The sequence below is a fragment of the Phyllobates terribilis genome, unplaced genomic scaffold (genome assembly GCF_046119375.1).
Source record: "Phyllobates terribilis strain yellow unplaced genomic scaffold, ASM4611937v1 Scaffold_69__1_contigs__length_7402412, whole genome shotgun sequence".
NCBI lineage: Eukaryota > Metazoa > Chordata > Amphibia > Anura > Dendrobatidae > Phyllobates > Phyllobates terribilis.
The window spans coordinates 3,532,272-3,604,360 of NW_027362829.1; the positions used below are offsets into that span (position 1 = coordinate 3,532,272).

General features: G+C 43.7%; 1 protein-coding gene across 1 annotated transcript; it reads left to right on the forward strand.

Annotated features, from left to right (window-relative positions):
* The first annotated feature begins 17,861 nt into the window (after positions 1-17,861).
* Positions 17,862-50,787, forward strand: LOC141194361 (uncharacterized). The gene is made up of 7 exons (XM_073662272.1): positions 17,862-17,929; positions 34,001-34,150; positions 34,280-34,459; positions 34,542-34,665; positions 34,749-34,846; positions 35,045-35,135; positions 48,199-50,787. Exons 2-7 carry the CDS (start codon positions 34,073-34,075, stop codon positions 49,692-49,694), a joined length of 2,067 nt encoding a protein of 688 aa, XP_073518373.1. The 5' UTR covers positions 17,862-17,929; positions 34,001-34,072; the 3' UTR covers positions 49,695-50,787.
* The last annotated feature ends 21,302 nt before the right edge of the window (positions 50,788-72,089 follow it).

The following is a 72,089-nucleotide window of genomic DNA, read 5'->3' on the forward strand; positions in this document are numbered from 1 at the left end:
CAAAAGGGGGGCCTTAGCCTTCCGGATTGTAGAAGGTATTACATGGCAGCAGTACACGCTAGAATCCTGGACTTCTTCCATCATTCGGAGGGGAAGTTATGGGTCAAAATAGCTCAATCCATTTGTCCTAAAGCTCTTACCACTCTCCCATGGTGCGCCCATTTAACTGTCCCCTCTCTTGGCCTTATGTCATATAGTACTTATGCCACTGCTCTGGCTTTGAGATCCCATAAAAAAAGCTTATCCTTAATTGACCCCCAGGGCCCCTTGCTCCCGATTTCAGATAATCCGGATTTCCCACCAGGACTATCTGCAAATAGATTTCTCGGTTCAAACAAATCCCATCCGATATTCTTTTCTCATGTCATCTCCAACACTTCGCTGCTCCCCCTCAATGACTTGTTACAGGGAAGAGCCACTTCCCCGAAGGCTAATTTTGAATATAGTCAATTACAACACTTCTATTCAACTGTGAAGAAGCGCACACATCTTCATAGAGATCTCACAAACTTTGAAAAATTGTGCCTATCATTGTCACGCCCTACACACTCCATCTCCCTACTATATAATCTCCTCATTGCCCAGGTAGCTGACAATAGGCCAGGATTCTGCGGTGCATGGGAAAGGGAACTGGGGAAGTCCTTCTCTGACTCACAATGGGATAAATGTTTCTTCCTAACACATAAAACCTCAATAGGGTCCAAAGCTCAGGAAACCTCCTTCAAAATTATCTCTAGATGGTACCGGGTACCAGCAGTCCTTCATAGATGGTACCCAGTGGTCTCAGACAGATGTTGGAGATGTGGGGAGGGGGAAGGGACAATGTCACACATATGGTGGGGATGCCCTATAATAAATGCATTTTGGGCAAAGGTAGTTCCCATGATTGAGAAAATAACTGGTTTGACTATCCCTAATACGCCAGAAGCCCTCCTTTTATCAATGTTACCAATAAGTAAACGTAGTTATAAAAGGTCATCAATAGGCTACCTAATACAGGCGGCTAAGAATGTCATTTCACGACACTGTAAAAGCAGAGACCCACCCACTGTGGAGGAATGGTTTGCGGAGATCTCCCTCCTTAATAGGATGGAGCATCTGATTGCCATCTCACCGGCTGATGTTGATAGACACTGTGTGACTTGGAGGGATTGGATGGATTTCCAAAACTCTGACGCCTACCATCTAGCCCCCAACTAAAGTTATCCGGGATGTCGTCACAACAATGATCATAATCACACTCTATTGATTGGTGGTCTGCCCTGGTCCGCTCCCTCTCTCTCTATCTTTCATATGGAAAAATACATGCTTGATCTGGTTATTGATGGAAAACCCTCCCTGTACCCCCCCAATGTACTGTAGTTATGCATAGATTTATAGTTACGTTACCCCTTTTACTATGTATATTGTATTTTCTTGTACTTTTTCAACACAAAAAATAAAAAAAACTTGAATTTGAAAAAAATGTATATAAAAAAGTATTTGCCTTTTTGTAGTTTCTTTCAGTTTTACTTTTTTTGTCACATGTAAATGTTTGTGATCATCCAACTATTTTTACCATAAAATAAAGTTTAAACAAGTAACTACAAAATGCAGCTTCTAATAGATCATTCCATTTACTGAAGTTCAAAGATTTATACAAACCCTAAAAATCCACCTTGTAAAAAAAGAATAATTGCTTTTCTAAACAAATAATTGATCGTGCTATCCATTACAGTAACAGATGCAAACCATTAACTTGCGATAACCTGTGATGAATTTTTTTACATCAATGTGGAGGAATTTCGGCCACTTGTCTTTGCAGAATTGTTTTTATTCGGATACATTGGAAGGTTCTCAAGCATAAACTGCCCGTTGAAAGTCTTACCACAGCATCTCAATGAAGTTCAAGTTAGGACTTTGACTAAGCCACTCCAACACCTTAGTTTTGTTTCTTTTTAGTCATTCAGAGAGAGACCAATTTCTGTGAATTTGTGATAGGGTTCAGAATACATATTTCCGTCAATTCTGGTAACTCGGCAACTTCTTGTAGAAGCAGCTGCACACCATCACAGTACCTCATTTGTCTCATTTTCTCCAGGTGTTCTCTGTTCTGGAGATTGCCCAGCTACTTAACTGAGCTGTCTGCCATTGATCCCTGCCAGATGTAGTTTGTGCTTCCTGGTGAGTGTTTGCCTGGTTCTGTTGTGCTGAGTTCTGATCTTCCGCTGCCTGACCCTTTGTTATGACTATCCCTTCGTTTTGTCCATTTGCCTTGATCCGCTCTCTCCTGGTATTTTGACCCCGGACCATGACCTGACTTATGTCTTTGTCTACTCCCTATGGTTTTCTATGTGCTCTCTTGGTACTGACCCCGCGACGTCTGACTTCTCTACCTCACGGTCTGTCCGTAAGTAGTGACTAGCGTCACAAAACCTTTATGTTCTTTTTGGTCAGCCACGGTTTGAAACTCACCCATGCAATTTCTGCCCATCATCTTTCTTATTGTGAAATTAAGGACATTTTACATTAACTGAGGAGAGAAACGAGGCCTTTAGTTCTTCAGATGCTCATCTTGGTTGTTTTGTGACATTCTGGATAAGTTCTCTGTGAAATTTTGGTAGGTTGGATCCTCCAAGGAAAATTCAACATGGTTCCAATTTTTTTTTCCATCTCACCATCACTTTAATTCACTAGAATCCCCAGGGGCAGGCTGGGCCAGGTGGCAGAGGGGCAATTGCCCCCCTGACCGGTCCTCCAGCAGCGGTTTTGGGCCGCCCGGCCGTCAGCCATCACCTCAGCCAGGCGACCCAACCTGTGCCACCTGACTGCAATACTGCTGCGGCAACTCTCCTCTGCACGCACCCTCCCGCGTGGCCTGACAGGAGCCGCGGCGCTAGTGAAAGGGGGATGGCTCGTCGGCCCACAGGTAAGTAGAGATCAGCGCTGGAATGGCAGAGGTGAGTATTTATTTATTTTTTTTAATCTGGGGCCAATATAAAAATACACTATGCAGGGCCATATATCCAATACCGAGCACTCTGCAGCGGCATATATACAGTATGGAGAACTATGCCGGGCCATATATACAGTACAGAGCACTATGCAGGGCCATATATACAATACCGAGCACTTTGCAGCGGCATATGTACAGTATGGAGCACTATGCAGGACCATATATACAATACGGAGCACTATGCCGGGCCATATATACAGTACAGAGCACTATGCGGGGCCCTGTATACAGTATGAAGCCCTATGCAGGGCCATATATACAATACGGAGCACTATGCAGGACCATATATACAATACCGAGCACTCTGCAGCGGCATATATACAGTATGGAGCACTATGCCGGGCCATATATACAGTACGGAGCACTATGCAGGACCATATATACAATACGGAGCACTATGCTGGGCCATATATACAGTACAGAGCACTATGCGGGGCCCTGTATACAGTATGAAGCACTATGCAGGGCCATATATACAATACGGAGCACTATGCAGGGCCATATATATAGTACGGAGCACTATGCAGGGCCATATATACAGTACAGAGCACTATGCGGGGCCATATATACAATACAGAGCACTATGTAGGGCCATATATACAGTACAGAGCACTATGCAGGGCCATATATACAGTATGAAGCACTATGCAGGGCCATATATACAGTACGGAGCACTATGCAGGGGCATATATAAAATATGCCGCACAATGCAGGGCCATATATACAGTATGAAGCACTATGCGGGGCCATGTATACAGTAAGGAGCACTATGCAGGGCCATATATACAGTACGGAGCACTATGCGGGGCCCTATATACAGTATGAAGCACTATGCAGGGCCATATGTACAATACGGAGCACTAAACAGGGCCATATATACAGTACAGAGCACCATGTAGAGCCATATATACAGTACGGAGCACTATGCAGGGGCATATATAAAATATGCCGCACAATGCAGGGCCATATATACAGTATGAAGCACTATGCGGGGCCATGTATACAGTAAGGAGCACTATGCAGGGCCATATATACAGTACGGAGCACTATGCAGGGCCATATATACAGTATGAAGCACTATGCAGGGCCATATATACAATACGGAGCACTAAACAGGGCCATATATACAGTACAGAGCACCATGTAGAGCCATATATACAGTACAGAGCACTATGTGGGGCCCTGTATACAGTACGGAGTAAATTTACTCAGCCTCAGAGCCAACACCTCGGCCAATATTTTGATGTCTGTGGGTAGTAAAAATATTGGCCTATAAGAATCAGGTACAAGTGGATCCTTTTTCTGCTTCAGTAATGCTACAACAATAATGGCTTCATGCAATGAGCTTGGTAAGCTATTGGCATCAGCAGCTTCATGGAAAGTGTGTAATACAAGTAAAATTCACTCGAATGAGGCCCTGAATATTCTGTCTTACTATGACAAAGCAATCTGATCTAAACAGATGCAATATGCACCTCAGTATATGGAGCTTCGAACAAGCCAGGATGCATTGAGGTAGAAGCTGTTGTAGCGTTTACCCTCCGTTTGCGACTTCCATCCATTGGTAAGGGACAAGGCAGAAATTGAGTCCTTTTTCGGCAACAGTGTAATTGGCAATCACGGTTTCTGGATCTAACACCACCAGACTTCTTCCTTTTGGGGTATACTCAAAGGAAGTTTATCAGAACAAGCCTTGCACTTCGGAAGATTTGGAGGAAAATATCCAACGATAACTTACTGCTATACCCCCGATATTCTTGCCGATGCCGTCAGGAACATGAAACACATCTTTGAAATGTGTCTGGCGAAAAACGAGTATCACTTCCAGCATGGCAAGTGACGCAATCAATTATACATACGTCATGGCATGTAGCATATTTTTTTTGATTCAGATTACTTCATCCTAATGGGAATTACAACAGAATACATTGTTCTACATATTTTCAAAAGTTGTCAGGTTCATTTATGAAATGAGCCATTTGTTAATGATTTTGACCTCCTGAATTCAATTCTCACAATGAGAATTTTTAGTTGTCTCTTGTTTCTCTGAAATCAAAGAGTTTTCCTTTTATGGCTACATATAATGAAAGCATAAAAGTTTCAGTACTTTGAAACATTATTATTTTTGCAAATATAAAAATGCAGAATATTTTGCTATGCCAATCTTCTGATATTTATGTAGAGGAAACTTAGTAACAATTCAAATAACTAAAACCTGTCTAAACACTATTGCGAATTATTGACAGATACAGGAATTGCACTACAACATTTGCTCCTCATTCAGTGACCACTCTTTCTTGCTTGTCTCTTGTACTCCTACACTGGATCATCTTTTACAATTGTATTACAGTAATGTTCAAGCATTGATGGCTTCCATTTTTCTTGATATCTTTTCTCCATAGCCGTAATATCTTGGTGAAATCTCTCACCGTGCTCTTCAGTCACTGCTCCACAGTTTGGTGGAAAAAAATCTAGATGCGAATGTAAGAAATTAATCTTTAAGGGCATGTTATAGCCAAGATCATTATATGTTTTGAAGAGAATTTCTCCCAATTTTTCATAGTTATCTACTCTGGAGTTTCCCAAAAAATTAGTTACCACTAATGTGAATGCTACCCATGCAGTCTTTTCATTGTCCTGCAATGGACAAACTGCTCATCTTGAAGCTTACGAATCTGAGGTCCAATAAAGAGTCCTTCCTTTATCTTTGCTTCTCTCAACCTTAGAAATGTATCAATGAGATACTTTTATGCTTTTGCATTTTTATCTATTGCCTTTACAAAGTTCTTCATTAGGCCCAACGTAATATGCAATGGTGGCAACAAAATCTTATCTAGGTCAAGAAGTGCTGGATGCAGGACATTTTTACTCCCTGGCTGAAGTGACTGTTGGAAAGGCAAGTCTTTTATTGTAGTGATATTCTCTTGCACGACTATTTCACTCAGAAAGAAGCAGTACTTTGTGTATCCAACCTGGAGACCAAGTTAGAGGGCAACCACCTTTAAGTCACCACAGAGGGGCTGCAAATGTTGGTCATAGTTCAGGCACCTCAACAGCTGTTTCATGTTGTTATAGGTTTCTTTCATGTGGACTGCATAACCTAATGGAATTGAAGGTAGCGGATGTTTTGGACGTTCGATGAAGAGCCTCCACTCCTCTGAATTATGACTTATCTTCAGAGCTTCCATTAAACTGTTCATGTTGTTACATAGACTGAAAAAAGATAATTAGCTCATATCACCTGATACTCACAGGAATCCCAGGCTCACGGATTAGTGTCCAGCATACACTTGCAAGGATATATAAGGAAGGTAAAATCTGGTGCCACATGCGATAAATCCTTTTATTCCAAAATTAAAAATCACAACATGTCACTAGGAGGGGAACAACTGGACGCGTTTCGACGACACAGCCCCTTATTCATCAGTATCTTTTTATTTGCTAGTGTTTGTCTGAGAACGACGCTTACCACATATATGGCAGCCTCAGGCCACAGGAGATTGCGGAAGGCGTCCGATCTCATCTCCTATGCTGTGGCTGCCATAGCAGTAGGGGAGCAAGGCACCATTTAATTGTATTATCACTGTATGTTATAAAATGATACATAGCACTTCAATAACACTTGAAAGTTCATCAGTCTGTGACATAAAATGTCAAAGACAAAGAAAAGCTATATGATTATAATACAATTTTAATTTTATTAAATTACATAATAAAAATTATAAAAGTGCAGACCATTAGATTGTGACTTTATCAGATTAGTAATATGCAGAAGTATATGTAAAATAAGAAAGAATTAATAAATTCTTAAATGCTAGTGCAATATATTATCCCTATATCTTAATAATTACCCGCAGTTTATATATCATTATTGAACCACTATTCCTATTTCATCACAGTTAAGCACCGCATAGGATCCTTATCAGGTAAACTTATTTCACTTGAATGAACATAGGGAATAGTAAATTTGTATACAAGTCAGTCCCCTTTTCCCCCCGACGCGCGTTTCAGCGCTCTGGCTTCTTCCTTGCGGGCGTGTCTTAAGTGGGGGGCATGGCCTGGTTAAATATGTCACAGGACCAATCAGCTACAGATATGTTTTTACTCAATCAGCCAATAGAAAATGGCATCTGACGTCATGAAGTGGGTGGTGTCGTTGGTGCATAACACTCCTGTGCCGCCCTATAAGGAAGTGATCTCCTTCATGTGCGATGTGAACCACAAGCAGGATATGCTAGTGGTTACTATGATAAGCACTGAGTTTGGTCTATGAGGTCCACAGGAGACGCATGCGCACTACCGCCCATTATGACTTAGATGGTTCTCTGCGCTGTTTTTATATATGTTGGGATATTGAAGGGAGTAGGAGGGGGAAATAAAATAATTATAAGTAGGAAAATGTTTGAATTATCAAAATAATCCAGACTATTTAGTATTTTTTGAATACTATATATGTGCTCAGATTACTATAAATTTTATACGTTGTTATAGCCTATACCTATCACTAGGAAAACTGTACAACAAAAAGAGCCCATGGGAGAAGAATATTATTATACTTATTGTTTGGATAAGTGAAATTAGTGTAGGAAAAATAATTTGCCCAAATGTGTGAAAAGAAATTGTGACTAAGGATGTATGATGGAAATGTCACGTGTTAAGTAGCAAATATGGAGAGGTGATGCTGAGAAATTGTAAGGAAAGTGCAAAAATATACAGACATGTAGAAGTGATGAAACGGGAATAGTGGATCAATAGAGAAAAGACTTTATATGATTTATAAACTGCGGGTAATTATTAACATACAGGGAGAATATACAGTGCTGGCCAAAAGTATTGGCACCCCTGCAATTCTGTCAGATAATACTCAGTTTATTCCTGAAAATGATTGCAATCACAAATTCTTTGGTATTATTATCTTCATTTACTTTGTCTTCAATGAAAAAAACACAAAAAGAATTGTCCTAAAGCCAAATTGGATATAATTCCAACCAAACCTAAAAAAGGGGGTGGACAAAAGTATTGGCACCCTTTGAAAAATCATGTGATGCTTCTCTAATTCGTGTAATTAACAGCACCTGTAACTTACCTGTGGCACCTAACAGGTGTTGGCAATAACTAAATCACACTTGCAACCAGTTAACATGGATTAAAGTTGACTCAACCTCTGTCCTGTGTCCTTGTGTGTACCACATTGAGCATGGAGAAAAGAAAAAAGACCAAAGAACTGTCTGAGGACTTGAGAAACCAAATTGTGAGGAAGCATGAGCAATCTCAAGGCTACAAGTCCATCTCCAAAGACCTGAATGTTCCTGTGTCTTCCGTGCGCAGTGTCATCAAGAAGTTTAAAGCCCATGGCACTGTGGCTAACCTCCCTAGATGTGGACGGAAAAGAAAAATTGACGAGAGATTTCAACGCAACATTGTGCAGATGGTGGATAAAGAACCTCGACTAACATCCAAACAAGTTCAAGCTGCCCTGCAGTCCGAGGGTACAACAGTGTCAACCCGTACTATCTGTCGGCGTCTGAATGAAAAGGGACTGTATGGTAGGATACCCAGGAAGACCCAACTTCTTACCCCGAGACATAAAAAAGCCAGGCTGGAGTTTGCCAAAACTTACCTGAGAAAGCCTAAAACATTTTGGAAGAATGTTCTCTGATCAGATGAGACAAAAGTAGAGCTTTTTGGGAAAAAGCATCAACATAGAGTGTACAGGAAAAAAAAAGAGGCATTCAAAGAAAAGAACACGGTCCCTACAGTCAAACATGGCGCAGGTTCCCTGATGTTTTGGGGTTGCTTTGCTGCCTCTGGCACTGGACTGCTTGACTGTGCATGGCATTATGAAGTCTGAAGATTACCAACAAATTTTGCAGCATAATGTAGGGCCCAGTGTGAGAAAGCTGGGTCTCCCTCAGAGGTCATGGGTCTTCCAGCAGGACAATGACCCAAAACACACTTCCAAAAGCACTATAAAATGATTTTAGAGAAAGCACTGGAGACTTCTAAGGTGGCCAGCAATGAGTCCAGACCTAAATCCCATAGAACACCTGTGGAGAGATATCAAAATGGCAGTTTGGAGAAGGCACCCTTCAAATATCAGGGACCTGGAGCAGTTTGCCAAAGAAGAATGGTCTACAATTCCAGCAGAGCATTGTAAGAAACTCATTGATGGTTAGCGGAAGCGGTTGTTCGCAGTTATTTTGGCTAAAGGTTGTGCAACCAAGGATGAGGGTGTCAATACTTTTGTCCGTCCCTTTTTTGGAGTTTTGTGTGAAATGATCAATGATTTGATATTTGCTTCATTCTCTTTTGTGTTTTTTCCTTGCAAGCAAATTAAATGAAGATAATAATACCAAAGAATTTGTGATGGCAATCATTTTCAGGAAGAAACTGAGTATTATCTGACAGAATTGCAGGGGTGCCAATACTTTTGGCCAGCACTGTATTACACTAGCACTTAATCAGTTATTAATTCTTTCCTATTTCACATATACTTCTGTATATTACTAATCTGATAGTCACAATCTAATGCTCTGCACTTTCCTGAGGTTTCCTTGTTTTTACATGATTTTTTGTAATTTTTTAAAAATATTTAAATTTGAGAGTCCTCAGTGGTTGATACCTTTTAATGACTAACTGAAAAGATAGTAACAGGTTGAAAGCTGGCTAACACAGTACAAAATATATATATATCGGGCCACCATCTACTGTGTGTATATATATATATATATATATATATATATATATATATATATATATATATATATACAGTGCCTACAAGTAGTATTCAACCCCCTGCAGATTTAGCTGGTTTGATAAGATGCAAATAAGTTAGAGCCTTCAAACTGCAAACGAGAGTAGGTTTTATGAACAGAAGCATAAATCTTACAAACCAAAAAGTTATGTTGCTCAGTTGAATTTTATTAAATTTTAAACATAAAAGTGTGGGTCAATTATTATTCAACCCCTATGTTTAATATTTTGTGGAATAACCCTTGTTTGCAATTACAGCTAATAATCGTCTTTTATAAGACCTGATCAGGCCGGCACAGGTCTGTGGAGTTATCTTGGCCCACTCCTCCATGCAGATCTTCTCCAAGTTATCTAGGTTCTTTGGGTGTCTCATGTGGACTTTATTCTTGAGCTCCTTGCACAAGTTTTCAATTGGGTTAAGGTCAGGAGACTGACTAGGCCACTCCAACACCTTGACTTTTTCCCTCTTGAACCAGGCCTTGGTTTTCTTGGCTGTGTGCTTTGGGTCGTTGTCTTGTTGGAAGATGAAATTACGACCCATCTTAAGATCCTTGATGGAGGAGCGGAGGTTCTTGGCCAAAATCTCCAGGTAGGCCGTGCTATCCATCTTCCCATGGATGCGGACCAGATGGCCAGGCCCCTTGGCAGAGAAACAGCCCCACAGCATGATGCTGCCACCACCATGCTTGACTGTAGGGATGGTATTCTTGGGGTCGTATGCAGTGCCATCCAGTCTCCAAACGTCACGTGTGTGGTTGGCACCAAAGATCTCGATCTTGGTCTCATCAGACCATAGAACCTTGAACCAGTCTGTCTCAGAGTCCTCCAAGTGATCATGAGCAAACTGTAGACGAGCCTTGACATGACGCTTTGAAAGTAAAGGTACCTTACGGCCTCGTCTGGAACGGAGACCATTGCGGTGGAGTACGTTACTTATGGTATTGACTGAAACCAATGTCCCCACTGCCATGAGATCTTCCCGGAGTTCCTTCCTTGTTGTCCTTGGGTTAGCCTTGACTCTTCGGACAAGCCTGGCCTCGGCACGGGAGGACACTTTCAAAGGCTGTCCAGGCCGTGGAAGGCTAACAGTAGTTCCATAAGCCTTCCACTTACGGATGATGCTCCCAACAGTGGAGACAGGTAGGCCCAACTCCTTGGAAAGGGTTTTGTACCCCTTGCCAGCCTTGTGACCCTCCACGATCTTGTCTCTGATGGCCTTGGAATGCTCTTTTGTCTTTCCCATGTTGACCATGTCTGAGTGCTGTTCACAAGTTTGGGGAGGGTCTTAAATAGTCAGAAAAGGCTGGCAAAAGAGATCTTTAATCCACACATGTGAAGCTCATTATTCTTGGTGCCTGAACTACTTCTTAATACTTTAGGGGGACCAAACATAATTCTTGTGGTTTGAGGGGTTGAATAATAAATGACACTCTGAATTAACTTTTAACGTTTTAAAAAAAAACAACAAAAAAAAACAAAAACAATATTTGCTGCAGTGCATTTCCCACTTCCAGGCTGATCTACAGTACAAATGTCACAATGCCAAGTTAATTCCGCATGTGTCAACCAGCTAAATCTGCAGGGGGTTGAATACTACTTGTAGGCACTGTATATATATATATATATATATATATATATATATATATATATATATATATACACAGTATATAATATATATATACTAGATGGTGGCCGAATTCTAACGCATCGGGTATTCTAGAATATGTATGCGGCCGACCGGGCGCGACTAATCAGCGAAGCAGTATTTAAATGGGTTGTGCACTACTTTAAATTAACCTCACAATGTATCCCCTCGGGGCCCCTAATGAATTTTGTAATTACGTCATGTTGTCAATACTGCTTGTGACAACATCGCTGACTACGCACAGCCAGGACGCAATTCCCCCGGCTGCAGCCGGCTCTTGCTTCCGCTTACATCACTACAGATCACTACCCATTCCTGCTAATACATGTGGGGACAAATGACACCGCAAGAAAGGACCTGGAAACCATCTGCAGTGACTTTGAAGACTTAGGCAAGAAAGTGAAAGAATTGGGAGTGCAGGTGGTCTTCTCATCCATCCTCCCAGTGGATGGCCATGGAACAATGAGGTGGAATAAGATTCTACAGGTGAACAACTGGCTACGTCGATGGTGCCGTCAACAAGGATTTGGATTTCTGGATCACGGAATGAATTACCTATACGACGGACTACTTGCTAGAGATGGGGTGCACCTTACGAAGACTGGAAAACATGTATTTGGAAGTCGCCTTGCTACACTCATCAGGAGAGCTTTAAACTAGAACAATGTGAGAAGGGAGGCAAAAGGCCAGAAAAAGCCATACAGCTGACAAATACTATTGAGATCTCTGCTACTGGAAGTGGAAAGGAAGAACAAAGACAAAACAATTTAAATAATAAAAATATGGAAGGAAGAGAAACCAATCACAAACTAAAATGTTTTTATACAAATGCACAAAGCATGGGCAACAAACAAGGAGAATTGGAACTACTAATGCAGGAAAAGAAATATGATGTCATTGGAATCACTGAAACTTGGTGGGACGATACACATGATTGGCATAAAAGGCTAAAAGGATACAACTTATTTGCAAGAAACAGACTTGATAAACGAGGAGGAGGTGTCGCATTGTATGTTAGAAAAGCGTATATCTGCACAGAGATTGAAGCTTCAGAGACTGGGAGTTCTGTGGAAACTGTTTGGGTAAGAATACAAGGAGAGAACAACGGAAAGGACACCATTGTAGGCATTTACTACAGGCCACCTGGGCAAGCTGAAGATATGGATGAACTCTTTATGTATCAAATGACCAAGTTCTCAAAAAAATATGACGTAGTGGTCATGGGAGATTTCAACTATCCAGACATTTGTTGGGAATCTCTCTCAAGTAAAACTAACAGGTCAAGCAAATTCTTATCCTCTCTTGCTGACAACTTTATCTTCCAAAAGGTAGGGGAGAAAACAAGGGGATCTGCTACTTTGGATCTAATCCTTATAAACAGGGAGGAAATGGTTGAGGAGGTAAAGGTGGCTGGGACCCTAGGAGGTAGCGATCATGCTATTATAGAATTTTGGATAACTAGAGGAGGAAGACATGTGAAGACTCAAACTTCAAGGTTAGATTTTAGAAAGGCAGATTTTAAGAGACTCAGAAAGAGAATAGGAGGGATCCAATGGCTGGATGTCCTTAAGGACAAAAATGTCCAGGAAGGATGGGAAATTTTTAAAAATGAGATTCTCAAAGCACAATCGTTAACAATCCCGAAAAGTAGGAAGAATGGGAAGCATTTAAGGAAACCAGGATGGATGAACACAGAACTTAAACACATGCTAAAAAGAAAGAAAGCAATGTTTATTAAATGGAAAGAGGGAGGCATATCTAAAGAAGATTATAATGCAGTCTGCAGATCCTGCAGGGCACGCATCAGGTTAGCTAAAGCTGACAATGAATTAAGGCTTGCAAGAGATGTCAAAAGCAATAAAAAAGGATTTTGGGGGTATGTCAAAAGTAAAAGAAAAGTCAAAGATGCTATAGGATTTTTACAGGATGAAAATGGAGAAATGGTAAGAGAGGATGTTGAGAAGGCCGAACTTTTTAACTCCTATTTTGCATCTGTTTTCTCTCAGAAAGAAAATGTAACATCAACTGATCTTCACTGTCCTTTTAAAGGAATCCAAGTTATCTGTAAACAGAAGATTGTGAGGGAATATTTAGCTAACATAAATGAGTTCAAGTCTCCAGGTCCAGATGAATTACACCCCAGAGTACTGAAGGAGATCGTAGAAGAAATTTTAGAACCACTCTCCATAATCTTTGAAAATTCTTGGAGAACAGGAGAAGTCCCAGAAGACTGGAGAAGAGCAAATGTTGTTCCTATCTTCAAAAAGGGGAAGAAGGTGGACCCAGGGAACTATAGGCCGGTGAGTCTGACTTCTATACCAGGAAAGATCTTTGAACAAATTATTCAACAACATGTATGTAAGTACATGGATAAGAATGAAGTGATTAACCAGAGTCAGCATGGGTTTGTAACTAACAAGTCATGTCAGACTAACTTAATTTCCTTCTATGACAGAATCACTGACTGGGTGGATCAGGGAAATGGTGTAGATATAGTATATCTTGACTTCAGCAAAGCATTTGACAAAGTATCTCACACCATCCTTATTGAAAAAATGACCAAGTATGCAATGGACCAGGCAACTGTTAGGTGGATTCATAACTGGCTTAGTGATCGGACTCAAAGGGTGGTTGTAAATGGCTTCACATCCAGCTGGATGAATGTCTCAAGTGGGGTACCACAGGGCTCCGTCCTGGGACCTGTATTGTTCAACATCTTTATCAATGATTTAGATGAAAGAATTGAGGGTAAACTGATTAAATTTGCTGATGACACAAAGCTAGGAGGGATAGCTAATACTAGAGAAGAGAGAGAGAGGATTCAAAAAGACCTAAATAAACTGGAGCAGTGGGCAGCAACCAACAGAATGGTTTTTAACAGGGAAAAATGCAAAGTACTACATCAGGGCAATAAAAATGAAAAAAGCATATACAGAATGGGAGGAATAGAGCTAAGCAACAGTACATGCGAAAAAGACTTAGGTATACTAATAGATCATAGACTGAACATGAGTCAACAGTGTGATGCAGCAGCAAAAAAGGCAAATACAATTCTGGGATGTATTAACAGAAGCATACAGTCTAGATCACGTGAAGTCATTATCGGTCTTTACTCCTCTTTGGTCAGACCTCATCTGGAATACTGTGTACAGTTTTGGGCACCACATTTTAAAAAAGACATAGACAAACTGGAGCAAGTTCAGAGAAGAGTGACCAGAATGGTGACTGGTCTGCAAACCATGTCCTATGAGGAACGGTTGCAGGATTTGGGAATGTTTAGCTTGCAAAAAAGAAGACTGAGAGGAGACTTAATAGCTGTCTACAAATATGTCACGGGCTGTCACATTGTAGAAGGATCATCTTTATTCTCATTTGCACAAGGAAAGACTAGAAGCAATGGGATGAAACTAAATGGGAGGAGACACAGATTAGATATTAGAAAAAACTTTTTGACAGTTAGGGTGATTAATGAGTGGAACAGGCTGCCACGAGAGGTGGTGAGTTCCCCTTCAATGGACATCTTCAAACAGAGGCTGGACAGACATCTGTCTGAGATGATTTAGTGAATCCTGCTTTGAGCAGGGGGTTGGACCAGATGACCCAGGAGGTCCCTTCCAACTCTACCATTCTATGACTATTTGCGGCTGCAGCCAGGGGTCTCCTGTTCCACGTACCACGGTGAATGACGGGCTGTGGGCGGGGTTATCCCCCATCGTGTCACACCCAGCATCCACCGCGCGCTCTGTCAATGAATGCGCGTGCGGTGGATGCCGGGTGTGACGGGATGGGGGATAACCCCGCCCACACTCCATCACTCACCATGGAACGCGAAACAGGAGACCCCTTAGCTGCAGCCGCAAATAGTCGTGACATAAGCCGGCCGCGACCAATCAGCGAACTGTGTTAGTGAGGACCGGGGAGCTGCGCTGCCTGTGCGGGTACTTCTGCTGCGAGCAGCCGGGAGATGACCGGCTAAGCGCTGGTCATCTCCCGGCTGCATCGCCGCTGACCTCCATGCGGGTACCGTCGGGAGATCAGCGGCTAGGACTGCTGATTTCCCAACGGCAAGTGTGAAGGGAGGACCGGGGAGCAAGGCAGATGAGCTGCTAACTGCCGCTATCTTGTTCTGAAATCCCGCGTCACTGATTGGCCGCTGCCGGACCAATCAGCGACGCGGGATTTCCTGGACGGACAGACAGACGGGATAAGCCGATTATATAGTAGATATTTATTTTTTCCTGTATTGTAATTTAATAAAATTAGAATTTCATTGTAATCCTAGAGCTTTTCTTTGTGATATTTTATGTCCTAGACTTCAACTTGTCATTTCATTGTAGCCCAGCGCTAATCAACACTGGGAAATCCTGACAGCGTCACCAACTGACCGGACAAACCCTTCACAGCAGAGACGAGCCGACTCCATCTAGAAACCACGGACGATTCTCATCCCTATTGTTCTTCAGTCCATGTGTCGTCATTATGTCCGGATTTATCAGCAATGTACAAAAGGTAATAGGGTAAAGAATGTATATAGGGTCAGTATGTATATATTCTGTACTGTATGTATATAGGGTCTGTATGTATACTGTACTGTATATGGTCAGTATGTATATATTCTGTACTGTATGTGTATAGGGTCAGTATGTATATATTCTGTACTGTATGGCTATGTGCCCACGATGCAGAAATGAAGCAGAAAATGTCTGCTTCATTTCTGCAAGTAAAAACGCATGCGGAATTCCACACGCGTTTATCGCGCGTTTTCCACATGCGGAATTGCCTTGCGTTTTTTAATGCATTGCAAAAGGCAATTCCGCTTGCGGAAACGCAAAATTAATGAACATGCTGCGGATTTTTGAACGCAGCATAAACGCAGCGTGGGCATAGAACTTGCGGAATCCCCTTGGGGACCATGGGGTGCGGATTACCTAGCGTTTCACAAGCGTTTACGCTGCGGAAATTCCGCATCATAAACGCTTGAAAAACGCTACGTGGGCACGCAGCCTATGTGTATGGGGTCAGTATGTATATATTCTGTACTGTACGTGTATAGGGTCAGTATGTATATATTCCGTACTGTACGTGTATAGGGTCAGTATGTATATATTCTGTAGTGTACGTGTATAGGATCAGTATGTATATATTCTGTACTGTATGTATATAGGGTCAGTATGTATATATTCTGTACTGTATGTGTATAGGGTTAGTATGTATATATTCTGTACTGTATGTATATAGGGTCAGTATGTATATATTCTGCACTGTATGTGTATAGGGTCAGTGTGTATATATTCTGTACTGTATGTATATAGGGTCAGTATGTATATATTCTGTACTGTATGTGTATAGGGTCAGTGTGTATATATTCTGTACTGTATGTGTATAGGGTCAGTGTGTATGTATTCTGTACGGTATGTGTATAGGGTCAGTGTGTATGTATTCTGTACGGTATGTGTATAGGGTCAGTGTGTATATATTCTGTACTGTATGTGTATAGGGTCAGTATGTATATATTCTGTACTGTATGTATATAGGGTCAGTGTGTATATATTCTGTACTGTATGTGTATAGGGTCAGTATGTATATATTCTGTACTGTATGTATATAGGGTCAGTATGTGTATATTCTGTACTGTATGTACATTTATAGAGATAAGTGATATACTGACCGTACACCTCGTACACACACGGCTCCGCTCCGTACACCTCGTACACACGGCTCTGCTCCGTACACCTCGTACACACGCGGCTCCGCTCCGTACACCTCGTACACACGCGGCTCCGCTCCGTACACCTCGTACACACGCGGCTCCGCTCCGTACACCTCGTACACACGGCTCTGCTCCGTACACCTCGTACACACGCGGCTCCGCTCCGTACACACGCGGCTCCGCTCCGTACACCTCGTACACACGCGGCTCTGCTCCGTACACCTCGTACACACGGCTCCGCTCCGTACACCTCGTACACACACGGCTCCGCTCCGTACACCTCGTACATACACGGCTCCGCTCCGTACACCTCGTACACACACGGCTCCGCTCCGTACACCTCGTACACACGGCTCCGCTCCGTACACCTCGTACACACGGCTCCGCTCCGTACACCTCGTACACACGCGGCTCCGCTCCGTACACCTCGTACACACGCGGCTCCGCTCCGTACACCTCGTACACACGCGGCTCCGCTCCGTACACCTCGTACACACACGGCTCCGCTCCGTACACCTCGTACACACACGGCTCCGCTCCGTACACCTCGCACACACGCGGCTCCGCTCCGTACACCTCGTACACACGCGGCTCTGCTCCGTACACCTCGTACACACGCGGCTCTGCTACATCCACACTGTAAACCCCTCCTGACCCCACACATAAACTTCAGCTCATCCAGCACCATGACAACCAGCACAGCAGAGTCCTGCATCCACTGAGGCCCCTGATCATGTGACCCCTGACTCCTCCCCTCCTGTGACCTCATCACAGCTCCTGTGCGCACAGAGCAGCCATATATGTGGTGGCGGCTCTGCAGGTGGAGGTATGTGGAGACCCCATTACTGGGCGCAGGGGGCATTAACCCCTTCAGCACGGAGACTCTTTTGGGGTCTTGTGTTGCCCCTTTATAACAATCATAAGGTTTTTGTTCTGTTTCCTGTAATAGATACATACGACCCAACTATGGAGACAGGAAGGGAGGAAACGTATTGTTCTCATAGTACAGGACCCCTTTACTGCCCCACAGTGTAATGCCCCCATTATGCCCCTTATACAGGATGTATGATGCACCCACACAGTGTAATGCCCCCATTATGCCCCTTATGCAGGATGTATGATGCCCCCACACAGTGTAATGCCCCCATTATGCCCCTTATGCAGGATGTATGATGCCCCCACACAGTGTAATGCCCCCATTATGCCCCTTATGCAGGATGTATGATGCCCACACAGTGTAATGCCCCCATTATGCCCCTTATGCAGGATGTATGATGCCCACACAGTGTAATGCCCCCATTATGCCACTTATGCAGGATGTATGATGCCCCCACACAGTGTAATGCCCCCATTATGCCCCTTATGTCGGATGTATGATGCCCCCACACAGTGTAATGCCCCCATTATGCTCCTTATGCAGGATGTGTGATGCCCCCACACAGTGTAATGCCCCCATTATGCCCCTTATGCAGTATGTATGATGCCCCCACACAGTGTAATGCCCCCATTATGCTCCTTATGCAGGATGTATGATGCCCCCACACAGTGTAATGCCCCCATTATGCCCCTTATGCAGGATGTATGATGCCCACACAGTGTAATGCCCCCATTATGCCCCTTATGCAGGATGTATGATGCCCCCACACAGTGTAATGCCCCCATTATGCCCCTTATGCAGTATGTATGATGCCCCCACACAGTGTAATGCCCTCATTATGCCCCTTATGCAGGATGTATGATGCCCACACAGTGTAATGCCCCCATTATGCAGTATGTATGATGCCCCCACACAGTGTAATGCCCCCATTATGACCCTTATGCAGTATGTATGATGCCCCCCACAGTGTAATGCCCCCATTATGCCCCTTATGCAGGATGTATGATGCCCCCACACAGTGTAATGCCCCCATTATGCCCCTTATGCAGTATGTGTAATGCCCCCATTATGCCCTTTATGCAGTATGATGCCCCCAAACAGTGTAATGCCCCCCATTATGCCCATAATGCAGTATGTATGATGCCCCCACACAGTGTAATGCCCCCATTATGCCCCTTATGCCATATGTATGATGCCCCCACACAGTGTAATGCCCCCATTATGCCCGTTATGTAGTATGACTGATGCCCCCAAGCAGTGTAATGCCCCCATTATGCCCCTTATGCAGTATGTATGATGCCCCCCACACAGTGTAATGCCCCCATTATGCCCCTTATGCAGGATGTATGATGCCCTCACACAGTGTAATGCCCCCATTATGCTCCTTGTGCTGTATGTATGATGCCCCCATTATGCCCCTTATGCAGGATGTATGATGCCCCCATTATGCCCCTTATGCAGGATGTATGATGCCCTCACACAGTGCAATGCCTCCATTATGCCCCTTATGCAGTATGTATGATGCCCCCCACAGTGTAATGCCCCCATTATGCCCCTTATGCACTATGTATGATGCCCCCCACACAGTGTAATGCCCCTTATGCAGTATGTATGATGCCCCCCACACACAGCATAATGTTTCCACAGTTAGTATATAGATTTGGATATATAGACCCATTGTAGTTTTCAATATTTAATTATAGATAATGGGGGTACCCAATAGTGTCATATCTAAAAAGGTTGTTCACTACTATAGAGAATGCCCCCATGGATTTAAACGATGGAAGGAAAGACTTTTTGTAAATAACTTGCACTGTCAATCTTGCCTGTGAGGGGCGCTATTGCTGACTGCTCACCAGGCATCACGTGACCCCGACGGCATCCGGTTCTGGCATCCGCTGATGTCACGTCAAGTTCCGACTGCAGCCAGGCGTGACCCAGTGATGCTCTCCCCCTCCCTGATTTATGGACTGTGGGTGGGCTTTCACCGCACGTCACAGCCCAGCATCCACCGCGCGCTTTCCCAATGAATGAGGAGAGGGACACGATGACGTCACATTAGCAGATGTCAGCCAGCTGCAGCCGGGGTCACGTGATGCCTGGTGAGCGATCAGCAATAGCGTCGCTCGCAGGCAAGAATGACTGTGCAAAGTATTTACAAAACATCTTAAATCCACCATTTACATCGATGGGGGCATGCTCGATAGTAGTGGAGAACCTCTTAAGTTATTACCACCAGTCTATATTAAGTAACTCCGTCAAAATTCAATTCATAGAGAAATAAACCTCATATGTTATTCTTTATTATCACACAATAACTGAAAACCATAAAAAAGCCCCTAAAAAAACATCTAAAAACCACAAGAGCAGTGTGGTTTATAATATAGAGGCACAGATATTATACAAGGGTTTATTGATAAATATCACAAATATATAACTTTTAAGTGGTTACTTAATTACATGCCTGATCAAAAAACAAATTAGCACAATCAAATATAATTCCATTAGTGCACACATATGTCAAAGCAGGTAGTGCAGCAATGCCTGTACAGTTAGACCAGCATCATGTTATAATAATACACCCTAGCAGCACTATTTTGGCCGAAATATAAATTATGGTATCCGAACCACACAGCTGTGTACACAGAAATCAGTTGCACATATAAGAGGCAGTCATAACCTTAACATGTTTCAATACACACCGTGTGCCATAGTAGCAGAAACCACACTGCCTAGTACCTCAATGCGTGTTTCGCGTATTGCTTCGTCAGGAGGTCATAATGTTCCCACAGTACCGCCTGAGGTCCTGCAGTTGGAATAAGTCTTGACTTTTTACAGTTGGAATAATTCCTCTGGAAAATGGTTTTACCTTTTTCTGCTCCCCTACATGTATACTCTTGGGGAGTAGGCCTTACTACATTTTGAGGCTTTGTACAGTAATATAACACCTGAGGATGTATCAGGGGTAAGACATTTCTTGAAATCGACATCAGTAGAGTGTAGCAGACATAATGACTTCATGGAGGATCTTCTAAAACTCACTCTTACTCATAATTTCTTTCTTTTTGATAGGAAGTACTTCCACCAACTCAGGGGTACTGCAATGGGGAGCCCCTGTGCCCCCTCATATACTAACCTATTTCTGGGCTGGTGGGAGGAAACCACAATATTCAGGGATGATTATAAGTGGTGGTATACATATATTGGAGTATTGTATAGATATATTGAAGACATTTTTATCATCTGGTCAGGGATGAGTGAACAGTTTCCTGAATTTCAGGGAACTCGGCGTCAATAGAGTGGACCTTAGTTTTACATCGGAGTTTAATTATTACCAGTTGCCTTTCCTGGATGTACTAATCAAGAAAGAACGGGATGTGACCCAAAGTACACTCGTCTATCATAAACCTACAAGCGCTAATAAACTATTGAAGTGGTGTCACACAAGGTGTGAAGAAACTGCACCAGAGGGACCACGCAGAATTCCTCCGCTGCCATCAATGTGAAGGAACGGCACTAGAGGGACCCCGCAAAATCCCGCTGTCGTCGCTTCTTCCGGTGGATCCACACCTCGCCACCCTCCGGACGTCACACTATGCCAGACGGAGTACGTGATATGGATCTACCCCTTGCGCCAATGTGATGTTCCGCACCTCCGTCAAGGACGCGTAAGGTCAGATCGGCACAGTTCTACACCGTCACCTCCTGTCCATGCGGGTACAGAGAGGCACCAGGGAGTGGAACAAGGTGGTCCACTCAGATGCTGATGTGGCCCCACACTGTCCCACACTCTGGACAGTCTGAGAGGCTCTTTCACTACTCCAGTGAAGCAGAGCCTTGTCGGCCTGGATAGAGCTGCCACCAGTTTCTATTTGATATAACAGACTTATATCGGGCTAGAAACTAGCCCGGTAGTGCATCGTCAGACCGTACAACAGGCGTGAAGTTCATGGTTCGAGATAAAAGACCAGCCCAAGATAAAATTATATATTTAATCGCCATAAGGGCTCACTATACAATCTACTATATACACAAGGTTATACATATACAGTGGTCAGAGTTACAAACACAAAAGCATGGCACATCAAGCATAACAGATCTCAATTACCGTCAATTACAAGTTAGATGGAAAGCATAGCTCGGGGGTTGGGTGACCACATGGGGAAGTATGTGTGCCCTGCTTGGTTGCTGGAATTGTTTCTCACGTCTGCATGTCACAAGCTTACCCAGGAAAAAGACCATAGGCTTTTGCTACACAGACCTTCCAACTCTCTGGAAACACCCACTGCCTACCCCCTGTTCAGCCCAAGTCTCCATCCCCTGTTCCTTTCTGGCTAAGAGACTCCCAGAACTAACGCTGCCTATACCTCCTTACTGGATGGTCCTAGGGAACCGGTTCTGGTGTTAACGGACCTGGCCTGGCCCCTGCTATGCGTGGGTACCAAGCCCAGCAGTTGTAGGAGGTTCCAAAAGCCTGGGATGCCTAGAGTGTTCTAGGATGCAGTCTGGTGTTCGCTATCTTTTCCTGAGCTAGAAATTCCATTTTGTGAAGAGCTGAGACATGCAGTTCTTCCACAGCTCGGTATTGAAGTATAGTACCTTCCCCAACATAGCACATGTTGAGAAAAAAGAGAGGATCTCAGCAGGGGGCCTGCCTGTCAGCTCATACTGCAGAGGTACACTCACACTGAAGCCCCCCTCCCTTATCTCTTACAGCTGTGAGTCAGATTACTCTGTGACTGGAGACCTGACAACCAGGGAACATGTGACTAGAATATCCTTCACACCAAGTGTAGGAAAGACTGAGGGCAACACAAGGGATGAGGGGAAGGAAGCCCAGACACTAGGGAAAGGGGGAGTGGAGACCTCCTAGGCTGATCTGATATCACCTGTGACAGTACACCCTCCTCTACGAGTGTCCTCTTTTCTCAGGATTAGAGATGTGAAATGAACGAACCAACCTGGGAGCGTTCACCTCTGATGCTGAAACCCACATCCTCTCTTCTGGACTATAACCCTTCCAGTGCACCAAGTATTGTAGGGAACGACGGAGACGAGAATCTAAAATCCTTGAATTCTGAAACTCCAGATTACCATCAACCATTATTGGGGGCGGCGGTATGGGTGAGGGCTCAAGAGGTTCCACATATTTCTTGAGTAAGGACCTGTGGAAAACATTGTGGACCTGAAGAAGCTCAAGACGAAACGATGCTGGGTTAATGACGGTTATTTTATAGTGACCAGTAAACCTAGATCCCAGCTTCCAAGAAGGGACTTTCAACCTAATATTCCTGTTAGACAACCACACAGTCATTCACATTCAGGTCTGGACTTGGCAAGCGTTCTCTGTCAGCCATGCGTTTATACCTGTCTCCCATGATCTTTAAATTACTCAGAACCTCCTGCCACACCGAGGAGAGCGACAAAGCAACACTTTCCTCCTCAGGAACTCCCAAAGCTCCTCCTCCACTAAAGGTACCAAACTGTGGATGGTAGCCTTATGCACCAAAGAACGGTGACCTGCTAGTGGATTCTTGGCGATGATCATTAATGGCAGATTCTGCCAGCGGTAAGTAGGATGCCCAATCCTCCTGATTTTCGGATACGAAACAACTGAGGTAGGTCTCCAAATTCTGATTGACGCACTCGGTCTGTCCATTTGACTGAGGGTGGAAGGCAGAGGAAAAGGACAGCTGCACCCCCAGTCGAGAAAAGAATGCTTTCCAGAACTTGGAAACAAACTGGGTCCCCCGATCTGACGCCACATCGAAGGGAACCCCGTGAAGCTTCACAATTTAATTTATAAACACCTGAGCAAGTGTCTTGGCATTGGGAAGTGCAGAAGTGCAGGTAATGCGACAAAGTGAACCATTTTACTGAACCTATCAACAACCACCAAAACCACCATGTTGCCTGCAGAAACCAGTACGTCAGTAATAAAATCCATGGACAAGTGTATCCATGGCCTGCTAGGGATAGGTAGCGGAAGAAGAGTACCAGACGGATGGGTATGCGAAACCTTAGAACACGCGCAAATACTACAAGCAGATACGTGTTCAATCACATCTTGATGCAACCCCGGCCACAAAAAACGACGAGAGAGGAGGTCCACGGTTGCCTTACCACCTGGATGTCCAGCAAGCACAGAGTTATGATGTTCCTTAAATACTTTGCGGTAGATTAGATGGTACAAATAACTTTTCGGAAGGGCAGGAGGCATGGACGTCCCTCTGAGCCTCCAACTCCTCACCCTTCAGTTCAGGATATAATGCCGAAATGACTACCCCCTTCTGTAATATCGGGGCAGGGTTCTCGTTTTCACCTCCCCCAGGGAAGCTGCGGACAAAGCATCGGCCTTGACACTTTTGACCCCTGGACAAAAAGTGACAACAAAATTGAACCTAGTAAAAAACAGGGACCATCTGGCTTGCCTATGGTTGAGACCTTTAGCTGACTGGAGATATGACAGGTTCTTATGGTCAGTAATAACAGTAATTGGGATGGACATTCCCCTGAAACCAATGTCGCCATTCTTCGAACACCAATTTGATGGCCAAAAGTTCCTTATTACCCACGTCATAATTTCTCTCAGCCGAAGACAATTTTTTAGAAAAGAAAACGCATGGACGCCATTTACCAGGAGACTGACCCTGAGACAACACAGCCCCAACCCCTACATCCAACGAATCAACTCCCACAATAAAGGGTTTGGAAACATCGGGTTGACTAAGTATAGGTGCAGTGGCAAAATAATTCTTTGAAGAAGAAAAAGCCTGGAGGGAGGCATCCGACCATTTGGAAAAATCAGACCCTTTCCTAGTTATGTCAGTAAAGGGTTTCACAATTACTGAGTAATTTTGGATGAAATTCCGGTAAAAATTAGTAAAGCCCAGAAAACAGAGCCTTCAGATTCTCTGGATGGTCCCAATCAAGGACTGCATTGATCTTCTCCGGATCCATCCGAAAGCCTCAAGATGACAACAAGTACCCCAAAAACTTCACCTCCTGAACGGCGAAAACACATTTTTCCTGTTTGGCATATAGTTTGTTATCCATTAATATCTGGAGCACTTGTTTAACATGCCCCCAATGTGTCTCAAAATCAGGTGAGTGAACCAAAATATTGTCCAGATAGACCCCCACAAACTTCTCCACCAAATGATGGAAAATATAATTTATGAAATGCTGGAACACCGCAGGTGCATTGGTCAAACTGAAAGGCATAACATAACCAGACTCTCGAAATGCCCTTCAGGGGAATTGAACTCTGTTTTCCATTCGTCCCCTTCTCTGATTCTAATCAGATTGTAGGCTTCCCTTAAATCCAACTTGGAGAATACAGGGTGGGCCATTTATATGGATACACCTAAATTAAATGGGAATGGTTGGTGATATCAACTTCCTGTTTATGGCACATTAGTATATGGGAGGAGGAAAACTTTTCCAGATGGGTGGTGACTAGTGTTGAGCGATACCTTCCGATATTGTGAAATATCGGATCCGATTGGATCGGACCGATACACAAAAAATATCGGATATCGCCGATTCCGATACCGGAAACCAATGCAAGTCAATGGGACACAAATATCGGAATGAAAATAAACCCTTTCTTTCCTTGTAGGTTAATTCTACATGAAGGAAAGCAACTAAGAATAATGTAGAATGTATTGGGGGAGGTGGGGGAGACATTAAAGGCATAGAGGTTTAGCCCAATCAAATGGAATAGCAGGAATTTATTTTTTTTTTTAAGACGTTCGGAGTTACAAAGACATTGACTATGTTAAGCTTTTTTATATTTTGTCAGATATTTATGTTTCACTACTTCAGTGCTCTTCACCTTCTTTTTTACTTCTCCCACACTTTCTCCTTCATCATCCTCAGCAGCAGCATCTTTTTCATCAACTTCTTCTTCACCTTATTCATCTTCTTCTTCTTCACCTTCTTCCTATTATTCTTTTTTTTTACATTCTTCATATTCTTCTTATTCAACTATTATTCTTCTTCATATTCTACTTCTTCATCTTCATCATATTCTTATTTGTGACAGTCATTCCTGTAGTTGTTATCCCTAAAAGTTTGAAGATTACACCTTCCGTTCTGCCTGTCACAAAAGATTTACAGCAGGATTTGTCCGCGTTCAGTTTGGCCTGCAGCAGCAGGTCTTTTCCAGGGGCACCACGAGGAGGAACGGACTCACCCCCATACACTGCTTAGTCTTCTTCTGCTTTTTTTCTGATTTTTAGTCTTATGCTTAATGTTCTTCTGCTTTTTGTTCTGCAGCTTCTTGTACTTCTGCTTCTTGGTTTTCTTGTTCTTCTGTATCTTGGTGGTTGTCTTCTTGTTCTTTGTCCTCTTGGTCATTTTCTTGGTCTTCTTTGGGGTGGTCTTCAGGCTCGTCGTCTTCGGGGTCCTCCGTCTTCTTCAGGGTGGCCTTCAGGGTCCTCGTCTTCTTCGGGGTGGTCTTCAGGGTCATCGTCAGGGAGATCCAGAGTGATTACCAAAAACCATTTCAAAAAGCTTGAACTTGGAAATGTAGCAGAAGGTACAAGAAGGCTGAGGAACTACCGAGGACCAGCTGACGGTATTGGAACCCGGTTACTAAGCAGGAGGTACCTGTGCCAGAAAGCACTACCAAGAACCAGCAGAAGTTGGTGGAACTCAGATACCGAGAAGGAGGCACCTAAGCCAAAGGCACTGCCGAGAACGAGCGGACGGTACTGGAACCTGGATGGGTAGCAGAAGGTACACATGAAAAAAAAAAGTAGCAAGGCTGCGAGCCGGCCGGAGTTACCGAAACCCACAGTCCTACAGTGGGTGCTTGTCTTATTGGCACTATGGAACCAGCCTTCATTACCAGATCCTGCAGCCCACATAGGAGTCACCTAAACTGCAGGCACCATAGAGTCAGCTAACCCGACCTCAACACAACAGGACAACATATTGGAGGCAAAGTAACATTGACACTACCCGGAAACAGCTGGCGTGCTGGAACCCAGGGTAAATACTAAAAATAAAGAGGAGCCAGAGGCCTAATTGTAGCAAGTTTTAAATTAGTAGTAGAGTGGATGTGGACAGAGCAGGAGAATTTGCCGGACACACAGCAGGGGATCAGCTGACGTTACTGAACCCCAATAGCACTGAAGCAAGTGTTTACTGTGCTGACGGCACTTCTGAGCAGCAACTGGCGGTGTTGGAGCTCAGGGATAATTCTGAAAACAGAGGAGCCAGAGGCCTAATTGGAGCAAGTTTAAAATCTGTAGTAGAATGGATGTGGACAGAGCAGGAGATTGCCGGGCACACAGCAGGGGATCAGCTGACGTTACTGAACCCCAATAACACTGGACCAAGCGATGACTGTGCAGACGGCACTTCTGAACAGCAACTGGCGGTGTTGGAGCTCAGGGATTACAGTTCAGGTCTTAGAAGCATGAACACAACAGGAGACCTGGATACTGTTGCCAACCAATTATTTATTCTGGAAGAGGACTAGCAAATTCATGCGAGATCCAGGCCTTGTTCATTTTCAGAAAAGTAAGCCGGTCAACATTATCGGAGGATAGGCGCATGCTACGGTCTGTTAGTACACCACCTGCGGCACTAAAGACGCGTTCCGATAATACACTAGCAGCAGGGCAAGCCAGCACCTCCAATGCATACTGGCTAAGCTCTGGCCATGTATCCAGCTTAGAGACCTAAAACTTGAAGGGGGAAGAGCCGTCTGGGAGTACACTGAGAGGGCAAGACATGTAGTCTGTCACCATTTGACGGAAACGTTGCCTCCTGCTGACTGGAGCCGTCTGTGATGGTGTAGACATTTGTGGCGGGGACACAAAACTTTGCCACATTTGGGCCATACTGGTCTTGCCTCGTGCTGAGGCGCTGCTTCTGCTCCCTCTTTGTGCAGAGCTTCCTCCACTGCCTCGACGCAATGAGCTGCTTTGTAAAGCACTAGCAGCACTGTTCTCGGGTGGAATGGAGAACATGATGGAATTCACCAGTGCGTCTTGGTACTCCCGCATTTTACGCTCCCGGTTCAACGGTGTTATGAGGCTTTGTAAGTTGTCCCCGTAGCGAGGATCTAGGAGGGTGGACACCCAATAATCAGCCGTGTTGAGAATGTGGGCAATGCGGCGGTCGTTTCTCAGGCACTGCAGCATGAAATCAACCATGTGCTGCAGACTGCCAACTGGCCAAGAAACGCTGTCCCCTGCTTAAGGCGTGATCTCTGCCTGCTCTGCATCACCCCACTCTCGCTCTAGATACTGACTACTAGAGCATTGTGTACCTCCCTCCTCTGGACAGATGTCTTCCTCCTCCATTGACTCCTCCTCATCCTCCTCACAAAGTGTCCCCTGCATAGGCCTTTGTGAGGAACTACGTTGCGCAGACTGTACAGAAGCAGATGGCATTTGTGACTCCTCATCCTCCACCTCTTCCAAAACCTCCTCCCTTAGTGCTTGCAGTGTTTTTTCAAGCAGGCAGATAAGGGGGATAGTCATGCTGACTAATGCATCATCTGCAATCGCCATCCGCGTGGGATAATCGAAGGCACGCAAAACGTGGCAAATGTCCTTCATAGAGGCCTACTCAGTGGTGGTGAAGTGTGAACGGCGCGCACTGCGACTTGTTTGCGCCTGCTGCAACCAGTACTCCATTACTGCTGCCTCCTGCTCACACAACCTCTCCAACATATGTAACGTTGAATTCCACTTTGTGGGTAGGTCACATATGATGCGATGTTCCAGAAGGCGTAATCGGCGCTGCAGAGCTGCAATGCGCGATCTCGCGTTGCTGGAACGCCGCAAGTGAGCGCACTCTATGCGGATATTGTGCAGAAGTGCATCAAGATCCGGATAGTCCCTCAAAAAACTCTGCACGACCAAGTTGTGGCAGACATGGGATGTGAGTGAGGTTGCCTAGGCCCAGAGCTGCCACCAGATTTCGGTCATTGTCACACACTACCATGCCTGGCTGGAGATTCGCTGGCACAAACCACACGTCGCTCTGCTGCTTGATGGCATTCCAGAGCTCCTGCTCTGTGTGGCTTCGATTCCCCAAAGAAATTAATTTCAATACGGCCTGTTGACGTTTGGCCACGGCTGTGCTCATATCGGTCGTAACAGGTAATGTTCACGGGTCGATGTGAAGGTAGACTGTGATGGCTCCTGCAGCGCTGATTCAGAGGACCTGGAGTATGAGGAGGAGTCAATGTGTACATACTGGATTCCTGCAATCCTTGGAGTTGGCAGAACACGTACAGCGCCACTCTCAAGATCTGTATGCGGCTCCACAACATTTACCCAATGGGCAGTGAGGGAAAGGTATCGTCCCTGTCCATGCTTACTGGTCCACGCATCGGTGGTCAGGTGGACCTTGCTACTGACGGCGTTTTGTAGCGCATGTTTAATTTTTCCCTCCGCATGCTGTTGCAGGGCAGGGACGGCTTGCCTGCTGAAATAAAAGCGGCTGGGCACGTTGTATTGTGGGACTGCCAATGCCATCAAGTTACAGAAGGTGTCAGTCTCCACCAGCCTGAATGATAGTATTTCAAGGGCCAGTAGTTTTGCAATGCCAGCATTCAGAGCCTGTGCTCGGGGGTGGTTTGGCGAGTATGGGCTCCTTTTCTCCCATGTCTGTGCTAAGGATGGCTGTAGACTGGCCTGGGAGTGTGAGGATGACAGGGAACATGGTGCTGTGGGTAGAATTTCACTGTTTCTCTGTACAACAGTGCCAGAGGTTCTTCCATGGCGATCCTTTGAGGAAGTCGAACCAGCTGTGTGTGAGCTGGAGGAAGAGGCTACAACATGAGCTGAAGAGGTGGTAGGTGGCGCTGTAGGTTGGCCTAGGTCTTCAGTGTGTCTTTGTAACTCCACCACGTGCTTGGTCCACACATGTTTCCACATATTTGTGGTATTGAGGTTGCTGACACTTTTCCCTCTTTTCACCTTCTGATTACACAGCTTTCATTTGACAAAGCCAATGTCATCTGCAGCTGTGTCAAAAAAGAACCAGGCACTGCAAGTCTTGGGAGCGCCTGTTTTGAGTTTTGGCAGAGGCATGCTCCTAATGGGTGCAGAAGTGGAGGCTACAGGCAACCCTCCCTCTCCCTCCTTTTTGGGCCGTTCGGGGAATCTCTTCCTCAGAGCTGCTCCTACCACCTTCCTGTCCCTCACGCCATGATGGGTCAAGGACCTCATCATCTACACCACCCTCTTCAAACAACTGCTTCTCCTGGTTAGTCTCGACAGCACAGTACGCACCAGAAAGTGGCACCTGAGTCTCATCATCAGATGCGTACTGAGGTGTGCTGCTGACCATAGGCACTGGCCCACCCACCTCTTCAGATTCAGAGAGACAAAATTGTTGCGCATCACTGCATACTACCTCTTCTTCAAATTCTAGAATTCTGTTTGGCTGGCCCCCTCTTTCCAAGCCAAGAGATTCAGAGAACAGAAGTAGAGATGGCTCCTGTCCAGGGCTCTCTGACTACCTGGGCAATTTGGCAGGTGGTGAAGAGACAGATGGGTGCTCTTCAGTGCTCAGGACGTGAGAGGATGTGGAACTAATTGAAGTCGATGCTTTAGCTGCCATCCATCCGCCAACAGCTTCAATTTGGTCCTCCCGCAACAGTGGGATATGGCAAGCTCCTACAAAGTTGCGCATAAAGGACTGTTCCCTGGTAAAACTGGGGGATGCTGAGTCACTGGTGCCCGCAGAAGGCACAGAATCCCCACGTCCTCTCCCTGCAGGCACAGAATCTTCACGTCCTCTCCCTGCAGAAACTCCACGACCACATGCCTTACTCCCTGCCTTCTTCATCTTGGTAGACTGATAAATATAGGCAGAAAAGTAGTAAGGGCTTAGTGTGCTTATTCCTGAACAGCTGCTAACAGGTATAAGAAACACTAATTTTATAAAGTGTGGACTAGACTTTAATATGAGCTAATGTGGCCTACACAACTGTAAAGTGGAGTGTTTGGTGAACTTTATTTAGTTTTTTTTTGTCACAAAAAGACACTGGATGTGCCCAAAGATGTAATACCGATAGTATCACAAACTTTTTGTAGCTATTACAATGCAGGAAGGTAACCTACAATGCAATAGATGAGGCTACAAAAAGTAGGTATTAGTATTAGCTAATCTGGTTGGGGCTACAGGGCACAAGGCTGCAGAAAGGCTCCTCTATCTACTCCTATATATTGTGTTTGGAACCAATCTAGCTGAATATGGATGGAACCACCACACTAATAGGAGAAATCAGGAAAAAATAGCAATTTGCAAAAAAGGACAATGTGTGAGGCAGTGACGCACGCTGAGCGCACTACAACCAGACGTGGCTGAAGCACACACTACAGCGTGAGCTGCACTCACACACACAGACCTTGCAGACAGCGGTGAACAGTGCAGATGCAGAGCACTGTGCACTAGCGCTGCAAGACAAAAAAAAAATTCTTCTTGTTAAGTAAAGAAAAGTTTATTTTAGGACTTTGGCATCCCCTATTCATCTCCATACCGTCTGGTCCGGGCCTGCCAAGTACAACGACAGCATGCGATCTGCAGAGTCAGGAGATATGACACTGCCAAATACATATATACACTGCTCAAAAAAATAAAGGGAACACTCAAATAACACATCCTAGATCTGAATGAATGAAATATTCTCATTGAATACTTTGTTCTGTACAAAGTTGAATGTGCTGACAACAAAATCACACAAAAATCATCAATTTAAATCAAATTTATTAACCAATGGAGGCCTGGATTTGGAGTCACCCCCAAAATTAAAGTGGAAAAACACACTACAGGCTGATCCAACTTTGATGTAATGTCCTTAAAACAAGTCAAAATGAGGCTCAGTATTGTGTGTGGCCTCCACGTGCCTGTATGACCTCCCTACAACGCCTGGGCATGCTCCTGATGAGGTTGCGGATGGTCTCTTGTGGGATCTCCTCCCAGACCTGGACTAAAGCATCCACCAACTCCTGGACAATCTGTGGTGCAACGTGACGTTGGTGGATGGAGCGAGACATGATGTACCAGATGTGCTCAATCGGATTCAGGTCTGGGGAACGGGCGGGCCAGTCCATAGCTTCAATGCCTTCATCTTGCAGGAACTGCTGACACACTCCAGCCACATGAGGTCTGGCATTGTCCTGCATTAGAAGGAACGCAGGGCCAACCGCACCATCATATGGTCTCACAAGGGGTCTGAGCATCTCATCTCGGTACCTAATGGCAGTCAGGCTACCTCTGGCGAGCACATGGAGGGCTGTGCGGCCCTCCAAAGAAATGCTGCCCCACACCATTACTGACCCACTGCCAAACCGGTCATGCTGAAGGATGTTGCAGGTAGCAGATTGCTCTCCACGGCGTCTCCAGACTCTGTCACGTCTGTCACATGTGCTCAGTGTGAACCTGCTTTCATCTGTGAAGAGCACAGGGCGCCAGTGGCGACTTTGCCAATCCTTGTGTTCTGTGGTAAATGCCAAGCTGTGTTGGGCTGTGAACACAACCCCCCTCTGTGGACGTCGGGCCCTCATTCCACCCTCATAGAATCGGTTTCTAACCGTTTGTGCAGACATATGCACATTTGTGGCCTGCTGGAGGTCATTTTGCAGGGCTCTGGCAGTGCTCCTCCTGTTCCTCCTTGCACAAAGGCTGAGGTAGCTATCCTGCTGCTGGGTTGTTGCCCTTCTACGGCCCCCTCCACGTCTCCTGGTGTACTGGCCTGTCTCCTGGTAGCGCCTCCAGCCTCTGGACACTACGCTGACAGACACAGCAAACCTTCTTGCCACAGCCCGCATTGATGTGCCATCCTGGATGAGCTGCACTACCTGAGCAACATCTGTGGGTTGTAGAGACCGTCTCATGCTACCACGAGTGTGAAAGTACAACCAACATTCAAAAGTGACCAAAACATCAGCCAGAAAGCATTGGTACTGAGATGTGGTCTGTGGTCCCCACCTGCAGAACCACTCCTTTATTGAGGGTGTCTTGATAATTGCCAATAATTTCCATCTATTGTCTATTCCATTTGCACATCAGCATGTGAAATTGATTGTCAATCAGAGTTGCTTCCTAAGTGGACAGTTTGATTTCACAGAAGTTTGATTTACTTGGAGTTATATTCTGTTGTTTAAGTGTTCCCTTTATTTTTTTGAGCATTGTATAATTTCCTTTTGAGGTTGGTGGTGAACTCTGTCAAACCTTCTTAGATGTCCTGTTTGCTTTTGACAGCAGCAAGTGGTTAAACTGCCAGGGTCTTTGTTGCAGCCGCACCTGTGCCATCCCTGCGGTGAACATCTATGTTCTGGTGCTCAAAAGAGTTATTTTTTTTAAAACAAACGTTTAATGTATTGAAAAATAACAAAATGTATCTTATGCTTTTTGCATGTTTTTTTTTCTTTTTTCACAAACTGTTGGTGCCAATTTTCTTTTGAAACATGTTAATATAATACACTGTACATGGAGACTTTGGCTTCAAATAATTTCTGTCTGCGGTGTTTGTGCAAATAAAAAAGTTTTTATAAAAGCCTCAAATTTCTGTGTGTGAATCAGACATCAGCTCTAACGTGATAGAAGATTACAGTCCGGGGAAGACGGAAAACATTCATATAGACGGCCGGTGGTGATGTAGTCGGTAACGGACTCTGGCCAATTATGTTTCTGGAGCCGTAGTAGAATCCTCATCATGAAGTAGTTATTTCTAATGTCGCGTGTAATGAATATCTCCTGCAGTATTACTAATGCCGATTCCAGTGTCGGTAAATGATACGAGAATTAGCGTTATGTAAGATGAGTCTATGTGACACGTATTCAGCTGCAGACTCCGAGGAAGAAACTGCTTGTGGTCTGTGGCCTAAAAGATATAGGTTTTATTAGTAGTTATGAAGAAGAAAACTAAATACTGTAAAATTAAACTATAAATCTCCTCATATGTTTCCCCTTATTATCTCCAGTAATTGTATTATTGCACAGGATTTTTATGATGGTACATCGGCTCATCTTCTTCTCATTCAGGTCCCTACAATATCAGATCCTCTCAGTGAAGATCTTCTATAGAAGAGAATTTTCCTGATTTACCCATCAAAGATGCATATGGACAGAGACAAGATGGCGGAGAGGATATTACACCTCACCCTAGAGATCCTCTTCCGGCTTACTGGAGAGGTGAGAGATTCTAATGACGTCACATTACATCATTCTTATCTATGGGAATAACAGATGGACAGAACTGAAGAGGTGAGGACTCTGTAAATGTCTGGAGGGAGATTTATTAATGTGTCTCTCCATAACCAGGATTACACAGTAATGAAGAAGACCTCTAATAAGCGCTGTCAGGACCCTGTGTCTGAGGAATGGAGAATACCCTTAAGCCTAATCACGGGTCCTCCACCACACCCCCTGATACATGAGGACATCAATGACCAGAAGATCCTAGAACTCACCTACAAGATGATTGAGCTGCTGACTGGAAAGGTGACACTGCTGGGAATGCTGGGACATTGCACAGTAAGGCTATGAAGGGATTGGGGGATGATGGTGTCATTGTATTTGTCAGGTTCCTATAAGGTGTCAGGACTTCACTGTCTATTTCTCCATGGAGGAGTGGGAATATTTAGAAGGACACAAAGATCTGTACAAGAACGTCATGATGGAGGTTCCCCAGCCTCTCACATCACCAGGTAATAGACAGGACTAAATACACACAGCCTATAATTATCTGTATGTAAAGAATGAATTCAGTCCCTGTATGTGTTTCCTCCAGATCTATCCAGTAAGAGGACAACACCAGAGAGATGTCCCCGTCCTCTTCTTCTACAGGACTGTAAACAAGAAGATCCCAGTGTTCCTCAGGATCATCAGGTAGATGGAGAGAAGGTGTCATGAGATCTCCCCTATGATGTGTAGACCGCTGTGATGGTCTTGTGCTCAGTCTTGTTTTATCCCCCAGTATTATATGTTTTATACTTGTGTAATGAGAATGGTGGAGATGGCAGGATTAGAGCTGATCATAGATGTGACTTCTCCATCTGTCTTTGACTTTTACAATATTTGTTTCAGGGTGAAGATCTGACCCATATTAAAACTACAGAGACATATGTGAGGGGTGATGAGCGGTGTAAAGAGGAGATTCCTACATATGACTACCCAGGTGAGTACTGACCACTAAATGTAGAGAAGTTACCGATTATTCTCAGTCACCGACTGTGGTTGCTTTATCATTGGCGTAGGGTCTGCTGTATCACAATCGTGTGATCACCATTTTGCCTCTAGACCACAACATTCTCCTCCACCCAAAACTTTTCAAATGACTTTGGGTATTGAAAGCCCTTTTCTATAGAACTTACAACCTGGAAAATCCACCTGCACTCTGGGATTAGAAGACGCTGACCGTTACCTGCCCAGATCTGTAATTTGCAAAGTCAAATAACAGTGTACGTAGAATGTGCTGACAAGTTAGAAAATCACTTGAAGAAAAATTATGATGGGCCTCTTAGAGAAAGCGAAGGGTAATGATGCTGTTGGCTTCCTAGAACCCTGATATCTTATTAGATGAATCTACCTTCTTTGCTGCTGAATGTGCTCATATGGTTCCTACAAGACCAAGTCCAGTCTTTCTGGCCAAACTCTGCTTTTATAATCGACAACATTAAATGTGCAGTGAGGGCCAAGTGTGAATTTCTGTACAATAACAAAAGAGTTTCCCTTTATCCTGACTTTTCAATTTCTTTTAAAACCAACTAACTTCAAAAAAGATTGAGATAAGCTACATAAAATACATTACACCTGTGCCATGATATATCTCTAAGCTAAATTTAAGACCCCTCAGCTCTGCACTATTATAAAAAGTTCTCTTTGAATGTCTAATATTTCTTCTTGAAACTCATTTAATAGAAAATATTGTTCCTTACGATAGTTTAGATTGCCAAGAGCCACCAAGCCCCATAATCTAATTACCCCAGAGAGGTTTCATCACTAGTTACTAATTTTTTTACTGATGAAGACTGTTGAGTTTGATCATTTCATACATGTGTTATAGTCACAGTTTTTGACTACAGTAGTTAGTGCCCAAAATACTCTGATTTAACCCCTTCCTGCAGCCAGTTTTCTGTTCCTAATCAGGCCCCATTTTTCAAATCTGACGTGTGTCACTTTATATGGTGATAACTTTGGATTTATTCACAAAGGATAATAGGAAACAAATGGACGTTACAGATTATTTTCCACCTTCTCTTGAATCCGACAATACCCTACATACGGTTGTACACTACTGTCTGGGCACATGGCAGGTTAAGAAGGGAAGGAGCGCCATTTAGCTATTTGATTGCAGATCTTGCTGGAACAGTTTGCAGACACAATGTATTGAGGGCGCTGTTCATGATCACCTGGCAGCTCAAAAGATGGCTTCCCTGAACAAGTTTGGCACTCTCTACTTCATTTTCTAGATCCCATGGATTGCTTTGCTCATCACCCTTTAAACCCCTCTCTATGGATCTGGACTTACACAGAGACTCCTAGGCTTGGGCCACGGTGTTACCTGCTGTTTTGTGGTGTGAGATGGGAAGAAGAATAGTCAGGTAGCTGGGCAGAGAAAAGTCAGGAGACACAAAAGTACTCAGTAAATGGGCCCGGGTCACAAATACACAAGCCGGGAGCTGAGCACAGAGGACTGCACCAGAGGAGAACAAGGCTGTATCTGGCAGCTTCCAGCAATATGCTTCCAGCTTTAGTAGGGCGTCATGATTTCCAGTTGGCACCATGCCCTTTACTGCAGCTGGACAGCACACACACTCATACTGCCAGACTGGATGGTACTATTGGTCCCAGCAACCCTAATCTTAGTGGCTGGAGAGAACCTGCGCCATCCAGAGCTTCTGGCTCCTATGTCTCCTCCATTACCTGCTCCACCTGCAGGATGAATAAGGCAGCTCCTGGTGACAGAAGCAGACGTCGCAGGAGCAGATCCCAGAGGAGATAGGACCCACCATTTTCAGAAGCTCTAATATAACAAAATGGCAGAAAACCAGAGCAGTAAAAATCCCCATAAAGTGATTACCTTTTGGACATTATGAACCTCAGTGAATTAATCTATAGGAATAGTGACTATTTTTGACTCCTCAGCCACTTTCCAGAAATTAGCACGCAGTGGATGTTGCGAGTGAAAATTGCAAATATGCCATTTTATTCCCCAACACATAGTGCCCAGATTGTGCTCCAGGAGACACACACCATAAATTAAGTGGGTTCTTCTCACTATAGTAATGCCGAATACATGGATGCTAAATGTGATTTGGGTACACTGCAAGGCTCAGAAGCGAGGGGGAGATTTGACTTTCTGAGAGTGGATATTTGTTAGGACCCTCCTGTTAGTTTGTGCTATCTTGTGTTTTGCGGTCACGTGACCAGCTGCCTATATATTCCAGCTCCGCCCTTCTGGCTTTGCTGGACTTCAGTGTTTTTTGCCTGTCTCTCTAGCCAGGTGCTTCGGTACCTATCTCTGTCTAGTTTGCTTGGTCCTCTGGGACCTCTAGTACTTTTTGTCAGTTTATCTTTTTGCTCTGCAACAACTTCTGCTAGGAGGTGTCCTATTTTTGTCCCAGTCCTTAGTTCTTTTAGGGACCCCTCCCTTTATTCTATAGGTCTCCGTTCAGACTAGCCGAGGACTAAGGCGGGTCTGTTCACAAGGAACAGGCTGCCCGCTACATCGTAGGGATTCAGCTTAGCCTTACTGTAGGGACAGCTTTTCCCATTCTTTCCTTAGTTTATGTTGCAGATCATAAGAGTAAGTCCAGCCCCCCCCCCCCCCCAAAAAAAAAAAAAACTAATAGGAAAGATATTCGGGGATCGATATGGTTTCCGTCCAGGAGTTGGCTCAACGCCTGCAGGGATTGTCTCTGGAGGTGGCTGAGCTTCAGCAACACGTGAGTGTTACAACTCTCCTGTTAGGTTTTTTTTTAGTTTGCTGGTCACATGACCATTTTGCCTATTTAATCCGGCTCCGCCCTCCTGGCTTTGCTGGACTTCATTTGTATTTACTACTGTTGAGCTAGCTTGTTGCTCTATTGCCGTACTCTGTTAGTTTTGCTAGGTCTTATGACCTCTCTGCTTTTTTGTTGTGTGTTTGTCTTTGACTGCTACTATTTCTGCTAGGAGGTGTCCAACTAAATCCCAGTCCTTAGATCTTGTAGGGATCCCTCCCCCACATCTATAGGTCTGCGTTCAGACTAGCCGAGGACTTTTGCGGGTCTGATCGCAGGATCAGGTTCCCCGTTACATCGTAGGGATCTAGTTTAGTTCTATTGTAGGGACAGATCTCCTGCCTTTCCTTAGTCTTTGTAGCAGATCATAACAGTGAGTAGCTGTCCTGGAGCGCATTTTGTGGAACCGAAGGTAGGACTGCCTGATATTTTTTATGGTAAACAGCAACATTTTTTTTTCCTTTAAAAATGCTTGTTTGTTATATTTTCGTTTGAGACCGAGGTCCTCTGGGAATGAATCACAGCGCATTGGGTTTATTATGTCACTTTTGCGCAAAGAACCACAGGGTTGGGCCTTTTCTCTCCAACCTAATGATCCGTGTTTATGTTCTGTTGAGGAATTTTTTTCTGCTATGGGGCTATTATATGACGATCCTGATCGAATCTCATCTGCTGAATCAGAACTTAGACGTTTGAATCAGGGGTCAGATGATGTTGAAATTTATTGCACACACTTCAGGAGATGGGCTTCAGAAGTTAAGTGGAATGATTCGGCGCTGAAGAGTTTATTTCTTGCTGGTCTGAGTGAAAGGGTTAAGGATTTGCTAATTGCATTCCCTGCACCTGAGACTCTGCAAGAAGCTATGCAGTTAGCTGTTCGTGTGGACAGGAGAATAAGGTCCAGGGTCAATGATGTAAAGACTCCTGTAACTTCAGGTCCTAGTTTCCTGAAAAACTGCTTTGACAGCGGAGAACCAATGGAGGCTGGGGCGATGTCACTCCGCTCTCAAGAAAGAGATCAGAGATTCACCGAAGGTTTGTGTCTTTATTGTGGTAAAGCTGATCATTTGATTAAGTATTGTGAGCGTCGTTGAAGTAAAGAAATAAAAAGGTCAGTTATGCCCGTATAGCTTGTTTACGCTCTGTAGAAGTGTTCCTTTCTGGGTGTACTACTCTGCAGGTAGATTTGATTGAATTTCAGGTATTTGTGGATTGTGGTTCAACACTTAATGTGATTTATAAAGGGTTTTTGGAAAAACTTAAATTGAAATCCAAACCTTTGTCATCTCCTATTTCTGTGATTGCAATTGATAACACTCCTTTGAAATGTATTACTCACAAGACTGCTGCATTTCCCCTCACTATCAATGGTGTTCACCAAGAAATTTTGGACTTGGTTGTTTTGGATAATTTGCCCTCTCCAGTTGTTCTAGGATTGCCTTGGTTAAAACTGCACAATCCTTTGTTGGACTGGTCTACTAATGTGATTAAGTCTTGGAGTCCGAAGTGCTATGATAAATGTTGTAATGATCGCATTGCTGCTGTGGAAAAAGAGGAATTACCAGTACCTATTCAAGATTTTGGAGGGTTTTTTCGGAGGAGGAGTCTCAAGTTTTACCTCCTCATAGGGATTATGATTGTGCCATTGAGTTTGTTCCCGGTGCTACTCTTCCCAAAAGTCGCTTGTTTAATCTTACTATCCCTGAAAGAAAGGCCTTGGAGGAGTACATAGAGACTAGCCTGGCTGCTGGTCACATTAGACCTTCTAAGTTGCCTGTGGCAGTCGGATTCTTCTTTGTTAAAAAAAAAGGACGGCGGTTTACGTCCATGTCTGGATTTTTGTGAAATTAATACAATTACCGTATGCAATTCCTACCCATTGCCGTTAATTCCTGACTTGTTTAACCAGTTAGTGGGAGCCAAGTGGTTCTCAAAAATTGATCTCCGAGGGGCATACAATTTGTTACGTGTGAAGGAGGGTGATGAATGGAAAACTGCTTTTAACACTCCGGTAGGTCATTTTGAGAATCTGGTGATGCCCTTCGGTCTTACCAATGCACCTGCATTTTTGCAGAACCTTATTAATGACATCCTGAGACCTTTGATTGGTAAGAATGTGGTTGTGTATTTGGATGACATTTTGATTTATTCACCAGATTTAGAGTCCCATTGGCAGAGTGTACGTGAAGTTTTGCAGTTATTGAGTGATAATTCACTCTTTGCTAAGCTGGAGAAATGTGAGTTCGCTGTGCAGAAAATTAGTTTTTTGGGCTACATTGTCTCCAGCGAGGGCTTTGAGATGGACCCTGTGAAGGTTCAGGCTGTGCAGGAATGGCCTAGGCCTGTTGGTTTGAAATCTATACAGAGGTTTTTGGGTTTTGCCAATTATTACAGGAAATTCATTAAGAATTTTTCTGTAATTGTTAAACCTCTAACCGATCTCACCAAGAAAGGTGCGAATACTACCCAGTGGACTACTGAAGCCATTGAAGCGTTTGAGTATCTCAAAGAGAGGTTCAGTTCTGCCCCTATCCTTATACAGCCTGATGAGACCAAACCTTTTTTGGTCGAGGTCGATGCTTCATCGTTGGGGGTCGGAGCAGTTTTGTCTCAGGAGAACAAGGGTGGAGTACATCCTTGTGCCTTCATTTCGAAAAAATTTTCGGAAACCGAACTCCATTATGATGTTGGAAATCGGGAGTTGCTGGCTATTAAACTTGCATTTGAACACTGGCGTCATTGCGCTAGATTTCCTATTCAGGTTTTTACAGATCATAAGAATTTGATCTATCTGGATGCTGCCAAGTGCTTCAATGCCCGTCAAGCTAGGTGGGAACTTTTTTTTTCTCGGTTTCATTTTTCTGTTACCTATATCCCTGGTACTAAGAATGTTAAAGCCGATGCTTTATCTCGCAGCTTCTCTCCTACGGTCGGTACCGAGGAGGAGGAGAGCATTTTGCAGAAAGGAGTTGTGGCGGCATTGGACTCCGATTTGGAGAATGGGATTCTGAATGCTCAAGATGATGCTCCATCTAACACTCCCCATGGGAGGTTGTTCGTGCCTAGAGCCTTTAGGAGAGATTTGTTTGTGGAGTGCCATGAGTCTCGGTTGGCAGGTCATCCAGGAGTTTCGGAGACTAAGAGACTTATCAGTCGCAGTTTTTGGTGGCCTGGATGGCAGAAGGAAGTCATCAAGTGGGTGCGTCAATGTACTGTGTGTGCTAGGTCAAAGGCTTCACATACTCCTGCTGCGGGGTTGCTTTGCCCTCTGGAGGTTCCTAGTGCGCCTTGGACGCATCTCTCTATGGATTTTATTACTGATCTTCCTGTGTCCGAGGGTTTTACTGTCATCTGGGTGGTCGTAGACCCTTTTAGTAAGATGTGTCATTTGGTTCCATTCATTAAGTTGCCCTGCGCCAAGGCACTCGCTAAGGCGTTTGTTAAGGAGATTGTCAAGCTCCATGGCGTTCCCACGGATATTGTTTCTGATAGAGGACCTCAGTTTGTGGCTCGCTTTTGGCGTGCTTTTTTTGACAGGTTGGGAGTCCATTTGTCATTTTCGTCTGGGTATCATCTTGAGTCTAATGGACAGACAGAAAGAAAGAACCAGGATGTTGAACAGTTTTTGCGTTGTTTTGTGGCGCACAATCGAGGTGTGGTCTGAGTTTCTGCCTCTCGCAGAATTTGCTCTTAACAATCATGCATCCTCCTCTGCTGAGTGTTCTCCTTTTTTTTTGTTGCACTGGGAGACATCCGTCTTTTGGTTCGTTCTCCAAATTGGGGTCGGCGGTGGCGGAGGATGAGAATTTTTCCGGTGATTTGGAGAGAGTTTGGACTAATGTACGTTGTAACCTGCAAGAGGCTAACAAGAAGTCCAAGAAGTATTTTGACAGGAAATGTAAAGAGGTTTTGTTTACTGTGGGTGACATGGTTTGGTTGTCCTCGAAGAACTTGCGGTTGAGGATTCCCTCTAAAAAACTGGGTCCTAAGTTTGTGGGTCCATTTAAAGTGCTTCAGGTTGTTAACCCATCTGCTGTCAGGTTGGATGTTCCTACTTTCTGGAAGATTAATTCTGTGTTTCATGTTTCCTTGTTGAAAAAGGCTGACGTTTCTAATAGGGACGCCACTGTCACAGTTCCTCCTGTGGTGGAAGACTGTGAATATGAAATTTCTCGTATTTTGAATTCAAGATGGCATAGAGGGATATTACAGTATCTTGTCTCCTGGAAGGGTTTCGGTCCCGGAGACCACTCCTGGGTAAGGACGGATGATGTCTCTGCTCCTAGGCTTGTTAAAGCTTTCCACAGGAGGTTTCCTGATAGGCCTGGGCCTGGAGGATCTGGAGGATCCTTATAGAACAGGGAGTACTATTAGGACCCTCCTGTTAGTTTGTGCTATCTTGTGTTTTGCGGTCACGTGACCAGCTGCCTATATATTCCAGCTCCGCCCTTCTGGCTTTGCTGGACTTCAGTGTTTTTTGCCTGTCTCTCTAGCCAGGTGCTTCGGTACCTATCTCTGTCTAGTTTGCTTGGTCCTCTGGGACCTCTAGTACTTTTTGTCAGTTTATCTTTTTGCTCTGCAACAACTTCTGTTAGGAGGTGTCCCATTTTTGTCCCAGTCCTTAGTTCTTTTAGGGACCCCTGCCTTTATTCTATAGGTCTCCGTTCAGACTAGCCGAGGACTAAGGCGGGTCTATTCACAAGGAACAGGCTGCCCGCTACATCGTAGGGATTCAGCTTAGCCTTACTGTAGGAACAGCTTTTCCCATTCTTTCCTTAGTTTATGTTGCAGATCATAACAATATTGGTGCATAGGTTTATAGAAGCCATGTTGCTTTTCAAGAGCCATTGTGCTGCAAATGTGGAAACCTCAGTTTTTCCACTGATAGATGAGTGGGGACTTGTTTTTTGTGAGATGAGTTGAATTTTTTATTATTTTTGCCAACATAACATTGGTGGCTTTTTATTCCATATTTGAGAGGCAGAATAAACAAACAGTTGAACACCACGCTCAACTGGTTCATCCTGTGAGGTTTCTGTGACGAAACAGCTTCTAATCTTAATCAGCCAGACGTCTATGTTTGTTAAGCCAAGAGAAATACACTATTGTGTTTGTATTGACTTGTGAATGCATGTATTTTTCTTTGGCTGGTCAAGCAGGACATACTATTATGTGTATAAACCTAAATGTTGACTTCTCTTGGTCTGGAAACAAAGATGTTTGTTAATATGCTAATTGCATATTGTATTAAAGCCACCTAATTATTGATTTACAAGAGTCCTCCTGCTATACCAACTATGTAAATTGATTAAATGCACAAACAATGAGACGTGAGCCCAGTGGAATAATATCTTCCCTTATTTTTGACCTGTGAATGTGTACTTGAAAGGACAGTTGTAACTATCTAAGGGACATACAGTGAAGGAAATATTTATTTGATCCCTTGCTGTTTTTGTAAGTTTGCCCACTGGCAAAGATATGAACAGTCTATAATTTTAAGGGTAGGTTAAGTTTAACATTGAGAGATAGAATATCCCCCCAAAAATCAAGAAAATCGCATTGTATAAATTCGATAAATTTATTTGCATTTTGCAGTGAGAAGTAAGTATTTGATCCCTCTGACAAACAACATGTAATACTTGGTGGCAAAACCCTTGTTGGCAAGCACAGCAGTCAGACGTTTTTTGTAGTTGATGATGAGGTTTGCGCACATGTCAGGAGGAATTTTGATTCACTCCTCTTTGCAGATCATCTCTAAATAATTACAATTTTGAGGCTGTCGCTTGGCAACTCAGAGCTTCAACTCCCCCATAACGTTTCTATGGGATTAACCTCTTTAAAGCCCAAGACGTACTAATGCGTATCTGCGCCCTGGGACTTAAGAGCCAGATACGTATTGGTACGTCATGGCGATCCTGCCCGCACACAGGCTGTGCAGGTGCGATCGCCACCGGGTGTCAGCTGATTGTCACAGCTGACACCCGGTGCTATGTGCTGAGAGCGGTCCCGTACCTATCGCAGCATTACGGTGGCAAGGGGAGGTGATCGCGATACTCACCTCTCCTGCCGGTGTCTAACGCTGTCTGCCGCTGCTTCCTGGATGTTGCCATGACGACCCAATGTCGTCATGACAACATCGGGTCCCCAGACAGCAGGAAGATACTTTGGTCATGCGCAGTGCATGACCAAAGTATCTTCTGCATCTGCAGCGTTGACAGCCTGTATAGCACAGGGATGGTGCTCCACCCCTATGCCATACAGGCGATCAGGATAAAAAAAAAGTGAAAGTCTCATAGTGGGACAAAGAATAAAAATAAAAAAAAGTGTTAAAAAATGAAAAAAATAAATAAAAACAAATTTGTAAAAAATTATAAAAATAATAAATAATAATCCACCAAAAATAAAACTATAATGTACCCATCAATAAATATTATGAAAAAAAAACACATATTTGGTATTGCTGCGTCCAGAACGACCTGACCTATAAAACTGTCCTACTAGTTAACCCCTTTAGTGAACACGGTAAAAAAAAAAAAAAAAACGAAGCAAAAAACAATGCTTTATCATCATACCGCCAAACAGAAAATGGAATAACACGCGATCAAAAAGACGAATGTAAATAAAAATGGTACCCCTGAAAGCGTCATCTTGTCCCGCAAACAAACAAGCTGCCATACAGCTCCATCAGCCAAAATATAAAAAAGTTATAGCTCTCATCATAAAGCCTTTCCAAAACTTTTTTTTTCTAAAAAATAGCTTTTATTGTGTAAAAGCGCCAAAACTTATAAAAACTATATAAATGTGGTACCGCTGTAAACGTACTGACCCGAAAAATAAATCTGCCTTATCAATTTTACCACACGCGGAACAGAATAAAAAAAAATTAAAAAAACAATTCCTGAATTGTTGGTTTTTATTTATTCTGCCTCCCAAAAATCGGAATAGAAAGCGATCAAAAAATGTCACGTGCCTGAAAATGGCAGCAATAAAAACGTCAACTCATCCCGCAAAAAACAAGCGTCACATGACTCTATCGGCCAAAATATGGAAAAATTATAGCTCTCAAAATATGGCGATGCAAAAACTAGATTTTACAAAAAAAGCGTCTTTTAGTGTGTGACAGCTGTCAATCCTAAAAACTCAATATGATCCTGGCATCACTGTAATCGCACTGACCCGAAGAATAAAGTCGTCTAATCACTTATACTGCATGAGGAACGGCATAAAAAATAAATGCTAGGGTTAGGGTTAGGGTTGGGTTTAGGGTTAGGGTTGGGTTAGGGTTGGGCTAGGGTTAGGGTTGGGCTAGGGTTAGGGTTGGGCTAGGGTTAGGGTTGAGGTTGGGGTTAGGGTTGGGCTAGGGTTAGTGTTGGGGTTGGGATAGAGTTAGGGTTCAGCTAGGGTTGGGTAGGGTAAGGGTTCAGGTTAGGGTAGGGTTAGGGTTGGGCTAGGGTTAGGGTTGGGATTTTTTTCAAAAGTAAAAAAGGAAAAAGGTAACAATATGGCAACTAGTGTTGAGCGCAAGTGCTCGCTACTTGAGTTTGCATCGGGTGCTCGAGTATCGCGAGTGCTCAAGTGACATGCTCGAGTGTCCGCCCCATATGCTTCGCGGCCATCAGGGGCACATCCGCTAATTATTCAACCAAATTTTACATTCAAAAAGTCAAATGGTGCTCTTCCCCTTCCGAACTCTGCCGTATGCCCAAGCATTGGTTTTCCCCCACATATGGGGTATCGGCTTACTTAGGAAAGATTACACAACAAGATGCATGGTGCAATTTCTCCTGTTACCCTTATGAAAATGCAAAACTGGGGGCTGAAAAACATTTTTGTGGGAAAAATGTGAAAATTTCATTTTCACAGCTCCATGTTATAAACTTCTTTGAAGCACATGGGGGTTCAAGGTGCTCACCACACATCTAGATAAGTTCCCTAAGGGGTCTAGTTTCCAAAATGGTGTCACTTGTGGGGGGTTTCCACTGTTTAGGCACATCAGGGGCTCCCCAAACGCAACATGGCGTCTGCTAATTATTCAAGCAAATTTTACATTCAAAAAGTCAAATGTAGCTCCTTCCCTTCTGAACCCTGCTGTGCCCCCAAACAGTGTTTTTTCCCCACATATTGGGTATCTGCGTGCTCTGGGGAAATTGCACAACAAATTTTGTGGTCCATTTTTTCCTGTTACCCCTGCGAAAATTTAAAAAAAAATGGGTCTAAAGTAACATTTTTGGGAAAAAAGTTAAATGTTAATTTTTTTCTTCCACATTCCAAAAAATCCTATGAAGCACCTGAAGGGTTAATACAATTCTTGGATGTGGTTTTGAGCACTTTGAGGGTTGCAGTTTTTAGAATGGTGTCACTTTTGGGTATTTTCTGTCATAAAGACCCCTCAAAGTGACTTCAAATGTGATGTGGTCCCTAAAAAAATGGTTTTGTAAATTTTGTTGAAAAAATAAGAAATCGCTGGTCAACTTTGAACCCTTATAGCTCCCTAATAAAAAAAAATTTTGGTTTCGAAATTGTGCTGATGTAAAGTAGACATGTGGGAAATGTTATTTATTAACTATTTTGTGTGACATATCTCTCTGAATAAAAATTCATAAAAAATCTAATTTTGAAAATTGCAAAATTGTCAAATTTTTGCCAAATTTCCATTTTTTTCACAAATAAAGGCATTCCTCACAGACTCTTTGGAAAATGAAAGGTGGAATCTGATTGGTTGCTAAGGGCAACTGAGCCAGTTTCACAGATCTAGTTTTCACAGATAGATCTCCCCCAAATCTGTTTTCTTTTCAGATGATTCAGATAACACATAATGACAAATAATTTAAATACAGATCAAAGAAAATGGATTTTAACAGAGTATTGGAAATCTCAAAATGCTGAGACCGTTAGAGCAAGTTGGGTTGAAACATTTGATACTCAAGCCCCAAAGAGACAAACCATTTACCGCATTCGTGACAAATTCAATGCCACTGGCTCAATCCTTAATGCTCCAAAAACTGTACAGATAATAAACAACTTGTTGCTGAAACATTTGTTCAGAGTCCAAAAAAGTCCACCAGAAGAACCTCTTTGGAATTGTGAATTTCATGAGCTTCTATCATGCGAATCCTGAAATCTATTGGGTGGAAAGCTTATCGTCCACGTCTAATTCATGGTTTATTGGAGGATGATCCAGACAGGTGGCTACAATTTAGTGAGATTATGCTTAAATAAATTGAAGAAAATCCAGTAATTTTAAATAACATTATGTGGAGTGATGAAGCTTCTTTCAAATTCTCCGGCCATATTAACAGACATAATTGTATTTACTGGTATAATGAGAACATGCATTTAACATTAGAGCAACAACTAAATGAGCCTGGTGTCAATGTTTGGGGTGGGATTTCAAGTTTTGGTGTTTTAGGACCAATATTTTTTGATGGAACAGTCACAGGAGATAAGTATCTCAAAATTATAATGAATCAAGTTGTTCCCCAGTGACAGCAACAGCCTAACTCAAATGTTTTTATTTTCTGTCCACCTACTTTTGGACCACCCTGTGTGTGTATATATATATATATATATATATATATATATCAGTTAGGTCCATATATATTTGGACAGAGACAACATTTTTCTAATTTTGATTTTAGACAGTACCATAATGAATTTTAAACAAAACAATTCAGATGCAGTTGAAGTTCAGACTTTCAGCTTTCATTTGAGGGTATCCACATTAAAATTGGCTCCATAGAAACTCTCGTAGACCAAGGTGGGACCCTTGGGTTCCCTGGCCTTTTTTGCTCGATGGACTATCAGCTTCCGAAGCTACCTCCTCTGTGTGGGGGCCCGCCAAAAGTGGGAGGCCACCAGTTGAGGAAGTTAGGCCTGGAAGTCGCAGCTGTTCTACTCCTAGGCGGGCTAGCGGAAGAGTGAGACTGTGTAATTTTGCACCATCTTGGGTATTTGCTGGGACTGTTTTATGTGTTTATTGTCCTTTTGGTGGTTCAATAAAGTATTGCCGCACTGTTTTACCCTCACCCTGTTTTGTCTGAGTAGTATTATGCTCATGGAAGACCCTGGGTCTTCACAGTTTCTTATTAGACTATGAACTGTCATTGTCTTGGTGAATAATTCTATATTTTTACCTAACTTGCTATTTTTACGGAGAGTTTAAGTAGAAATGTCCAAAAATATAAAATTCAAGGATATTTTTTGTTCAAATATAACAATTGGTTTTATTCTTGGCAGATGACTGTAGCAGGAGATCAGAGGGACAGCTGGTATCTTCAATTTTTAAATCAGATGTTCTAGAGATCCCACAGGATACAACTGAAGTGAATGCCATTACTCCAGATGTAACATCATTCCTTCACAGCAAAGATCTGTCATCTGAGCCTTTGAAACAGGTCCTGTCTTCGGATTCATTACCAACTACTAAGGAAAATCAAAGTCACAAAATAAACATTAAAAAACAAATTGCTCCTAAAGCAAATAGTTTTCCCCTCGAAAAGTGTTTTCCTAAATGTCAAAAAATTCACAAAGCAGAAAATAGATTTTCTTGCTTCAAGTGTGGGAAATGTTTTAGCCAGAAATCAAATCTAGTTAGGCATGAGAGAACCAACACAGGGGAGAAGCCTTTTTCCTGTGCAGAATGTGAGAAATGTTTTAACCGGAAAAGTAATCTTGTAATACACCAGAAAACTCACAGAGGTGAGAAGCATTATTCATGTTCAGAATGTGGGAAGTGTTTTAACGATAAATCATATTTTGATAAGCACCAGAGAACTCACACAGGTGAGAAGCCTTATTCATGTTCAGAATGTGGGAAGTGTTTTAACCAGAAAGGGCATCTTGATAGCCACTGGAGAACCCACACGGGGGAGAAGCCTTTTTCCTGTTCAGAATGTGGGAAATGTTTTAACCACAAATCAAATCTTGTTAAGCACCAGAGAACTCACACTGGGGAGAAGCCTTTTTCCTGTTCAGAATGTCGGAAATGTTTTACAGTGAAATCAAATTTTGTAAATCACCAGCAAACTCACACAGGGGAGAAGCCTTTTTCATGCTCAGAATGTGGAAAATGTTTTAACCGGAAATGGAATCTTGTTATACACCAAAGAACTCACACATGGGAGAAGCCTTTTTCATGTTCAGAATGTGGGAAATGTTTTAACCAGAAATCAGATGTTGTTAAGCATCAGAGAACTCACACAGGGGAGAAGCCTTTTTCATGTTCAGAATGTGGGAAATGTTTTATCAAGAATTCAAATCTTCTTAGTCACCAGAGCACTCACGCAGGGGAGAAACCTTTTTCCTGCTCAGAATGTGGGAAATGTTTTAACAAGAAATCAGATCTTGGTACCCATCAGAGAACTCACACAGGGGAGAAGCCTTGTTCCTGTTCAGAATGTGGGAAATGTTTTAAGCAGAAATCAGATCTTGTTTCACATCAGAAAATTCACACAGGGAAGAAACCTTTTTCCTGTTCAGAATGTGGTAAATGTTTTAACCATAAATCACGTGTTTCTGAGCACCAGCGAACTCACACAGAGATTAAGCCTTTTTCATGTTCAGAATGTGGAAAATGTTTTAAACACAAATCAAATTTTGTTGAGCACCAGCAAACTCACACAGGGGTGAAGCCTTTTTCATGTTCAGAATGTGGAAAATGTTTTAACCACAAATCAAATTTTGTTAAGCACCAGCCAGCTCACACAGAGGAGAAGCCTATTTCATGTTTATAATGTGGGAAATGTTTTGTGATGAAATCATCTCTTTTTAGTCACCAAAGAATTCACACAAGGGAGAAGCCTTTTTCATGTTCTTAATGTGGGAAATGTTTTACACGGAAATCAACTCTTAATAAACATCAGAGAAGTCACACAGGGAAGAAGCCCTTTTCATGTTCAGTATATTGGAAATTGTTTTAACTGAAAATTCCTTGTCATTCCTCATGTTTGACCTCGTTAAAATGAAAAAACTCATAATCACATTCCGTGTCAGCGCCGTTCTAGTGGTGTTGAGACTTGCATTCCAGGGGCTCATGTGAGGTTGCTACATCACACAAGTCCTGCCCCCAATCGGCTTCAGTCGGCTTCACTGTCGCCGCCTTTGGACTTGTTGAACATCAACAGGAAGCCAGGGCTCCAGCTTCTCTCCGACTTCCTCTTATTGTTTGATTTGTTTGAAGGTGGGGACAGTAACGCCAGCACTGATTGGGCGCAAGGCTCACAATTACCTCACATGAGCCTTGGGAATGCAAATGATGACACCTCTGGATTGGGAAGTTTGTGTAATTGTTTTTATTTTAACAGAATCAAGCATGGGGAATGAGAAGGGGTTGTCAAAGTAGTCGACAACCCCTTTAAACATCAAAAATCCCACATAGAGACTAGTCATTATCATATCTAGAGTGTGAAAAATGATTTTCTAGAAAATTATATCTTGTTGACCATCGAAAACAATTCAGACAGGGAGAGAAACTATATATGTTATTGGCAAACTGTAAAAAAACAGATAACTGACATTTGTATAATTAAATGAGATAGAGCTATTGCTTTAAAACTGACTGTATTTTTTGGACTATAAGACATACTTTTATCAAAAAAAAAATCTTGCTACTAATTGAGAGCGTCTTGCAGACTGGAGGCAGATTTCTGTGACAGAGGAGAACAATGAGACAGTGTCCTTCCTGATCACTGAAAGCACCGCTCTCTCTCCTCCAGCTCCACACTTATCTAACTGATTGGTGCAGAGCATGAGAGGAAGGTACCAGGACCTGCACAGAAGCTGCACGTCCTGAGTGAGCAGCTGAAGAACCTTCCACCCGACTAGCTCAAGGACCTTTCAGATCATGTAATCAATTACATGATCTTGAAGGAACTACAACATGGGGTCATGTTTGTGTATATATAGTGTATGTGTATGCAAATGTGTATATTTAGTAGAGCTGTATATATGTAAGTGTGCATACAGTGGCATGTAAAAGTTTGGGCACCCGTGGTCAGTATTACTGGTATTGAGAACAGTTAAGCAAGTTGAAGATGAAATAATCTCTGAAAGACCTAAAGTTAAAGATGACACATTTCCTTGTTGTATTTTAGACAAAAGAAAAAAATATATTTTAAAAATTGCAAAAAGGTAAATGGGCCGATGCAAAAGTTTAGGCATTCTTTCAGATTTGTGTGCTTAGATACCTTTGACCAAGGTTTCAGGCCTTAATTAGCCTTTTAGAGTTATGGCTTTTTCACTATCATTGTTTGGAAAGTTCGGGTGATGCTCCCTACTTTATAAAAACCCAACCTCCTCTAACCTTGTGTCAAAAAACCAGCAGCCATGGATTTTTCTAAACAGCTGCCTAGCACTCTGAAAATGATACTTTGATACTTGAAAAAGGGGGTGCAACTAGGTACTGACCATGCCGGGTGCCCAAAATTTTGCATCGGAGCATTTTCACTTTTGTAATTTTTAAAATGTAAAAAATGACAATATGTATATTTTTTCTCCTAAAATACAAAGGAAATGTGTCACCTTTAATTTGAACCTTTTTAGAGATAATTTTATCTTCAACTTGATTAACTGTTCTCAATAACAGTAATTTTGACCATGGGTGCCCAAACTTTTACCTGCTACTGTGTGTAGCAGAGTTGTGTTTGTATATGTAAATATACATATGTAGCAGAGATTTTGTATGTAAATGTACATATGTAGCAGAGCAGTGTGTATGTAAATGTGCATATGTCGCAGAGCTTAGTGTGAGTGCACTGTCCATTCAGCAGTGTTGTGTGGGTATATATGTTCGCTGTAAATATTCGTACTGTGAAGCTATGTGAATAAAACACATGGTGCAGAGACACACTAACAAAAGATTTATTACTTTGCTATTCTGTACTAGTGAATTAGAGTCACGAGAGTCTTTGGGTGCTCTCATCCGCTGGCGTGGATTTCTTTAGAAAGACTACACAGGCCAGAACTCATCCCACTCAATGCCCATACTCCTTTGCCGTGGGCAAAACACTACTCAGACAACACAGGGTGAGGGTATCACACTCGGAAAAGACTTTATTGGGTCACCAACATTTAACAACATACAGTGCATTGAGAAAGTATTTGGCCCCTTGAACATTTCTACCTTTTGCCACATTTCTCGCTTCAAACATAAAGATATAAAATTCTAATTTTTTGGGGAAGAATCAAAAACAAGTGGGACACAATCGTGAAGTGGAACGAAATTTATTGTATATTTTAAACTTTTTTAGCAAATTAAAAACTGAAAAGTGGGGCGTGCAATATTATTCGGCCCCTTTGACTTAATACTTTGTAGCGCCACCTTTTGCTGCGATCACAGCTGCAAGTTGCTTGGGGTATGTCTCTATCAATTTTGCACATCGAGAGGCTGAAATTCTTGCCCATTCTTCCTTGCAAAACAGCTCGAGCTCAGTGAGGTTGGATGGAGGGCGTTTGTGAACAGCAGTTTTCAGCTCTTTCCACATATTCTAGATTGGATTAAGGTTTGGACTTTGACTTGGCCATTCTAACACCTGGATATGTTTATTTTTGAACCATCCCATTGTAGATTTTGCTTTATGTTTGGGATCATTGTCTTGTTGGAAGATAAATCTCTGTCCCAGTCTCAGGTCTTTTGCAGACTCCAACAGATTTTCTTCCAGAATGGTCCTGTATTTGGCTCCGTCCATCTTCGCATCAGTTTTAACCATCTTCCCTGTCCCTGCTGAAGAAAAGCAGGTCCAAGCCATGATGCAATGACTAGAAGCAATAGGTTGAAACTGAATGGGAGGAGACACAGATTAGATATTAGAAAAAACTTTTTGACAGTTAGAATGATCAATGAGTGGAACATGCTGCCACGAGAGGTGGTGAGTTCTCCTTCAATGGATGTCTTCAAACAGAGGCTAGACAGACATCTGTCTGAGGTGATTTAGTGAATCCTGCTTTGAGCAGGGGGGTTGGACCAGATGACCCAGGAGGTCCCTTCCAACTCTACCATTCTATGATTCTATGCTGCCACCACCATGTTTGACAGTGGGGATGGTGTTTTGAGGGTGATGAGCTGTGTTGTGTTTACGCCAAACATATAATTTTGCATTGCGGCCAAAAAGTTCGATTTTGGTTTCATCTGACCAGAGCACCTTATTCCACATGTTTGGTATGTCTCCCAGGTGGCTTGTGGCAAACTTCAAACAAGACTTTTTATGGATATCTTTGAGAAATGGCTTTCTTCTTGCCACTCTTCCATAAAGGCCAGATTTGTGCAGTGTACGACTGATTGTTGTCCTATGGACAGACTCTCCCACCTCTGCTGTAGATCTCTGCAGTTCATCCAGAGTGATCATGGGCCTTTTGGCTGCATCTCTGATCAGTCTTCTCCTTGTTCGAGATGAAAGTTTAGAGGGACGTCCGGGTCTTGGTTGATTTGCAGTGGTCTGATACTCCTTCCATTTCAATATGATCGCTTGCACAGTGCACAGTGCTCCTTGAGATGTTTAAAACTTGGGAAATCTTTTTGTATCCAAATCCGGCTTTAAACTTCGCCACAACAGTATCTCGGACCTGCCTGGTGTGTTCCTTGGTCTTCATGATGCTCTCTGCACTTGAAACAGAACCCTGAGACTATCACAGAGCAGGTGCATTTACACGGAGACTTGATTACACAAGGTGGATTCTATTTATCATTACCAGTCATTTAGGACAGCATTGGATCATTCAGAGATCCTCACTGAACTTCTGGAGTGTGTTTGCTGCACTGAAAGTAAAGGGGCCGAATAATATTGCACGCCCCACTTTTCAGTTTTTAATTTGTTTAAAAAGTTTAAAATATCCAATAAATTTCGTTCCACTTCACGATTGTGTCCCGCTTGTTGATTCTTCCCCCAAAAAATAGAATTTTATATCTTTATGTTTGAAGCCAGAAATGTGGCAAAAGGTAGAAAACTTCAAGGGGGCCAAATACTTTCACAATGCACTGTATATTACAGAGTAATCGTGCAAGTGACAGTCTCACCCTTCGACTGGCTTGCCGTGGATTTGAACCTCCATGTCTTTGGGGCATCTTGGGCCAACTACTACAACCTGCAGCACCCCTCTTTTGGCAGACACCCACTGAGAGGAGGCAGCGGCAAGCTTAGGAAACTGACCAAGCACAGTGAGGTATGTGGCTAGGTGACCGAATTCTCCCAACCTGGGTTATCTAACAAATTCATGGGCTCAGTATTGGGCAGTGAAGCAGTTTTGTAATCCACCATCTGGAACCATGGTCCCCAGGCTGAAGTCCCCTTTTTTAACCCTCAGATCCCATTTCAGTGCATTATCCCACAAAATTGGGGGAGATGGTCATGGCTGTTCTCTCATTGTTCAATTGTTTAATAAGACTGCCTAATTATCCTCCAAATGATGCAGAATAGTACACTGCCGGGGGCTGCTGCACTCCGTAATCAGCAGACATTTCACAAATTAGTATACAAATAGGGGCATTGGACAGTCTCACATGAAACAATTGTGGTTCCAGGCAAAATGTGTATAACCTGCGCTGCTGATGAAGATTCCAGGACGCAGATGAAATTATTCGTACAGGTTAAAAGTCAACGTGTTTCGAAGTCATATGCAACATCTTCCTCAGGACATAACCTAATAGGTTCCATGTATAACTTCATCAGTTTTATATGCGGTCTTTTTGAAAAAACGCCAAACAGGAGAACATGATGTGTCAATTTCATATGTAAACCCATTAAAAAGAGGTCGGTTGAAGTGTTAAAAGACAGAAAAATATTGAATATATTAATTGCATTAAAACATAATATTGTATATTAATAAAAACTAAAAAATAATTTTCATACCATTAGTGTAAAAAAAAATTGTTATATGAGTATATTCCTAAATGGGGTGCGAACTGGTGCCCAATTGATTTATTGGCGTGTGAATGTGGTTTAACAGTGCTGTATGCCACCTAAGAGTTTGATCAGAATAGAGCTGCAAAATTAGTTCATTATGAAAGGGGAAAAAAGGGGAATGATATCCCAATGGTTTACAGTGGGTACGGAAAGTATTCAGACCCTTTTAAATTTTTCACTCTTTGTTTCATTGCAGCCATTTGGTAAATTCTAAAAAGTTCATTTTTTTCTCATTAGAGTACACTCTGCACCCCATCTAGACTGAAAAAAAACAGAAATGTAGAAATTTTTGCAAATTTATTAAAAAAAAACCTGAAATATCACATGGTCATAAGTATTCAGACCCTTTGCTCAATATTGAGTATAAATACTAAGTGAAGGGCTAAGTGCTAATCTTTAATTTATATTTAAAATATATGCAATCATACCAAAAAATTGTGTTGTATATGCAGCCAATCGAATATGAGCTTTTTGTATTGATTTGTGAAACGCGCTAAATATCTCAAAAATGTATATATAACTGCTCATTGAAAAAACAATTTTAAAATAAATAGATAATTGATTAAAAGAGAATCTGTCATTTGTTGATCCTGGGATATTATTAATCATGTTAAAATCTTGATGAATTAGTTCATAAATATAGATAAAAATAGGATAAATAAAAAAGGGGGGAGGGGTTGATCAAAGGATTAATTAAAAACTGTTAAGTGGGAGTATGTTCTCCCCGTGTTTGCGTGGGTTTCCTCCCACACTCCAAAGACATACTGATAGGGAGTGTAGATTGTGAGCCACATGGGGGACAGCGATGATAATTATGTATGTAAAGCGCTGCGGAATATGATAGCGCTATATAAAAACAAAGATTATTATTAATAAAAATGATTAAAGGAACACATCTGTGATTTCAATGTAAAAAGTTAGAGATGCGCTAAGAAGTGAATCCAAAACTGAAAAATCTAGAAATAATTGCGGTATTTCATGTGAATATAAACCAATAGAATATATAGGTAAAGGTTCCCAAAACAGTGTTTCCTACCTTCTGTTATCTTCTGACACTAATGATCTGTGCCATATGAAAATTCCTATGGATATATCCGTATGATGATCCTTTTGTTTGCTCCAAATGAACTGTCCTGTAGAGCGTTGCATTCTGGCCAATAGAGATCCTGGAAAATATCCTGCAGAGCGTTGCACTATGCTCAATCAAGATCCTGAAGAATGCCAAAAAAAGTCCGTCCCATTTTGCCGGGTACTGGATTATGTGTCTGTGTGTCCCAATCTTAGGTGCTGTCATGGGGTGTATGTGTCCACAATCCACGTGATTGATAAGGAGCTGAGCGATATGGATGTGGTGCCGGCTGGTCACTGTATATCGCGCAGTGATTCCAACAGGCTGCCGCCTTTGCCGCTAAGTGACATCACTCAGGCAAAGTGGACTCTCCGTCAGGAAATGAATTCCAGAGTGAATACCTTTCTTACACTTTTCCGCCTTCATCAGAGATGGTGCCTGTTACCTATGACGTTGTTTATATAGGTGCCTGTTACCTATGGCATTGTTTATATAGGTGCCTGTTACCTATGGCAGTGTTTATATAGGTGCCTTTTACCTGTAGTGGTGGTTATATAGGTGCCTGTTACTTATGGCGGTATTTATATAGGTGCCTGTGATCTATGGTGGTGTTTATATAGGTGCCTGATACATTTGGTGGTGTTTCTATAGGCGCCTGTTACCTATAGTGGTGTTTATATAGGCTCCTGTGACCTATGGCGGTGTTTATATAGGCCCTTGTTATCTATGGCGGTTGTAACGGGTCTGGGAGGTGGAACCTCTGAGCAACTATACAAAGGGGCAGTCCTTGTAAGGAAGCGGGTGACTCCCAGGGAAGGCGGGCAGGTAGTCACGGCAAGTGACAGGGACAGTCTCTGGGTAGAAGGGCAGGAGGTCACGGCAAGTGACGGGGACAGTCTCTTGACAGGCGGGTGGTCACGGCAAGTGACAGCAGGATAAGAGTCTCTAGACAGGCAGGTGGTCACGGCAAGTGACAGCAGAGCCTCCAGGTAGGCTAGCAGGTGGATAGCAGATGGGCGCTCCCAGGTGAGCGGGCGAGAATCTCTGGACAGGCAGGTGGTCACGGCACGTTACGGCAGAGCCTCCAGGTAGGCTAGCAGGCAGGTAGCAGGTGAGCGCTCCCAGGTGAGCGGGCAAGAGTCTCTGGACAGGCAGGTGGTCACGGCACGTGACAGCAGAGCCTCCAGGTAGGCTAGCAGGCAGGTAGCAGGTGAGCGCTCCCATATGAACGGGCAGACTGATCCATAGACAGACTGGCAGGGCTGGTAGGCAGACTGTCGGACCGCAGGAATGCAAGCAGATAGACAAGTATCAGGCAGGAATCTGGCAGGTATCTGGTAACGGGACCTGAGGGCTGAAGCAGAGTTGAAAGGCTTTGCAACAACATTGCTCGGGCACCTCCATTTTGGAGGAGGTGCCTTATATATGGTGAGGTCCTCAGGCCATTGGCCGGGGACTCCTTAGGAGGGCGCCCTAAGCACAGGGACCGGGAAGCAGCGCGTGCTGCCAGCAGAGCGGGAGGAAGCCGCCGGGCACGGAGCGGAGAGGTGAGGGGAACCGCGTCCCTGCCTAGCAGGAGGCAGGGACGCCGATGCTACAGTACCCCCCCCCCTTTAGGCCCCCCTTTTTCTAGGCCAGAGAGAAATTTATCAAGGATGAGAGGGGCATGGATGTTCTCCCGGGGCTCCCACGTTCTCTCCTCAGGACCAAACCCCTTCCAATCCACTAGAAAAAAGGACTTTCCTCTTACCCTTTTGGTGGCCAGAATGTTCTCTTCCTCAAACTCGTTTTCAGCGGAAACCGGAGCAGGAGGTGTACCTGTAGACTTGGAAAAAGAGTTAAGTACCACGGGTTTGAGTAGAGATACATGGAAGGAGTTAGAAATCCGCAAATTGACCGGGAGTTTCAATTTATAGGCCACCGGGTTGATTTGTTTGATAACCTCCAGTGGGCCGATGAACCGAGGCCCTAACTTGTAGGAAGGAATCTTGAGCCGGACATATTTGGATGAGAGCCAGACCTTATCTCCAGGACGGAATTGTGGTGGATCTAAATGTCTTTTGTCAGCCTGTTTTTTCATCCGCTCGGATGACCGAAGAAGTGTGGATCTGGTACTCTCCCAAATGGAGGAAAATTCGTTAACGAGAGCTTCCGCAGCCGGATTGTCCACCGTGGTGGAGACGGGAAACGGGATCCGAGGATGCTGACCGAAGACTACAAAAAACGGGGATTTGGAGGAAGATTCGCTCTCGTGATTATTGTAGGAAAATTCGGCCCACGGTAAAAGGTCCACCCAGTCAGAATGGTGAGCATTAACAAAGTGCCGGAGAAAGCTGGTTAAAATTTGGTTGATCCATTCTACTTGGCCATTGGACTGTAGGTGATAAGCAGAAGAAAAGTCCAAGGTGACCCCCAGCAATTTATACATGGCTCGCCAAAAGCGAGAGGTGAACTGAACCCCTCGGTCGGATACGATGTGGAGAGGAAGACCATGAAGACGGAAGACATGATGGATAAAGTCTTTAGCTAACTCCGATGCAGACGGGAGACCCGGCAGGGGAATAAAGTGAGCCATCTTGGAAAAGCGGTCAGCGACTACCCAAATGACCGTACAACCGGCAGAGACACGGAGGTCTGTTATAAAGTCCATAGCTATATGCTGCCATGGGGCAGCAGGTACAGGAAGAGGAAGGAGACGGCCAGCTGGCAGGTGTCTCGGGACCTTGTTGCGGGCGCAGGACACACAGGCTGAAACAAAGTCTATTACGTCCTTGTGCAGGGTAGGCCACCAGTAATGCCGGGTAATAAGCTGGAGGGTCTTTTTCTGACCAGCGTGGCCAGCTAGCTTGGACGAGTGTCCCCAGTGTAGGACCTTCTCACGATCAGGTACAGTTATGAACGTCTTACCGGGTGGAAGACTATTTAGATTCACGGAAGCCACCTGCATTACTTTGGCGGGGTCGATGATGTGTTTAGGCTCCTCCTCAAGATCAGAGACCAAAAAGGATCGGGACAAGGCATCAGCTTTAATGTTTTTGTCAGCTGGGCGAAAATGAAGAATGAAATTAAAGCGGGCGAAGAACAAGGACCACCGGGCTTGGCGCGGGTTAAGTCTCTGGGCACTCTGGAGGTAAGCCAAGTTCTTGTGGTCCGTGTAAATGATTACCGGGTGAAGAGCCCCCTCGAGCAGGTAACGCCACTCCTCCAGTGCCAGCTTAATGGCCAATAATTCTCAGTCTCCTATCGAATAATTGCGCTCAGAAGAGGAGAAGAGTTTGGAGAAGAAGCGCAGGTTACCATTCTTCCAGAAGACGACTTTTGGGTAAGTACCGCTCCGGCTCCAGAGGAGGAACCGTAGACTTCTAGGAAGAATTGTTTGTTTCCGTCTGGATGATGCAGCACAGGGGCGGAGGAGAAAACTTGTTTTAAGGAAAGGAAGGCCTCCTCTGCTTCGGGCGGCCATTCTCTGGGATTAGCGCCCTTACGGGTGAGCGCCGAGATAGGGGCAGTCCGGGAAGAGAAGTGCGGAATGAAGAGGCGGTAGTAGTTGGCGAAGCCCAGGAACCGCTGAATAGCCTTCAATCCCTCTGGTCGGGGCCATTTCTGGATGGCAGACAGTTTCCCAGGATTCATTCGTAGGCCGGTCTGAGAGATTATGTAGCCCAGAAACGGAAGCGAGGTCTGCTCAAAGAGGCACTTCTCATATTTAGCGTAGAGGTGGTTCTGCCTGAGCCTGAGCAGGACCTGACGAACATCCCTCCGGTGAGTGAGAAGATCCGGAGAGAAGACCAAGATGTCGTCCAGGTACACCACTACGCAGGAGTAGAGAAGGTCCCGGAAGATGTCATTGACCAATTCTTGAAAGACGGCGGGAGCGTTACAGAGACCAAAGGGCATTACAAGGTATTCATAGTGGCCGTCCCGGGTGTTGAATACCGTCTTCCATTCATCCCCCTGACGGATACGGACCAGGTTATACGCCCCACGGAGGTCCAGCTTGGTGAAGATTCTAGCCCCCCTCAGACGGTCAAATAATTCAGGAATGAGTGGAAGGGGGTATTTATTTTTCACCGTGATCTGGTTAAGGCCTCTATAGTCTATACAGGGACGGAGTGAGCCGTCCTTCTTTTTGACGAAGAAGAAGCCTGCTCCCGCCGGGGAGGTAGATTTCAGGATAAATCCCCCGGCCAGAGTCTCCTCAATATATTCAGACATGGACCGGGTCTCAGCAGCGGACAAAGGGTAAATACGCCCACGGGGAGGAGTAGCGCCGGGTATCAGGTCGATTGGGCAGTCGTATGGTCTATGAGGGGGTAATGTCTCTGCCTCCTTTTTATTAAAGATGTCCGCATAAGACCAATAGGGAACCGGTAGACCAGGTAGATTGGTTGGGGTAGGAGAAGGACGGGCAGGATGAACGGGAACTAAACAGTCCTGTCCCCAGCGAAGGACTTCTCCGGTCTGCCAATCAAGCACGGGTGCATGTTTCTGAAGCCAAGGTAGGCCTAGCAAGAGGGCGTGAGAGAGTCCAGGCAGAACATGAAAGAAGATGCTCGCAGAGTGCTGCATTCCCACCTGCAGAGTTATGGATTCGGTGATGAGTTGGATGGGATGTGGTAAGAGGCCCCCATCCACGGCGGCGACAGATAAGGGTACAGCCAGAGGTTTGGTGGGAATGCGGTATTTCTCTACCAGGGACTGAGAAATGAGATTTCCAGCAGCTCCAGAGTCAAGTTGAGCCAGTTCAAAATAACGGTTCTCCTGTGACCTATGGCGGTGTTTATATAGGTGCATGTGACCTATGGCAGTGTTTATATAGGTGCATGTGACCTATGGCAGTGTTTATATAGGTGCCTGTGACCTACGGCGGTGTTTATATAGGTGCCTGTTACCTATGGCGGTGTTTATATAGGTGCCTGTTACCTATGGTGGTGTTTATATAGGTGCCTGTGACCTATGGCGGTGTTTATATAGGTGCCCGCGACCTATGGCGGTGTTTATATAGGTGTCTGTTACCTATGGCGGTGTTTATATAGGTGCATGTGACCTGTGGCGGTGTTTATATAGGTGCATGTGACCTATGGCGGTGTTTATATAGGTGCCTGTGACCTATGGCGATGTTTATATAGGTGCATGTGACCTATGGCAGTGTTTATATAGGTGCATGTGACCTATGGCAGTGTTTATATAGGTGCATGTGACCTATGGCGGTGTTTATATCGGTGCATGTGACCTATGGCGGTGTTTATATAGGTGCCTGTGACCTATGGCGGTGTTTATATAGGTGCCTTTGACCTATGGTGGTGTTTATATAGGTGCCTGTGACCTATGGCGGTGTTTATATAGGTGCATGTGACCTATGGCGGTGTTTATATAGGTGCCTGTGACCTATGGCGGTGTTTATATAGGTGCATGTGACCTATGGCGGTGTTTATATAGGTGCCTTTGACCTATGGTGGTGTTTATATAGGTGCCTGTGACCTATGGCGGTGTTTATATAGGTGCCTGTGACCTATGGCAGTGTTTATATAGGTGCATGTGACCTATGGCGGTGTTTATATAGGTGCATGTGACCTATGGCGGTGTTTATATAGGTGCATGTGACCTATGGCAGTGTTTATATAGGTGCATGTGACCTATGGCAGTGTTTATATAGGTGCCTGTGACCTATGGCGGTGTTTATATAGGTGCATGTGACCTATGGCAGTGTTTATATAGGTGCATGTGACCTATGGCAGTGTTTATATAGGTGCCTGTGACCTATGGCGGTGTTTATATAGGTGTCTGTTACCTATGGCGGTGTTTATATCGGTGCCTGTTACCTATGGTGGTGTATATATAGGTGCCTGTGACCTATGGCGGTGTTTATATAGGTGTCTGTGACCTATGGTGGTGTATATATAGGTGCCTGTGACCTATGGCGGTGTTTATATAGGTGTCTGTTACCTATGGCGGTGTTTATATCGGTGCCTGTTACCTATGGCGGTGTTTATATCGGTGCCTGTTACCTATGGCGGTGTTTATATAGGTGCCTGTGACCTATGGCGGTGTTTATATAGGTGCCTGTTACCTATGGCGGTGTTTATATCGGTGCCTGTTACCTATGGCGGTGTTTATATAGGTGCCTGTGACCTATGGCGGTGTTTATATAGGTGTCTGTTACCTATGGCGGTGTTTATATAGGTGCCTGTGACATATGGCGGTGTTTATATAGGTGCCTGTGACCTATGGCGGTGTTTATATAGGTGCATGTGACCTATGGCGGTGTTTATATAGGTGCCTGTGACCTATGGCGGTGTTTATATAGGTGCATGTGACCTATGGCAGTGTTTATATAGGTGCCTGTGACCTATGGCGGTGTTTATATAGGTGTCTGTTACCTATGGCGGTGTTTATATCGGTGCCTGTTACCTATGGCGGTGTTTATATAGGTGCCTGTGACCTATGGCGGTGTTTATATAGGTGTCTGTTACCTATGGTGGTGTTTATATAGGTGCCCGCGACCTATGGCGGTGTTTATATAGGTGTCTGTTACCTATGGCGGTGTTTATATCGGTGCCTGTTACCTATGGTGGTGTATATATAGGTGCCTGTGACCTATGGCGGTGTTTATATAGGTGTCTGTGACCTATGGTGGAGTATATATAGGTGCCTGTGACCTATGGCGGTGTTTATATAGGTGTCTGTTACCTATGGCGGTGTTTATATCAGTGCCTGTGACCTATGGCAGTGTTTATATAGGTGCCTGTGACCTATGGCGGTGTTTATATAGGTGCATGTGACCTATGGCGGTGTTTATATAGGTGCCTGTGACCTATGGCGGTGTTTATATAGGTGCATGTGACCTATGGCAGTGTTTATATAGGTGCCTGTGACCTATGGCGGTGTTTATATAGGTGTCTGTTACCTATGGCGGTGTTTATATCGGTGCCTGTTACCTATGGCGGTGTTTATATAGGTGCCTGTGACCTATGGCGGTGTTTATATAGGTGTCTGTTACCTATGGTGGTGTTTATATAGGTGCCCGCGACCTATGGCGGTGTTTATATAGGTGTCTGTTACCTATGGCGGTGTTTATATCGGTGCCTGTTACCTATGGTGGTGTATATATAGGTGCCTGTGACCTATGGCGGTGTTTATATAGGTGTCTGTGACCTATGGTGGAGTATATATAGGTGCCTGTGACCTATGGCGGTGTTTATATAGGTGTCTGTTACCTATGGCGGTGTTTATATCAGTGCCTGTGACCTATGGCAGTGTTTATATAGGTGCATGTGACCTATGGCGGTGTTTATATCGGTGCCTGTTACCTATGGCGGTGTTTATATCAGTGCCTGTGACCTATGGCAGTGTTTATATAGGTGCATGTGACCTATGGCGGTGTTTATATAGGTGTCTGTTACCTATGGCGGTGTTTATATAGGTGCCTGTTACCTATGGCAGTGTTTATATAGGTGCCTGTGACCTATGGCGGTGTTTATATAGGTGCATGTGACCTATGGCGGTGTTTATATAGGTGCCTGTGACCTATGGCGGTGTTTATATAGGTGTCTGTTACCTATGGCGGTGTTTATATAGGTGTCTGTGACCTATGGCGGTGTTTATATAGGTGCCTGTGACCTATGGCGGTGTTTATATAGGTGTCTGTGACCTATGGCGGTGTTTATATAGGTGCCTGTGACCTATGGCGGTGTTTATATAGGTGTCTGTTACCTATGGCGGTGTTTATATAGGTGTCTGTTACCTATGGTGGTGTTTATATAGGTGTCTGTTACCTATGGCGGTGTTTATATAGGTGTCTGTTACCTATGGCGGTGTTTATATAGGTGTCTGTTACCTATGGCGGTGTTTATATAGGTGTCTGTGACCTATGGCGGTGTTTATATAGGTGCCTGTGACCTATGGCGGTGTTTATATAGGTGTCTGTGACCTATGGCGGTGTTTATATAGGTGCCTGTGACCTATGGCGGTGTTTATATAGGTGCCGGTTTGAACTCTGGGATTTAGATTCAGATTATTATTAGAAAGCGAATAGTTTAATCTCACTATTGAGACCAAATGGTCTCCGTGTTTAAAGTGAATATCCATCTACTTTCTATTTTTGACATTTGTGTAATTATTTCCCCTCCTCTCCAGTGTTTTCAACTTTCTCTATTCCCCAAAATGAGCTACCAGATATATTGCCATTGTGTGCAGTTATATAGTGCTGTATAATGGATGCCCTGTGAATTGTCTCTTAATATTGTAATGATGTTCTTTTACTCTGATTTTTAGTCCCCGTTTTGTCCTATGTAGAATTTTTGGCAAGGGCATGTGATACAATATATTACGCTTTTTGTATGGCATGTGATGTGGGATTTTATTGTATATTGATTATTAGCAGTTTTGATAGTGTGTATTTTTTCCTGTTTTTTATCATTCTGCACATGACACAATTTTTGATGGAAAAAAAACTTTTTCTCTGTTTGTACCATTGGTCCTGTGTTGATTTCTTACAACTGTAGGAGCTATTTTACTCACTAAATTGGGGGCTTTTCTGTATATAAAGCTCGGTTTGGATGGGATCAAATCACCTATTATTTTGTCGCCTCGTAAAAGTGGCCAATGTTTTTCCACGATCAGTTTTAATTTCTTATGGAAATTAATGAAATTAATTTGATTTTCAGCCATTGTTAAATCTCCTATGCCCCTCTTTTAATATAATTTGACCGCTTCACATCCATTTTCATTATCTATTACACTATAGAATGAAGATATGTGCCCATGATATAGTGGGGTTCCCACTGGATAGTTTTTATCATTTGCAAGATATGTTTCGTATTTTTAATGAGTGGGTAATGTAGGAACATATTTTTGTAAGATATGATCAAGATATTGTGATAAATTAGCTGTAATGCAGTTAATGCCCGATATTATGGGTCTTCCTGGGGGATTATTTCTATCCTTATGGATCTTAGGCACATGATAAAACATTGCCAGAGCTGGATTTTGAATATTAATATATTTATATTCTGGCGTAGATAAAATATTCATATTTTTTCCTTTTGTCGATTTAAATTTTGAGTTCTCTATAAAATCTCATAGTAGGATCCAACTCAAGCTTTTTATAGGTATTGATTAGTGAGGAGCGAACGTGCTTGCCACTACTCAGTACTCGCCCGAGCATCACTGTGATTCACAAGCTCGGCACTCAATGAAAATTTCAGGGTTGATCGGGCAGGAACTCGGGTCCGCTCCCTGCATGTTTGGCGCTCTTTAGAGAGCCAATGAACATGCAGGGATTGCTTACCACGCACTGTAATGCCGGAGCCATGTTGGTTGTGGGCATTACAGTGATTGGCTGGCCGCATAGCATCATCAGTTCTATATAAGACCTGCGCCGCCATGCTCATCACTGTCTAACCCGGAATCAGGCAGAGTAGGGAGCTGCTGCTAAGTCAAGGATAGATTTGCTTGTTTATAGTTAGTATAGGTATTCCACAACATATATATACAGTACAGACCAAAAGTTTGGACACACCTTCTCATTTAAAGATTTTTCTGTATTTTCATGACTATGAAAATTGTACATTCACACTGAAGGCATCAAAACTATGAATTACCACATGTGGAATTATATACTTAACAAAATAGTGTGAAGCAACTGAAAATATGTCTTATATTCTAGGTTCTTCAAAGTAGCCACCTTTTACTTTGATGACTGCTTTGCACACTCTTGGCATTCTCTTGATGAGCTTCAAGAGGTAGTCACTGGAAATGGTTTTCACTTCACAGGTGTGCCCTGTCAGGTTTAATAAGTGGGATTTCTTGCCTTATAAATGGGGTTAAGACCATCAGTTGTGTTGTGCAGAAGTCCGGTGGATACACAGCTGATAGTCCTACTGAATAGACTGTTAGAATTTGTATTATGGCAAGAAAAAAGCAGCTAAATAAAGAAAAACAAGTGGCCATCATAACTTTAAGAAATGAAGGTCAGTCAGTGTGAAAAATTGGGAAAACTTTGAAAGTGTCCCCAAGTGCAGTTGCAAAAACCATCAAGCGCTACAATGAAACTGGCTCACATGAGGACCGCCCCAGGAAAGGAAGACCAAGAGTCACCTCTGCTTCTGAGGATAAGTTTATCCGAGTCACCAGCCTCAGAAATCGCAGGTTAACAGCAGCTCAGATTAGAGACCAGCTCAATGCCACAGAGTTCTAGCAACAGACACATCTCTTCAACAACTGTTAAGAGGAGACAATGTGCAGCAGGCCTTCATGGTAAAATAGCTGCTAGGAAATCACTGCTAAGGACAGGCAACAAGCAGATGAGACTTGTTTGGGCTAAAGAACACAAGGAATGGACATTAGACCAGTGGAAATCTGTGCTTTGGTCTGATGAGTCCAAATTTGAGATCTTTGGTTCCAACCACCATGTCTTTGTGCGACACAGAAAAGGTGAACGGATGGACTCTACATGCCTGGTTCCCACCGTGAAGCATGGAGGAGGAGGTGTGATGGTGTGGGGGTGCTTTGCTGGTGACACTGTTGGGGATTTATTCAAAATTGAAGCCATACTGAACCAGCATGGCTACCACAGCATCTTGCAGTGGCATGCTATTCCATCCGGCTTGCGTTTAGTTGGACCATCATTTATTTTTCAACAGGACAATGACCCCAAGCACACCTCCAGGCTGTGTAAGGGCTATTTGACCAAGAAGGAGAGTGATGGGGTGCTACACCAGATGACCTGGCCTCGACAGTCACCAGACCTGAACCCAATCGAGATGGTTTGGGGTGAGCTGGACCGCAGAGTGAAGGCAAAAGGGCCAACTAGTGCTAAGCATCTCTGGGAACTCCTTCAAGAGTGTTGGAAGACCATTTCCGGTGACTACCTCTTGAAGCTCATCAAGAGAATGCCAAGAGTGTGCAAAGCAGTCATCAAGGCAAAAGGTGGCTACTTTGAAGAACCTAGAATATAAGACATATTTTCAGTTGTTTCACACTTTTTTGTTAAGTATATAATTCCACATGTGTTAATTCATAGTTGTGATGCCTTCAGTGTGAATGTACAATTTTCATAGTCATGAAAATACAGAAAAATCTTTAAATGAGAAGGTGTGTCCAAACTTTTGGTCTGTACGCTATATATACAAGTGAACTAACAGTCCTTCTGAGGACTAATCCAGCTGCATATATTCAGTGGTGATAGCAGGAGGCAGGCAGGCAGGGTATGTGACAAACTGCAGTGCATGATACAGCACAAGAGGGTTCATTGAACCTTCTGTTAGTATAGGTATTTTACTATATGTATATATCCATCTGAACTAACAGTCCTTCTGAGGACTAATCCAGCTGTATATAATCAGTGCTAGGCAGGCAGGCAGTGTATGTGGCAGACTGTAGTGTATGATACAGTACAAGAGGGTCCATTGAACGTCCTGTCTGCTGCTGCTGTAATAATTACAGATATTTCTAGACATAGCCCCAGATATCAGGAGCCAGGGCAATTTTTTTTTATCTAAATCCTTGTTATTTGCAATCCCGAGCTCACCATTTTCTGCCCCATTTGCTTGTTCTCACTGCAGAATACAGCCAGATCTGTTCCATATTTCAGCGATAAAAATCCAGAAATTTGAACTGAACGTGGAAAATATTGGCCTCCTTTTCCATTCTGTTGCAGTGTCGGTCAAGCTATTCACAATAGGTGTCTGTGAAGAATAGTATTAGTAAATTACAGCCCTGCTATTTAAAACCATGGTTCTCTGTCAGACATATCACCTATAAGACTGTTCCAAAATCAGACATTTCTTCCATTTTCATTACGTTGCAGTGTGTCGGTCAAGCTATTCACACTAGGTCTCTGTGCAGAATAATATTAGTAAATTACAGGCCTGCACTGCTTAATTCTGTTTTTGATTGTACTCCGAGGTAATATCAAGGTTTTCACAGACTAATCCAATTGGAGTAATATTAAAAATTTACTTTTATTAGTATTATTTAAAATCTTATGTTTTTAAAATATCAAATCTGAAAATCTCTATTTTGGACTGCAATCCAAAGTTTTTCTTTATTATTCTTATTATTTCTATTTATGTTATACACTGCGTTGTTCTCCAACAGCGCGATTTAGATAATTTCTGATTAGAATTTATTTAGCCTTAGCCATAAGGGATCATCAATGCCCACGGCCATAAATAATATCTCTTTTTTATTATAAATTGCGTTAGGTTTAGTGATCTTTAGGTCTTTGAATTATGGATCTCTGTTCCTATGTCAGTCCTATAAATGTTGTTTCTGATAATAGGAAGCTTGTTTGCCGCCTCACACAGATGCATTAATTTTGCACTCTGCTCTTGGGGTTTTATCCCCCTGCTATGGCACGGCTTACTTTGGTTTTCAGTCCAATAAACTATCTATTAGCCCTACGCGTTTCATTATTAATTTGTCAAACTGCCATGATCATCAGGGGCTCGCAGTCTATTGTATTTTTAGTGTATGTGATAGGTTTATCTGAAATATATCGCGCTATCGGCAGGGTTGCCGGCCGCGTCTGGCGGCCAAAACAGCGTAGTTTTATAGGGGAGGGGAGTCCTGCCCTTAACACGCCCAACCCGTTCATTATCGAATCGGTGGGTCAGGATTATAGAGTGGAGACACCCTTCACTGAATTCATGCTGAGGGGGCTTGTCTTATCCAATCACTATGTTTTCACGGGACAGATATACTCTAGTTAACTTTCTGCCATACGTTTACTATAGTTCTTACGTATATGGAAGTTATCGGTCAGTAGAATGTCTCTTCTTTTTATTATTTGGCGAGTTCCAAAGAAAGCTAATCGTTATGAGCATTATGTATTATTAATTATATCAATGATACAAAGTTCAGCAAGATCTTCCTGTTTCATGGAGTTATTACATGCTTCATTGTATATTTCGGAACAAATCGATCCCAAATTTTGTTATCGAACAAGCTATATTTAAGTCTCATCTTTGTGCCAGTGGTTGTATGAACTGATGTATATTATATCCTAATATGTCCTCCTATTTTAAGGGTATTTATTACATATTTACTTCCATTTGAGGATAAAAATGATCTTGGTGTTGTCATTAATCTATAGATTGTAGTGACAATACTATTGTTTGCTCCAAATATATGATTAAGAAGTTTACAGTTAAAAGAGAGCCAAAAATGTGTAAGACTTATTGTTTAGTAAGGCTATGTGCCCGCAATGCAGAAATGCTGCATATTTCTTCCGCTTCTCCCTGGCAGGAAAAATGCATGCGGATTGTACATGCGGATTGTACATGCGGATTGTACATGCGGATTTCACATGCGTTTTTCCTGCCAGGTAGAAGCGTTTGTCAAGTGGTTTTTCATGCATTTCATGCATTTCTGCATGCGGGTTATCAAGCGCTTTTCCAAGTGATTTTAGCATCACCTGGAAAGTGCTTGACAACTTAGTCACACTATATAAATCCATGCAACCGGCAAGGATTTAGTGTGACCAAGTAATAGTTAAAAAAGAAAGAATAAGAATGGTGAAAAATAAAAAACAAAGATTATACTTACCTTCCGATGGCCCCCGGTCTCCTTCTCCGATGCGCCAGTCTCCCCAGTGTCTCGCAGTGGTGTGGGGACCTGCGATGACGCCATTGAGTCATGTGACAGGTCACACGACTACCGACGTCAGCGGTCGCGTGATCTGTCACATGACTCAATGACGTCATGTCAGGTCCCCACACCACCGCAAGCCGCCCAACACACCGCACGCATCGCTAAGGAGGCCGGGGGACATCGGAAGGTAAGTATAATCTTTATTTTTTATTTTAAATTCTTTTTTTTTTTACATTTTCTATGGTACCTGGGTCTGGATGAGAGTCTCCTCTTCTCCAGACCTGGGTACCATCTGCACATTGAATCGCTTCATATCCGCGTGTGCACATGGAGTCATGCGGATATGAAGCGTTTCAATGCAAGGTAACCCGGCAATTACGCTGCATGTCCGCAAAATTAATGGACATGCTGCGGATTTTTCCGCAATGATAATCCACAGCGGAAATTTCCGCAGCATGAGCACAGCACATGCGGATTATCACTGGGGACCATGGGGCACGTATTACCAAGCATTTTTCAAGCATGTTCGCTGCGGAAATTCCACGGTAAAAACGTTTAAAAAACGCATAGTGGGCACACAGCCTAATAGTCCAATTAAAATGATGGCCCTATTGATATTGATTCGAGATATTTAGATAAGAAGTTCTTTGATTAGAAACAGGCCTGCTATTTAAAATCGTGGTTCTCTGTCAGACGTATCACATATAACTGCGTTCCAAAATTAGCCATTTCTCGTTAACGTGGAAAATATTGTTCTCCATTTAAAATGGCCAAGGTGCGTGGCAAGGGATGGGGAAGTGGACGTGATGGTGATGGTGCATGCAGAGGACGAGGACATGGGCAAGCTGAAATTGTGCCACAACAAACACCCTCATCTTGTCGCTTGACCTTCCTGTCCCAATTTCTAGGGGACTGCAGAACACCACTATTGAACACAGAGCAGTGTCAAAAGGTTGTTGGTTGGATAGCAGATAATGCTTCCAGTCACTTTGCCACCACCACCTCCACCCTGTCTTCCACACAGTCAAGTCTCAGTAGCCATGAGTCTGGACCACATGTTCCTCACCCTCATCCCCCTTCCTCCCACCATGCTGAGTGCCCGGAGACAACTGATCCCACACTTGGACACTCAGAAGACCTGTTCACTTTTCCATTTGTAGATTCGGGCCTCTCATCCAGCCAGCTTCAAGCGAGTCAAGAGGAGAATGCGTGTAGCGATGCCCAAATATTGGAGCAGCCATGGTCACACGAATGCAAGAGTGGTAAAGTGCAATTACTGTCGCAAGAGGTGGATGATGATGAGACACAATTGCCAGAAAGTCAGGAGGAGGACCAGGGTGCATAAGTGGAAGACGAGGTGGTGGATGATATAGTAACTGATTCAACCTGGCAGGGGGGACATACAGAGGGAGGACAGCAGCACACAGGGTGAGGGAGGTGTAGCACCACAACAAGCAGGAAGAAGCAGTGTGGTGGCTGCAGACACAAGGCGGGAAAAAATTCCTCGTAATGCCAACACGACGGAAGTTGCCAGTACAACTATTAGGTCTTCCCGAATCTGGTTATTTTTTAAAGACTCTGCAGATAACCCAAAAATGGCCATTTGCACGACCTGCCAGGCCAGCATCAGCATGGGTAGCAAAACTAGCAGCCTGACCCCTACTAGCATGATCAGGCACATGGCTGCAAAATACCCGACTAAGTGAGACGAACCCCCGGGTGCAGAAACAGTGTCTGCGGGTGACACCACTGCTTCTTCCGCTGTTGTGCGTGCATGCTAGTCCCCTGTCCATGGCGCATGCGAAGATGCCTCCCGCCCCGTACCTGTCGTTGAACACTCTCGTAGCACCATCAGCAAGCACATCCACGTCCTTGCCCCAGCGCAGCATTCAGTTGTCCTACTCCAGTCCTTGGAATGCAAGCGCAAATACGCAGCTAACACCCCATAGGCCACACTACTAAATTCACACATTTCGCGAATGCTTGCGCTCAAAATGTTGCCTTTTAGGCTCGTGGAGACGGAAGCTTTCCACAACCTGATGGTGGTGGCCTTCCCTCGGAACTCGGTCCCCAGCAACAAGTATTTCTCCTTGAGCGCCGTCCCCACATTACACGAGCATGTGTCCCACAACATTAGCCGTGCCCTCAACAACGCAGTTGCTGGGAAAGTCCAGCTTGTAGGCAGGGACGATACATCTCGCTGACGGCACACTGGATTAATATAGTGGAAGCTGAAACCCAGTCGGACCTTGGGAGGGAACACGTCCTCCCATTGCCGAGGATTGCGGGCATTGGGTCAATCAGGGTTGCCCCCACATTCTACAGCTCTTGCCACTCCTCCTCTTCAGCATCCATCTCCGAAGTGACCACATCAGTCGCAAGCTGGAAGCACTGCAGCACTGCCTCGGCCAAGCGGCAACAAGCTGTGCTGCAGCTAATATGCTTAGGTGACAAACTGCACAATGCTGAAGAGTTGTGGACAGCTCTGAAAGAGCAGGCAGATCTGTGGCTGACACCGCTGACCTTACAGCCAGGCATGGTCATGTGTGACAATGGCTGGAACCTGGTGG

What these genes read in the sequence shown, in the direction of transcription:
- LOC141194361 (XM_073662272.1), top strand. Translation starts at nt 34,073, where the DNA reads ATGCATATGGACAGAGACAAGATGGCGGAGAGGATATTACACCTCACC. An exon ending in TCTTCCGGCTTACTGGAGAG is followed by an intron (nt 34,151 to 34,279) that starts GTGAGAGATTCT and finishes CTCCATAACCAG; the next exon opens with GATTACACAGTAATGAAGAA. An exon ending in TTGAGCTGCTGACTGGAAAG is followed by an intron (nt 34,460 to 34,541) that starts GTGACACTGCTG and finishes TGTATTTGTCAG; the next exon opens with GTTCCTATAAGGTGTCAGGA.